The sequence below is a fragment of the Elephas maximus genome, chromosome 25 (genome assembly GCF_024166365.1).
Source record: "Elephas maximus indicus isolate mEleMax1 chromosome 25, mEleMax1 primary haplotype, whole genome shotgun sequence".
Classification (NCBI taxonomy): domain Eukaryota; kingdom Metazoa; phylum Chordata; class Mammalia; order Proboscidea; family Elephantidae; genus Elephas; species Elephas maximus.
Window position 1 is genome coordinate 39,537,419 of NC_064843.1, and position 72,089 is coordinate 39,609,507.

Here is a 72,089-nt window from a genome sequence, read left to right on the forward strand (position 1 = left end):
TATTGCTACTCTAGGCTTGAATTTTTTCTTCAGGTCTTTCAGCTTGAGGAATGCCCATCGTGTTCTCTGCTTTTGGTTTTCTAACTCTAGGTCTTTGCACATTTCATTGTGATACTTTACTTTGTCTTCTTGAGTCACTCTGTGAAATCTATCCAGCTCTTTTACTTCATCATTTCTTCCATTCGCTTTAGCTATTCTATGTTCAAGAGCAACTTTCAGAGTCTCTTCTGACAGACATTTTGGTCTTTCTTTCCTGTCTTTTTATTGGCATCTTACTTTCTTCATGTATCATGTCCTTGATGTTATTCCACAACTCTCAGGTCTTCAGTCATCAGTGTTCAATGTGTCAAATCTATTCCTGTGATGGTTTCTAAATTCAGGTGGGATATAGTCAAGATTGTATTTTGGCTCTTGTGGAGTTGCTCCAATTTTCTTCAGCTTCAACTTGAACTTGCATATGAGCAATTGATGGTCTGTTCCACAGTCGACCCTGGCTGTGTTCTGACCGATGATATTGAGCTTTTCCATTGTCTCTTTTCACAGATGTAGTTGATTTGATTCCTGTGTATTCCATCTGCAAAGATCCACGGGTATAGTTGGCCATTTATGTTGTTGAAAAAAGGTATTTGCAATGAAGAAGTCTTTGGTCTTGCAAAATTCTATAATGTAATCTGTGGCATTTCTACTACCAAGGCCATATTTTCCAACTACCAATCCTTTTTCTTTGTTTCCAACTTTCACATTCCAGTCACCAGTCATTAATTATGAGTGCATCTTGATTGCATGTTTGATCAATTTCAGACTGCAAAGTTGGTAGAAATCTTGCAATTTCTTCATCTTTGGCCTTAATGGTTGGTGTGTAAATTTGAATAACAGTCGTATTAACTGGTCTTCCTTGTAGGTGCATGGATATTATCCTATCACTGACAGAATTGTACTTCAGGATAGATCTTGAAATATTCTTTTTGACAACGAATGTGACACCATTCCTCTTTGACTTGTCATTCCTGGCATAGCAGACCATATGATTATCTGATTCAAAATGGCCAATCAATACCAGTCCATTTCATCTCACTAATGCCTAGGATAGGAGCCCTGATGGCACAGTGGTTAAGAGCTCAGCTGCTAATCAAAAGGTTGGCAGTTGAAATCTACCGGCTATTCTTTGGAAACCCTATAGGGTAGTTCTACTCTGTCCTATAGGGTCGCTATGAGTCAATTGACAGCAATGGATTTTTTTTCTTTTTAATGCCTAAGATATTGATCTTTATGCTCTCCAGTTCATTTTTGACAACTTCCAATTTTCCTAGGTTCATACTTTGTACATTCCATGTTCTGATTATTAACGGATGTTTGCAGCTGTTTCTTCTGATTTTGAGTCGTGCCACATCAGCAAATGAAGATCCTGAAAGTGTGACTCCATCCACATCGTTAAGGTTGACTCTACTTTGAAGAGGCCACTCTTTCCCACCTAAGGGTTCATTTTCCAGCACTATAATGGGCTCAAGCATGACAACAATCATGAGGATGGTGCAGGTCCAGGCAGTGTTTTGTTCTGTTGTACATAATGTTGCTATGAGTTAGAACCGATTTGACAGCACCTAACAACAACAACATATTAGACAATGTTCTGCTGCTGTTCGTAAGGTTTTCACTGGCCAGTTTTTTCAAAAGTAGACTGCCAGGTCCTTCTTTCTAGTCTCTTAGTCTGGAAGGTCCACTGAAACCTGTCCACCAAAGGTGACCCTGCTGGTATTTGAAATACCAGTGGCAAAGCTTCCAGTGTCATAGCAACACGCAAGCCACGACAGTACAACGAACTGACAGATGTGTGGTGGCTTAACTACAATAAAAAAAACACCTAGCTAAAACACCAGAAAATGTAACAAAATCAGCGACTATAAAAACACAGGCAGCAGTGAAAACAACAGTGCTGCTTGTAGCGCATGCAGATGAAACCATGTGGTTTGAAGTGTCCTTGTAATTTGGTAATAATGACAGCTCTTACTGGAGGGTATTAAAAAAAAAAAAAATTAGAAGGTTCAAAAAGGAAATTAGCATAAAGTTTTAGCCTTGTAGTTATATTGATACCTGTAAGCTTAATACCAAGCTTGGCTGATGAAAAACGTTTTTGTTGTTATAACTAACTACAAGGATACTTTTATAAAAAAAATAAATTTCTGCTGAAACACCACACAAAAATTTTATAGACAGTCATTTTGATGTTACCCCCTCTGACAGTGTCACCTGTTGGGGTCTGTACCTCTGCACCCCCCTAGTGACGCCACTGCCTAAAGGAGTCAGATTCAGAATTATTCTTTGACTCATTACCTTATTTCATTCATTCATTCATTCTTTACTTGTTCAAATATTAACTGAGTGTTACCAAGGGCCCGGTAACCAAGGGTTGGGGATGTGATAGTGCAAAAGACGAAGTCCTTGCCTTCATGTGGCACGCATTCTAGGAGAAAAAAACAACAAAAAACCCAACAGACCTTTAACAACATATCACTCATTTCTTCAGAACCCTTCTGTCTTTGTCATCTAATGCTGCTATAACAGAAATATCACAAGTGGATGGGTTTAACAAGGAGAAGTTTATTCTCTCACAATCTAGTAGGCTAGAAGTCTGGATTCAGGGTGCCAGCTCCAGAGAAAGGCTTTCTGCCTCTGTTGGCTCTGGAGGAAGGTCCTTATCATCAATCTTCCCTTGGTCTGGGAGCTTCTCTGCATAGGAACCCCAGGTCCAAAGGATGTGCCCTGCTCCTGGCATTGCTTTCTTGGTGGTATGAGGTCCCCCTGTGTCTCTGCTCACTTCTCTCTTTTATATCTCAAAAAAGTTTGACTTAAGACACAATCCAATCTTGTAGATTGAGTCTACATAACTGCCACTAATCCCATCGCATTAACATCGTAAAACCCAGTACCCAGTGCCTTTGAGTCGAGTCCGACTCATAGCCACCCTATAGGACAGGGTACAACTGCCCCACAGAGTTTCCAAGGAGCGCCTGGTGGATTTGAACATAGAGATAGGATTTACAACACATAGGAAAATCACATCAGATGACAAAATGCTGGATGATCACACAATACTGATAATCATGACCTAGCCAAGTTGACAGATATTTTGGGGGGACACATTTCAATCCATGACACCTTCCATGGTTCCCCATCTTGCTTTCTGTGAAAGTCAAAGTCCTACAGCCTGCCAGGGCCATGGATTTGCGCCAATCCCCTCGTCTTGTCTCCTAGGAACCCCACTAACTTCCTCAGCTCCCGCCACACTGGCCTCCCATTGTTGTTCTTGGAAGGTGCCAGGCATGTATTTGCCTCCAATGTAAATGCCTTTGCGTTTGCTACTCCCTCTGCCTGGAACACCTTTCCCTCCAGGACTGGCAGGACACTCCCTCACTTCTTTAGACCTCTTCCTGAAGGGCACTGTCTCAGACACAATACTGTCCTCCAGGTCCTAGAGTCCTTTGCCCTAGTGCTTCCTGTCGCCCTATCTAGAATTCTCTTCCCTTTGCTCCTGCTCCTCCTTTGGGTATCAGTTTAGGTGTCCCATCCTTAAGGAGTCCTTCTTGGGTCCCAGGCTCAGCCAGGAAGCCCCTGCACATGCCCTGTGACACCATGTTAAATGTTCACCTCCCAGACCTAGCCAGAATCCCTGGGACTATAATATGTCCAGCACAATATGGTCTCCTTGTTAGGAGCACCAGCTGTGGACTCAAACAGCCTGGGTGTTGAAGCCCAGACCTTACTGCTTGTATGGTCTTGGGTAGATTATCCCTGTAAGCCTCAATTTCCTGATCTGTAAAACGGGGCTCCTAACAGTAACTACCTGAGGGAGGTACAAACCAAACCCATTGCCATCGAGTTGATTCTAACTCATAGTAGCTCTATAGGACAGAGTAGAACTTTCCCCATAGGATTCCCAAGGAGTGGCTGGTGGATTCGAACAGCTGATCTTTTGATTAGCAGCCAATCTCCTAATCACTGTGCCATCCGAAGGAGACATGGGGATTCAATTTAAAGTGCAGAGAACAGTGCCTCGCACTTGTAAGCCCTCGGCAAATGTTAGCTGTTATTTTATATCCGGTGACCAACCTAGTCACTGGCATTAAATAGCCACTTAACGATTATTGGTTGAATGAATGAAGGAGAGAACGAATGAAACATGGAACCCATTTGTTTTCCAGATGAGAAGTACAGAGGCCAGCGTCTGAGAGTAAGAATACAGGAGAGGTACCTGGAGCCATGAGGGCTGTTGGGCTGGATAGGATGAGACTCAATTTCAAGTTTCCCGTAAAATGAATGCCTTTGTGGTGAGGAGAGATGGCCTGAGACCCACAAATGCTTAGTCTCATTGTGAAGTGGCCACAAAACAGCTGTCTTCAGGGTTCGTCGTGGTGTTGGCCTGGATCTCCCTGGATATCTGGTGACCAGGTAGGCCTCTCACCCTCTCAGGGCCTCAGGGCTTACGTTTGAGCAAGGGTAGGGGCAGCAACCCTGTGTCCTCAGCATTCTCAGATCGACACTCTTTTTTATAACAAGAGTTTGTATTAACCCCTTTACTACCTTAAGTGGAATTCAGAGATAATAAAAATCAACATCATGCCTTAACCAGAGAAATAAAGGCAAAATAATTTGGAATACTACCACTTGTTTGTCAGTTTGTCAGGCTATGGTGGCTTGCATGTCATTATGAAGATGGAAGCTACGCCACTGGTATTTTAAATACCAGCTAAGTCACCCGTGGTGGACGGATTTCAGCAGAACTTCTAGAACATGATAGACTAGGCAGAAAGGCCTGGCAATCTACTTCTGAAAATCAGCTAATGAAAACCCTATGGATTACAACAGAAGTCTGTCCAATATAGTGCTGGAAAATAAGCCCCCTAGATTGGACCAAAAAAACCCCAAACCCACCGCCGTCAAGTCGGAAGTCACTCAAAATACACAGTGGCTGAGACAATGGACTTGAGCATACCAACGATGATGAAGATAGCACAGGACGAGGAAATGTTTCATTCTGTTGTACATGGGTGTGATAGATCGAATTATGTCTCCCCAAAAATGTGTGTATCAACTTGGTTAGGCTGTGTAGTTGTCCTCCACTTTGTGATTATAATTTTATGTTGAGATGATTAGGGTAGAACTGTAACACCGCCCTTACTCAGGTCACCTCTCTCATCCAAAGTACAGGGAGTTTCCCTGGGTTGTGGCCTACACCAACTTTTATCTCTCAAGAGATAAAAGGAAAGGGAAGCAAGCAGAGAGTTGGGGACCTCATACCACCAAGAAAGCAGCGCCAGGAGTGGAGGGCGTCCTTTGGACACAGGGTCCCTGCGCCTGAGAAGCTCCTTGACCAGTGGAAGATTGAGGACAAGGACCTTCCTCCAGAACCGACAGAGAAAAAAACCTTCCCCTGGAGCCGACACCCTGAATTTGAACTTGTAACCTACTAGACAGTGAGAAAATAAATTTCTCTTTGTTAAAGCCACCCACTTGTGGTATTTCTGTTATAGCAGCACTAGATGACTAAGATAACAGGGTTGCCATGAGTTGGAGCCAACTCAGCGCAACAATTACAATTTGGAATAAAAAAATATATAATTCAATCCTCAGGCATAAGGACAATACAAGAGAAAATGAAGCAGTTAGATGCTTGCCTTTCTGTAGTGAACTGTTTGATGGGTGACTAAAATTTTGTGTGTTGCTATGGGGGTGACATAATTTTTCAAAACAAAACAAAAAAAACCTCTTAATGGAGTTTTGAATAACACAAAGTACAATCTTCCCTCCATTGACACAATAGTTGCGTTCTGGGAAATTCAGTGTGTATTTAAACCATGCAAAAATACTTGAAGTTTACACGCCAAAGGAGTGGGTTCTAGTCGCTTTTTGCCTGCACTGGGGCCTGGCAGGACACCTGACAGACAGGTGGGGGGTGGGGCTGCACTCTAGACCACCTTTTGTGGTGAGAGACTCTCCTCCCCATTGCAACCATCAGTAAAACTGATTCCTACTCTCTTCATCGCTGTGACTAGGGTAGAAGTATGTGTGGTACTGGAATGGGGTTAGGGGTGAATGTGGGGCTGGGGTGGGTCAAGAGGTGGTAGTAGCAGGGCTTCAAGGTAGGGGTGAGGCTGGAAGTAGTCGTGGTGGGGGACTTGGAGATGGAGCTAGGGATGCTCCCCCCCAACTTTCCAGAAGGTTCAGGAGGCCAGAGACTCATTCATGCTTGGCTGCCAGCAAGGTCTTTCACCCAGGAAACTGTTGATGACCTGCCCAACATCTGTGGGTGTTTGGCTCCTCAAGCTCCAGCTGTTGGATGATATTGAAGTCCCAAAACTCAGATGTCACCCCTTCTTTACTTTTGTGCCACTGGGGAAAGCCCTTTCTGAGGGCAGGGATCCCTGGCCCCTGGGGCATCCTTCACCTGTAATACTAACTGTTGCTAGGTGCCGTAAAGTTGATTTCTGCTCATAGAGACCCTACATGATGGAGTAGAATAGCCCTATAGGGTTTCCTAGGCTGAAATCTTCCAACCCATGAGCATGGTATGTTTTTCCACTTATGTAGATCTTTTTTAGTTTCTCTCAGTAGTGTTTTATAGTTTTCCTTGTATAAGTCCTTTACATTCCTGGTATCTTAGTCATCTAGTCCTGCTGTAACAGAAATACCACAAGTGGATAGCTTTAACAAAGAAAATTTTATTTTCTCACAATCTAGTAGGCTAGAAGTCCATTTCAGGGCATCAGCTCCAGGGGAAGGCTTTTTCTCTCTATTGGCTCTGGAGGAAAGTCCCTCTCGTCCAGCTTCCCCTGGACTAGATGCTTCTCAGCACAGGAACCCCGTATCCAAAGGAAGCGCTCTGCTCCCAGTGCTTCTTTGTTGATGGTATGAGGTCTCCCTCTCTGTTTGCTTCCCTTTCCTTTTATCTCTTGTAAGATAAAAGGTGGTGCAGGCCACACTCCAGGGAGACTCCCTTTACATTAGATCAGGGATGTGACCTTGGTAAGGGTGTTACAATTCCACTCTAATCCTCTTTAACATAAAATTACAATCACAAAATGGAGAACAATCATACAATACTGGGAATCATGGTCAAACCAAGGTGACACATATTTTTGAGGGACAAAATTCGATCCATGATACCTGGTTAGGTTTATTCCAGGGTATTTTATTCATTTGGGGGCTATTGTAAATGGTATTCTTTTCTTGATTTTCTTTTCAGAATCCTCCTTGTTAGTGTAAGGGAACCCAACTGATTTTTGGGTGTTGATCTTGTACACTGCCATTTTGCTGAATCCTTTTATTAGTTCCAGTAACTTTCTTGTGGAGTCTCTGGGATTTTCTATGTATTGGATCATGTCATCTGCAAATAAGGATAGCTTTGCTTCTTCCTTTCGAATTTGAATTCCCTTTCTTGTCTTGTTGCTCTAGCTGGGACTTCCAGTACAATATTGAAAAGAGTGGTAATAAAGGGCATCCTTGTCTCATTTCCATTCTTAGGGGGAATGCTCTCAATCTTTCTCCATTTAAGAATAATGTTGGCTGTTGGTTTTGCATATATGCCCTTAATTATGCCTAGGAATTTCCCTTCTTTTCCTATTTTACTGAGAGTTTTTATCCAGAATAGATGCTGAATTTTGTCAAGTGATTTTTCTGTGTCAATTGAGATGATTATATGATTCTTTTCCTTTGTTTTATTTATGTGGTGGGATTAGGTTGATTGATTTTCTAATGTTGAACCATCCTTGCATCCTTGGTTATGTATCCCACTTGATCATGATGTATTATTTTTTTTGATATGTCGTTGAATTCTGTTGCCTAGAATTTTGTTGAGAATTTTTGCGTCTATATTCACAAAGGATATTGATCCGTAATTTTCTTTTTTAGTAGTGTCTTTGCTTGGCTTTGGTATCAGGGTTATGCTGGCTTCATAGAATGAATTAGGGAGTATTCCTTCCTTTAATATGTTCTAAAATAGTTTGAATAGAATACTCTTCTCTGAATATCAAAAACCAAACCCATCACCATTGAGTTGATTCCAACTCATAGCAACCCAATAGGGCAGAATAGAACTGTCCCATAAAGTTCTCAAGGAGCGGCTGGTGAATTCAAACTGCTGACCTTTTGATTAGTTCTTAACCACTGTGCCACCAGGAATCCATCTTTTCTGAAATATTTGATAGAATTCTCCAGTGAAACCATCTGGGTCGGGGTTTTTTTGGGGGGGGGAGTTTTTTTTTTTTTTTGACCTAGGCTGAAATCTTTATGGGAGCATATGGCCAGGTCTGTTTTCCTATGGAGCAGCTGTGAGTTTGAACCACCGACCTTTTGGTTAGCAGCCGAGCATTTAACCGCAGCACCGGTAATATAATATCCAAAACTCCCAAACCAACTGCTATATATAGAGTTCTTACTCATGGTGGCCCCATGTGTGTCAGAGTAGAACTGTGCTCTACAGGGTATTTAATGGCTGATTTTTTTAGACATAGGTATTGCCAGGCCTTTCTTTTGAGGTGTAGCTGGGTAGGTTCGAAATTCCAACCTTTTGGTTAGTAGCTGAGGGCTTAACAGTTTATACCACTCGGGACTCCAATGTTTATCGAGCACTTACTATGCCCTGGAAACCCTGGTGGCATAGTGGTTAAAAGCTACAGCTACTAACCAACAGGTTGGCAGTTGAAATCCCCCAAGAGCTCCTTGGAAACCCTATGGGGGCAGTTCTACTCTGTCCTACAGGGTCGCTATGAGTTGGAATCAACTCGGCAGCAGTGGGTTTGGTTTTACTATGCCCCAGACCCTTTCGAGATACATTAATTCATTTCATCTGCTTGATAACCCTATGAAGTGAGTTCTATGATCAGCATCCCCACTTTATAGATAGGAGAATGTCGACTCCATAGTAAGTTTTCACCCAAGCAGTCTGGTCCCTGAGTGTGTTCCTAAACACTATACCTCCCAGCCTCTCTTTGGCCTGCGGGACTGTGCTTGCCAATTCCTACCTCCTGTTTCAGGAGGTGGCTCTTCATAGTCTGAGTGGAGGAGTTTGGGGGCAGTGATTTGATCCACCCCTAGCTCCATCTCCAGGTCCCACCACCTCTACTACTTCCAGCCTCACCCCTACCTCGAAACCCCACCACCCACCACCTTCTAAATCACCCCAACCGGATGCTCACCCCTGTGATGGTTAAGGTTGTGTGTCAACTTGGCTGGGCCATGTTTCTCAGTGGTCCGGCAGCTATGATGTTGTTTGGTAGTTATGTAATGATGTAGTCATCTCCTTGATGAGATCTGATATAAATGTAATCTCCTCCATGTTGAGATCTGCTATGAGCAGCCAATTAGTTGAAAGGAAGTTTCCTTGGGGGTGGGTCTGCATCCAATATATATGGGCTTTCTGGCAAAGCCTGCAGGCTTTTACTCTGCACTGGATCCTGCATTTGGCTCATCATCCTCTGAACGCCAGTTCTCGGAACTTAAGCCAGCAGCCTGTCATCTTACCTGTCGCTCTTGGGTTCGTCAGCCTCCGCAGCCCATGAGCCAGCAACCTGTTGTCTGACCTGCTGATCTTGGGTTCGTCAGCCCCTGCAGCTATGTGAGTGAGGAGAAGCTTCCAGTCTGACACCTGACCCACAGGGCTGGGATTTCTAGGCTCTACAACTGCATGAGCCATTTCCTTAATACAAATCTCTCTCTCTCCCTATTTATATATACACTGCACTGATTTTGCTTCTTTAGAGAACCCAGCCTAAGACAACCCTTAACTTCATCTCAGCACCACAAGCACCCCTACTCTCCAAGGCCCTTCTCTGCTCATTCTTATCCCAAGCTGCTTGGTGGAGGAATTTACTGATTCCTTAACTGATGTTCAAAACCCCCCAGAGGCTCCTACACATGGAAGCAGCTAGTACCTCTCACCCCATCTCTACTACCACCACCTCAGCAAAGTTGGGACTATTTCTACTTCTTTTTACAACTTCCCCAAAACAATTAATGATAATAATAATAAAATAACAATACTGCCCTCCTATGCATGGAAAGATGCTTAACCTCACTAGTCAGCAACGAGACCAAATCAAAACCACGACAACATGCCCTTCTACCTCATCCAGCTGGCCAACATTTTACAAGTCTGACCATATCAAGTACTGTGGAGAATGTGAGGCAACAAGAGTTGCCTCGTGCCTGGTGGGAGTGTATGTTAGTGTGACGGCATTGGAACACAATTTGGCAAACCTAGTTGAGTTGCAGAGGCCCCTATAGAGTGGACTCTGTGCCTCCTTGTCCTCAGGCTCTGGGGCCTTGGAATATCTGAGTTGAGGTACCCTCTATGGAGGAGCTGGCATGGAGGCTGGTCCTGGGCAGGCTTGTCAAGGCTCCTTGTGGGTGGAAGAGGATGGGACAAGGACCGTGGGAGGGAAGAAAGGAGGTAAAGAAGAGCAGCAGGGAAGGAACAAACAGCAGAAGGGGAGGGGGAAACACAGACACTCTGGGAGGCCTGCAGTGAGGCCTCTGACCTCCCACAGTCCAGATCAGCAGAAAGTGTTCATGGGAGAAGAAAATAAGACATGCCTGAGACTTCTGGGCATCTCACATGCTGAGGGAGGCCTGCTGGTGGGGGCTGTGAGTCCCTGTGGCTCACTTCCTGCTTGTCTTTGGTTGGCCATCTTGCCTGTCCAGTGTCCCAGGCCCCAAAGCAGAGGAAAGGCTGTACTGACAGTCTTTGACTCCCTCCCATTCATTCCCCACCCTTTAATCAATCAAGCAGCCCGCCCACCAACCAAAACCAGTTTCCCCTGAGTTGACTCCGACTTAGGGTGACCTCATGTGTGTCAGAGTAGAACTGATTTCAGTGACTGATTTTTCAGAAGTAATCATCAGGCCTTTCTTCTGAGGCACTTACGGGTGGACTGGAACCTCTAACCTTTAGATTAGCAACTGAGAGCTTTAATTGTTTGCATCATCCAGGGACTCCAAAAAACCAATTCCTGTAGAGTCTACTCCAATCTTGGATTAACCATCTTTTGTTTTATTTGCCAGCACCCTCTCCGCTTCTTCAGGGGACTGCTTTCCCTACCTCCCACCCCCTGCCATGTGCCTATAAGACTTGCTGCCAACTAGCTCTGAAAGGACAGGCAGCGCCCTCTGGTGGCTGAAGCCACAAGGCAAGGGGCTCAGACTCTGTGGGCTCCCACCCATCCTACAGTTTGGAGGACGGTGGCTGTAGTGTATTCAGACAACACATAGTAACAATCATTTAGTGCTTCTCCTGTGCCAGGCACAGTCAACGCTTTATGTGCATCAGTGCATTTTATTCTCAAAACTACTAATTAGGGAGGTACTTGGCATAGTGGTTAAGTGCTACGGCTACTAACCGAAAGGTCAGCAGTTCGAATCCAACAGGTACTCCTTGGAAACTCTGTGGGGCAGTTCTACTCTTCCCTATGGGGTCACTATGAGTTGGAAGCGACTTGATGGCAACAGGTTTGGCTTTTTGGCTTTTTGATGTAATATTAGCTTACAGATAAGAAAATCACATCCCACAGACTCACACTTCCACAACTCCTCACACTCACACACACACTGAAGGAAAGAAACTCAACCAACTAGTGGAATTAAGATTTGAACCTGTGTAAGACTTTTTTCTTTTTTTAAGACCATGAACTTCTCCTTCACCTTATACACCCCATTAGATGTTTAGAGAGGGTGCAATAGGTGCTAAGAATTTGGCTTGGTGCTTGCTATTCCTGCTCCAAGTCAAGTACACTCTTGCCTCAGGGCCTTTGCACTTGCTGTTCCTTCTGCCTAGAAAGCTCTTCCTCCCAGACATCTGCAGGGCTTCCTCCCTCATTTCCTTCAGGTCTCAGCTCAAGTGTCACTTTATCGGTGAGGCCTTTTTTGACCACCCTAAATAAAATCATGTCCCCCTCACCAGCACCTTCCATGCCCCCCCCCCACCCTGCTGCATCATTGCCCTCAGCACTTACTACCACGGAACATGTTACATGTCTGTGTTTACTTGTTCATCGGCTGTCTTCCCCAGCAGGAGGTAAGCTCTGAGAGAGTAGGCTTTTCTGTCTTATTCTCAGCACACTCATTAGTGCCTGACACATAGTCAGCCCTCAATCGCTTTTTGAAAAGGGGCTACAATGGTGACATGTCAGGTCCCTGCCCTGAGAGAGCTCAAATTCTAGTGGGGACAACTAATACTCACCAAGGAAATAAATACACAGACACCCACCACACACTCACACACACTCCCCTACACACACTCATACACACACACTCTGATACCCTCTCACATTCTCACACACACTCACAACTGCCACACCCAACACACTCACACACACACTCACACATGCACACACAATTTTTCGGGTAGGAGCAAGTGCTATGAAGAAAACTCAAGCTGCATAAGGTAAGCGGGCGTGATGGGGGAGTATTAGTGGATGCAGTGATGGAGGGAGGCCTCTCAAAGGCAATAGCTGGGCAGAGACTCGAATGAATTAAGGAGTTTGGTGTGGTCAAGGCTCAGGAGGGTCCTGGAGTGGAGTCAGGGTAAGGTGGATGATGAGGTCAGAGAGGGGGCAGAGACCAGGGCCTGCAGGATGGGACATTTGCCAGGCAGAGCACAAAACCACCTCTAGTCACTGTGGAGGCCCAGTTCCATGCTTCCCTGCTGTATGAGCTTCTTGTGGCTGTTGTAACAAATCACCATAAAGTGGGTGTTTTAAAACAAATTTATTCTCCCACAGTTCTGGAGGTTGGAAGTCCAAAATCAGCTTTACTGGGCTGAAATCAAAGTGTCGGCAGGGCCCTGCTTCCTCCAAAGGTTCTAGCAGAGAATCTGTTCCTTGCCTCTTCCAGCTTCTGGTGGCTGCCAGCATTCCTTGACTTGTGGCTACATCACTCCAGTGTCTGCCTCCGTGGTCAAGTTACCACATGTCAAATCTACCTCTGTGTCTCTCTCTCATAAAGACACTTGGGACTACATTTAGAGGACACCAGGGTAGTCCAGGATATTTTCCCATCTCAAAACCCTTCATCACATCTGCAACGTCCTTTCTTGCCATATAAGGTAACGTTCACAGGTTCCAGGGTGCAGGACAAGGATATCTTTAGGGAACCTACCACACCTGCATCTTAGGCTAAATTAATGTCCCCTTTGGCTTTGGTGTTTTCCAGTTGTTTTTTTGTTGCTTATAACCAAAGACATCCAGATGAATCCCCACATATTCGGTGCTCATAAATGCTTGCAGGGAAAGAGAGAAGGGAAGTAACACTCATTGAGCATCCACAGTGTACGCAGCACATAGTAGGCCCTCAGGAAGCATTGAATTGAGTTGGTTTTATGCAATGCAGAAAAGTCTGCGTTCTTACCCTTGATGTCCAGGGAGGTGAAATGACTTAGGTAAAGGCTCGCGGTGAGGGAGTAGGGCCTTAAAGATTAGAAGACAGGAGTCTGACCCCAGGGCCTGGACGTGTTCCTCTACTCCAGGGCTTCTCAGCCTCGGCACCACTGACACTTCATCGCTACTCGCTGCCGTCGAGTCGTTCCGACTCACCGAGACCCCGCATGTGTCAGAGTAGAACTGTACTCCATAGGGTTTTCAATGGCCTATTTTTCAGAAGTAGATCACCAGGCCTTTCTTCCAAGGCACCTCTGGGTGGACTCGAACCTCCAACCTTTTGGTTAGCAGTCAAGCACATTACAGCCAAGTACCACCCAGGGATTCCACTGACACTTTGGATCAGGTAATTCTTTTCTGTGTGGGGCTGTACTGTGTACGGTAGGATGTTTAAGCAGCATACTTGGCCTCTATCCACTAGATGGCAGTAGTACCCCCCAAGTTGCCACGTCCAGAAACGTCTCCAAAAACCAAAAAAACCCAAACCTGTTGCTGTCAAGTGAATTCCGACTCATAGCGACCTGATAGACCAGAGTAGACCTGCCCCATCAGGGTTTCCAAGGAGCACCTGGTGGATTCGAACTGTCGATCTTTTGGTTAGCAGCCAAACTCTTAACTACTATGCCACCAGGGTTTCCAAACATTGCCAAGTGTCCTGTGGGGGTAAAATGGACGCAAACCTCCAACTTTCTGGTTAGTAGCTGGGTTAGCAGCTGAGCAAGTTAACCGTTTGGAGGGGCTCCCTTCTGGCCTAAGCAGCTGTTATTTAAGGTCCTTGTTATAGTTGCCAAGCCTGCTTTCTAACTATTACAGGCACCCCAGCCAGCTGCAGTGAGGAAAGAAGGTGGGCGGGGGGAGGGGGAAGAAGGATGTCAGTGAAGGATCACAGGTGGTCTGCTGTTCGAGCTCAGAGATGCTCAGAGAAACTTTTGGGAAGAGGACTCTGAGGTGGGTCTTGAAGGATGAGAAAGATTTGGAGAGTTGAGGAAAAGGGGGGATACTCCCCAAAGGGCTGTGACAGGAGCCAGGGCATTGAGAAGAGACCTGAGCAAACCCCTGAAGGACAAGGAGCACTTGAACAGGCTGAGAGGTGAGAGGATGGCACACTAGAAGGGAGCCCAGTGCAAAGGGGGAATTTCACCAGGAGAATTGAAACCAGGCACAGGGATCCAAGAGTTTATCATGAGACCTTGTGGGCATCTGGCGACTAGAACTGGAGGGAGAGAAATGGTTGGGGAGCCCTGGCCTCTCTCCAGCTCAGAGAACCCCTTCCAGGGCTGATCCTTCATCCCTGACCCTTACTCCCATACAGAGATGTGTACAGCTCTGCTGATTCTGGGATCTTGAAGCCTTCTTGCCAAGTTCTTCTCCGGTAGACAGCCAGGGCCAGCAGGAGTGCAGCCAAGGTCACTGCCTTCAGCCCCAAGACTGCAGGTAAGAATGTAGACAAGAGGCCTGGGGGACATAGGGGAGAGCTCAGGTGGGACCCTTGTGAGTGACCCACAGCCCACACCTTGGAGCCCCCTGTTGGTACCCCCATGGGTGGGGTCTGCCCCAGATGTTGCATAACTCCTAGGACCACATCCTTTCTAGACTGGGGAAGGAGATCGAAGACTCCTGAGCCAGAAGAGGCCTTGATCAGTATCCCACCTGTACCTGCAGCCATCTTGACAGCATCTCTGACTGCTGATAATAACAAAAGCAGCTTTAATTTATCGACTTCTCAGCTACTCTGTAGCTGTACAGACCATGAGTGAATCACTTCCCAATTATGTAATTTAATCCTCATATCAACCCTGTAAAGTAGAATAATGGTCTCATTTTTATAGGTGACTACATAGGCCCAGAATGGGAAGTGATTTGCTCAGGGCCATATGAGTCAAAGAAGAAGGGATGGGACCCAGGCAATCTGGCTCCCAGGAGTGATGGGAACAGGGCTGAGCATCAGGGAGGTAACCTGGCTGCTTCTGTCCCTGAGGGTTAACACTGTTGTACCAGGCACTGTTCTAGGCACTTGGGATGAGTGATCTCATTGGACCCTTACGCAATGCCATGAGGGCAGCTTTCTGATTCCAATTCCTCCCAGTTCATAGAATACAACACCAGAGACTCAAGGAGCCCACCATTATATAGCAAAGAAAGCTGCAATCCAGGCCTGGCTGCCAAGCCCTGTTCTTCAGCATTGTTCTTCAAATCCTCGCAGTATATCCCTACCCTCTGAATGGTGGAGTTTCACTACCTCTAAAGCAAGACTGTCCACTGAACAACTGGACAACTCTGCCTGTTAGAAAAATTTTTCTTTAGTTGAGGAGCTTTAACTTGGCTCCCTGGGTCCCTGGTTCTGTGGTTGAGATGGAGTTCTGGGAAGTTTTTGGCAGCATATGGCCTTTGAAAGTCTGGGACTGCTCCCTTCCCAAGCTCATTCCATCTGTGGCCACCTGTGAGGGGCTGAAAAACTCCACTGGAGGTAGGTACACTCACCTGTCAAAGATGTCCAGTCTGAAGAACCGTAGATGAATTCTCCCTCTTGGAGAGAGGTGGGTTTTGCTGCAAAGGGGAACAGACATTCTCACATTTCCCCCTTTATTTTCTCTCCTGCTACTTCCTGATTCTCTATCCTAGGATCTGGGGCATGTAGGTGAGTCTGCTCATTTCTACCTGGGTAAGGGCCAGACGACAAACCTCGTGACTTTGAAGGACTACTCAGACTTTCTACTTGAACATCTCTAAAGAAAGACTTAGACTCTCTACTTGAACATCTCTAGGATAGGGAAAAGGCCTCATTCATTTCATTGTCCTCAGCACTTAGCACAGTGCTGGACACTGAACAGGCATTCAACAGATGTTTGTTGAATCATTGGTGATCTATACAAAGCGCAGCGGAAGCCCAGAATCAGGAGAGACTAACTCTGCCTGGGAGGAAGAGAAGGTTTCATAGAGAGGAGCCATTTATTCTGGGCCTTGAAGAATGGGTAGGAGTTTTCCAGAGGAAAAGAAAAGGCATTCCAGGGAGAGGGAATAGCTTATGCAAAGGCACTGAGGCTGAGAAGAGCTGGTCTGTTTGGGACAAGGTGAAAATTACCTTGTGAGTCCCCCCTCTTGACATGTCCCCAGGACACTGTGTTTCCTATCTCACCTCTCACTGTCAGCCTGGTGCCCTGTCCAGACAGGTATTGTCTGTTAAGTTTCCTCTGAAACTTTACACAATAGTAGGTGCCTTCATCCTCAATGGAAACGCCTCCTAGGAGAATGCTGAAGTCATTGTCAGAGGCCCGGACTGCTGTCACGTTGGGGTGAGAAATGCCTTCGAAGTTGTAAATAGCCTCCCGGCTCAGACCAGTCCCCCGGAACCACCTGATGGGTCCTGGAGGACCATTTCCAAGCACTGTACAGTTCAGGATGACAGTGTCTCCAGTGGTCACAGACACTGACTCCTGAGGCTGGATGATCCAGAGGTCTGGCTCTGGGTCCTCAGCTCCTGAAGCCAAAGAGACAGTCCTTGTTAGATATCCTTGCTTCCTTCATTATTCACTCATTTCCCTCACTCATAGTCTCTCCTCCTTCCCCTTCTCCTGACTCCTTCCTGGATTCCCTCATTACTCACAAGCTGACTCAATCAGTAAAGAATTTCTGATTTACTATATGTGCCAATGATGTTGCTGTTATTGTTAGTTGCCGTCAAGTTGAATCTGACTCATGATGATCCCATGTGTGCAGAATAGAACTGTTCCATAGGGTTTTCAAGGCTGTGACCTTTCGGAAGCAGATCTGCAGGCCTGTCTTCCAAGGCGCCTTTGGGTAGGTTTGAACCACCAAGCAGCATTCAACCATTTGTGCCACCTGGGGACTCCTACATGCCAATGTTAGATCTGGGAAAATGAAGCGCAGTAAGACAGACGAATGTCCTGCCTGAAGAAGTCCTTAGTCTGATGGTGATAACAGTCAAGAAAATCTCCCTGAGGGTGGAAACCCAGAGAAGACAGCTATCAGAACTTGGAAAGAGCCAGGAAAGGCTCCCAAAATGCTTGTGTCAAGTTGAGATGAACTCCACACATCCAGACACTCTCCACGTCAACAGTTTGCAGGGCGATTTCCCAAGCATCCTTTCTTTTATTCAATTACCTCAGTGAGCTTTCAAGTGGGAATGATGTTTCCCTATTTTCCAAATTCAGCTCTTAAAGTGTGTAGAGCTGAAGCCATTGATTTGAGGGCTCACTGGCACAGCCACTGAAACCCTTATGGAGCAGTTCTACTCTGAAACAATGGGATCACCATCAGTCAGAATTGACTTGATGGCAACTGGTTTTTCTTTTTTTTTGGTATTGAATAACAGACCCAGGATTTTATTATCTAGGTCACTATGAGTGGAATTCTAGATACCATAACTTGAGGAGTACAGTTTGACTGGATTATCAGTTCTATTCTACACTCCACTCTGGTAGTATTGTACATCCACACCCTTACTTACCATGGACTCATTCTGGGCAGAGTGCACTTCTTTGACACTTGATTTTGAGCTTATCCACGGGACTTGATCTAGCCAATGGGATGTTAGCAGACATGCAATGAGTTGTCAGTTGCCATCAAGTGGATTCTGACTCACTGGTGACCCCATGTGTTACAGAATAGAACTGCTGCATGGGGTTTTCATGGCTGATCAACTGGAAGGTGACTGGTTTGGTTCTGTTTTTTTTTTTTAATCTTGAGGGAAGGAGATTGCCAGGCCTTTACTTCCACAATATTGCTGAGTGGGTTTGAACCACCAGCCTTTAGGTTAGCACCTGATTGCAAACCATGTGTGCCACCTAGGGACTGAAACTGAAATATGCTTGTGCAGTTGGGCTTGTTCTCTTGTGCTTTTTCTATCTCCATGAGAAAAACATACCCAGGATACCTGCTTCCTTTCTAGCCTTGGCCCTGGAATGAGGCATGTGGAACAGAGAGGCCCCAAGTAACCCATAAATATGTGAGTGAGATAAAAAATACTTACTGTTGCATGCCATTGAGATTTCTTGTTATGCAGCATTATTGGGGCTAAGGGAGATGGGTCCAGGAAGATGGAGCAGAATGTTATGATTGTGGGCCTGATACTCACCTTTCACAAGCACTGAGGTGCCCTCATTGAGCGTCTCTTCCAAGTGCTGACTCAAGCCATCAAATCTCACACAGTGATAGGTTCCAGCATCCTCCCTGGTGACTTTGTGGATTCGGATGGAATAATCCCAATTAAGTGATTCTAGAGTCCGCTGGGTCATGGGCATCACTCCAGGGAAGAAGCCATGTTTGAAGTTATAAATTTCCTGCTGGTCCTGATTTCTCACTCTGATCCATTGTATCATGTCATCAACCGAAGAGCCGACCACTGTACACCTCAGTAGGAGCGCCTCACCTTCTGCCACACGCATGGGGCCCTCAGGCTGTAGCACCTGCCACTCATTCCCACTCCTCTGCTCAGAGGGTCCTGAAACAGAGGTAGAAAGGCCTCTCACTGGGCAGGAAGGACTTGGAGCCCTAAGAGGCAAGCTTGAAACAATAGAGTCATTACCTAGCCAGGGAGAATTGCTTAGGACACTAGAGGGGAGTTGTTGGAGAGGGAAAGAAAAGAGAAGATGAGGTGACTGGTTGGAGAGTGAGAACAAACCAAGTTAGAATTCTATACCCAGTGAAAATATCTTTCCAAAGTGAAAGGAAATAAAGACTTCTTAAGACACATACAATCTAAAACACATTCTATAATAAATGTTAAAGGAAGTCCTGTAGACAGAAAGAAAGTGACACAAGATGGAAATATAGGTTTACACAGAAGAATGAAGAGTGCTGTAAATGATATGTACATAAGTAAATATATAATCTTTTTTGACAGACATTTTAATGGTACACTAAAAATATCTATTTAATGCAAAACAAGTTAGTAATAAAGGAAATGAGGAACAAAAAGACATAAAACATGTAGGAAACAAATAAAATATTTAATAAATTTAATGAAAGACTAGTACATTGGAAACTACAAAACATTGTTGAAATAAATTAAAGAACACCTAAATAAATGGGAAGACAACCTGTGTTCATGGATTAAAGACTGTCTTAGTCACCTAGTGCTGCTGTAACACAAATATCACAAGTGGGTGGCATTAAAGAACAGAAATTTATTTTCTCAGAATTAGTTCTGGAGACTAAAAGTCCAATTAGGGTCTCAGCCATGCTGATACTTTCCTTGTTAGTAGCCCCGAGTGTTCCTTGGTTCCTTAGCTCATAGATAATTTTCACATGATGTGTGTCTTCACCTATATGTTTGTCTATGTGTCTGCTCTGGTCTTTTTATAACTCAGAAGTGATTAGGTTTAGGATCCACCCTAAACTGGTATGGCCCCATTTAACATAACAAAACAGGATCACATCCACAGGTACCAACCAAAAAAAACCAAACCAAGCCCGCTGCAGTCAATTTGATTCTGACTCATAGTCACCCTATAAGGCAGAGTAGAACTGCCTCATAAAGTTTCCAAGGAGCACCTAGTGGATTCGAACTGCCAACCTTTTGGTTAGCAGCAGTAACTCTTAACTACTATGCCACCAGGGTTTCCTCCATAGGTACAAGGGCCAGGAATTCAACACATATTTTGGGGTGACACAATTCAATTTATAACAGAGATTTAGTATTGTTAAGATGGCACTACACTCTAAATTAAACTACTCATTCAAGGAAATTCTTATCAAAATCCCAATGTCTTTTTCCTGCTGAAATTGAAAAGCTTATCCTAATATGCATAAAGAAATTCAAGAGACTCCGGGTAGCCAAGCAATCTTGAAAAAGAGGAACAAATTTAGAGGACACACACTGACCAAGTTCAAAATTTACTATAAAGCTACAATAATCAAGATAATGTGGCACTGGCATCAGGATAGACATATAGATTAATAAATAGAATTGAGAGTCCAGAAATAAACACATACATCTAAGGTCAACTGATTTTCAAGAAGACTGGCAAGATCATTGAGTGGGGAAAGAACAGAAGTCTTTTCAACAAATGGTGCTGGGACAACTAGATACTCAAATGCAAAATAATAAATTCGAATATCTACCTCACACCATGCACAAAAATGTAACCCAAAATGAATCAAAGGCCTAAATGAAAGAGCTAAAACTATAAAATTATTAGAAGAAAATAGGGTAAATATTCATGACCTTGGACTTGGCGATGGTTTCTTAATTTTAACCAGAAAGCACAAGCAATCAAAGAAAAAATAGATTGGAATTCATGAAAATTAAAAACTTTCATCCGTCAAAGGATATCACCAAGAATGTGAAAAGACAACCTATAGAATGGGAGAAATATTTGCAAATCGTATATCTGATAATGGTCTAGTATCTAGAATGGATAAAGAACTCTTACTAATTCAACAACAAAAAGATAAATAATAATTAAAAAATGGGCAAAAGACTTGAATAGACATTTCTCTGAAGCAGACACACAAATGGCCAAAAGCACATGAAACAATGTTCAACATCATTCGTCATTAAGGAAATGCAAATCAAAACCACAATGAGATAGCACTTGACATCCATTAATAGTTTTGATAAAAACAAAAACAAAACCTAGAAAATAGAAAATGTTGGCAAAGATATGGGGAAATGGGAATCCTTGTTAGTTGCTGGTGGAAACTTAGTATGATGCAGCTGATATGGAAAACAGCTTGGCAGTTCCACAAAGGTTAAATACAGAGCTATCATATTTCTAATAGGCAAAAGGTAGAAATGACTCAAATGTCCATGAATGTAATGCTGTAAAATGTGGTATATTCGTACAATGAAATAATATTCTGCAATAAAAAGGAATGGTTGATACATGCTACAACTTGGATAAACCTGAAAACATCATGGTAAATGAAAGAAGTCAGACACAAAAGATCACACATTTTATGATTTCCTTTATATGATCTATTCAGAATAGGCAAATTTATAGAGACAGAAAGCATCTTAGTGGTTACCAGAGGATAGGAAGAGGTGGGAAGAGGAGTGATTACCTAATGGGTACAGGTGTTTTTCCGGGATGATGAACAAGTTTTGAAATAGAGAAAGGTGGTGGTTCACAGCATTTTGAATATGCTAAAAGCCACTGAATTATACACATTAAAATGATTAATTGTATCTTGTGTCAATTTCACCTGCATAAAACAAACCAAACAAAAAGATGAATCAGTTAACCATATTACCACAACAGCAAAAAGAAAAGGAAAAAAAGTCTCAGTAGTCGACGAAAAAGCATATGACAAAATCCAACATCCCATTACTAATAAAAACTCTCAATTAACTAGACATGGAAAGGGATTCTCTTAATATGATAAAGAACATCTATAAAAATCTTAGCTAACATCTTAGTTACATCTTAATGGTAAAAGACAGAATTGTCAGGAACTAGAAGAGTGTTCTTATTACTTCTATTCCACATTGCAGTGGAGGCTCTAACCAGTACAGTAAAATGATAAAAGGAAGTTAAAGGCAACCAGATTGGAAAGGAAGAAGTAAAACTGCCTTTATCTGCAGATGACATAGTCATTTATGTACAGAATGCACTGGAATCTATTTTAAAAGGTAATATAACTAATAACGGAAACCCTGGTGACATAGTGGTTATGTGCTACAACTGTTAACCAAAAGGTCAGCAGTTCAAATCCACCATGCACTCCTTGGAAATTCTATGAGGCAGTTCTACTCTGTCCTATAGGGTCGCTATGAGTTGCAACCGACTGAAAGGCAATGGGTTTGGTTTTTTGGGTTTTATAACTAATAACGGAAACCCTGGTGGTGTAGTGGTTAAGTGCTACAGCCGCTAACCAAAAGGTTGGCAGTTGGAATCCACCAGGTGCTCCTTGGAAACTCTATGGGGCAGTTTTACTTTATAGGGTCATTATGAGTTGGAATTGACTCAATGGCGATGGGTTTGTTTTGGAAACTCTGGAGGTGTAGTTAAGAGTTATGGCTACTAACCAAAAGGCCAGCAGTTCCTTGGAAACTCTGTGGGGCAGTTCTACTCTGTCCTATATGGTTGTTAACAAGTTAGAATCAACTTAATGGCAGTGGGTTTGGGTTTTTTGTTTTTTTTTTACCCTGTAACTAATAAATGAGTTGAGCAAGGTTGCAGGATGCAAGATCCATCATACAAAAATTATTTGTATTCCTATATACTAGTAACGAATGATTGGAAATTGAAATTAAATTACCATTAATAATATAATAAAAAACACAAAAGGATAAATTTGGCAAAAAATGTGAAGAACTGAAAATGCCTAAAACATTGCTAAGAGAAATTTTAAAAAGAAATTTAGAGTAAGTTGGAGCGATATACACTGTTCATGTGTGGAAAGATTCAATATTGATAAGATGTCAATTATCCTCAAATTGAAATATCAGTTAAATATAATCTCTGTTCAAATCCCAGCAGGCTTTGTTGTTGTAAAAAGCAACCATCTTATTAAAATTTCTAGAGTAGCCAAACCTAGAATAACCAAAGCAATTTGAAAGAGAAGAACAAATTTGGAGAACACTACCTGGTTTCAAGATTCATTGTAAAGCTACAGTAATCCAGAAGGTGTGGTATTGGCATGAAGATAGACAAACGTATCAGTAGAACAGACTTGAAAGTTTATTTCACTGATATAAAGCCTGGGTAACAAAAACGGTTTACGTTCAACTACTAACCTAAATGTTGGTGGTTTAACCTGCGCTGCGGAAGAAAGGCCTGCTAATCTACTCACATAAATATTACAGCCAAAAAGACCCTAGGGAGGAGTTCTACTCCATAACACATGGGGTCGCTGTGAGTCGGAATTGACTCAAAGACCAGAGGTTGGGCTTTTCTGGTACATATGCGGACAACTGATTTTCGAGAAAGGCACAAAGGCAATTCAATGGAGAGAGAAGTCTTCAACAACGGTGCTGGGACACTTAGAAATCCATAAGCAAATAAATGAACTTTGTTTCATACCTTGAACAAAATTTTAAAAATTAACTCAAAATGGGTAATAGACCTAAATGTAAAACTATAGAACTTGTAGATAAAAAATGTAGGAAAAAATATAACTTGATTAGGCAAAGATTTCTTATATTTATTTTTGCTGTTAGGTGCTGTCAAATTGGTTCCCACTCATAGTGACTCTGTGTACAACAGAACAAAACACTGCCTGGTCCTGCGCCATCCTCACAATTGTTAAGCTTGAGCCCATTGTTGCAGCCATTGTGTCAATCCATTTCGTTGAGCGTCTTCCTCTTTTTTGCTGACCCCCTACTTTACCAAGCATGATGTCCTTCTCCATGGACTGGTACTCCTGATAACATGTCCAAAGTACTTGAGACAAAGTCTTGCCATCCTTGCTTCTAAGGAGCATTCTGGCTATACTTCTTCCAAGACAGATTTGTTCATTCTTCTGGCATTTTGTGGTATATTCAATATTCTTCACCACCACCATAATTCAAAGGCATGGATTTGTCTTTGGTCTTCCTTATTCATTGTCCAGCTTTCACATGCATATTAGGCAATTGAAAACGCCATGGCTTGGGTCAGCCGCACCTTAGTCCTTAAAGTGACATCTTTGGTGTTTAACACTTTAAAGAGATCTTTTGCAGCCGATTTGCCCAATGCAATGTGTTGATTTCTTGACTGCTGCTTCCATGGGCATTGACTGTGGATCCAAGTAAAATGAAATCCTTTACGACTTCAATTTTTTCTCCATTTATCATGGTGTTGCTTATTGGTCCAATTGTGAAGATTTTTGTTTTCTTTATGTTGAGGCGTAATCCCTATTGAAGGCTGTGGTCTTTGATCTTCATCAGTAAAGTGCTTCAAGCCCTCTTCATTTTCAGCAAGCAAGGCTGTGTCATCTGGATAATGCATGTTGTCAATGAGTCTTCCTCCAATCCTGATGCCTCATTCTTCATATAGTCCAGTTTCTCAGATTATTTGCTCATTATACAGATTGAATAAGTATGGTGAAAATATATAACCCTGATGCACACATTTCCTGATTTTAAACCACGTAGTATCCTCTTGTTCTGTCTGAACAACTGCCTCTTTATGTATGTCCAAGTTCCTCATGAGCACAATTAAGTGTTCTGGAATTCCCACTCTTTGAAATGTTATCCGTAACTTGTTATGATCCACACAATCGAATGCCTTTGCATAGTCAATAAAACTCAGGTAAACGTCTTTCCGGTATGCTCTGCTTTAAACCAAGATCTATTTGACATCAGCAATCCAAGTCCTTTTCTGAATCTGGCTTGAATTTCTGGCACTTCCCCGTCCATGAACTGTTGCAGCCACTTTTGAATTATCTTCAGCAAAATTTTACTTGTATGTGATATTAATGACATTATTTGATAATTTCCTCATTCTGTTGGATCACCTTTCTTTTGAATGGGTACAAATATGAATCTCTTCCAGTTGGTTGACTAGGCAACTTCTTCCAAATTTCTTGACACAAATGAGTAAGCCCTGCCAGTGCTGCATCTGTTTGTTGAAACATCTCAATTAATATTCCTCAATTCCTAGAGCCTTGTTTTTCACCAATGCCTTCAGTGCAGCTTGGAATTCTTCCTTCAGTACCATCAGTTCTTGATCATATGCTACCCCCGAAATGGTTGAGAGTTGACCAATTCTTTTTGGTACAGTGGCTCTGTGTATTCCTTCCATCCTTTTGATGCTTCCTGCGTTGTTTAGTATTTTTTCCCATAGAATCCTTCAGTATTGCAACTAGAGGCTTGAATTTTTCTTCAGTTCTTTCATTTGAGAAATGCTGAGCCCGTTCTCCTCTTTTGGTTTTCTATATCCAGGTCTTTGCACAAGTCATTATAATACTTTACATTGTTTTCTCTAGCTGCCCTTTGAAATCTTCTGTTCAGCTCTTTTACTTCATCATTTCTTCCTTTCGCTTTAGCTAATCTATGTTCAAGAGCAAATTTCAGAGCCTCTACTGACATCCATTTTGGTCTTTTCTTTCTTTCCTGTCTTTTTAATGACCTCTTGTTTTCTTCACGTATGATGTCTTTGATTTCATTCCACAACTCATCTGGTCTTCGGTCACTAGTGTCAAATCTGTTCTTGAGATGGTCTCTAAATTCTGCTCGGATATACTCAAGGCTGTGCTTTGGCTCTTTTGGACTTGTTCTAATTTTCTCCAACTTCAACTTGAACTTCCATATGAGCAATTGATGGTCTTTTCCACAGTCGGCCCCTGGCCTTGTTTTGAGTGATGAAATTGAGCTTTTTCATCGTCTCTTTCCACAGATGCAGTTGATTTGATTTCTGTGTATTCCAGCTGGTGAGGTCCACATGTATGGACACTGTTTATGTTGCTGAAAAAAGGTATTTGCAAAGAAGTCACTGCTCTTGCAAAATTCTATTGTGTGATCTCTGGCGTCATTTCTATTATCAAGGCCATGTTTTCCAACTATCAATCCTTTTTCTTTGTTTCCAACTTTCATATTCCAAACGCTAATAATTATCAATGCATGTTGATTGCATGTTTGATCAATTTCAGACTGCAGAAGATGGTAAAAATCTTCAATTTCTTCATTTTTGGCCATAGTGGTTGGTGAGTAAATTTGAATAGTAGTCTCATTTACTGGTCTTCCTTGTAAGCATGTGGATATTATCCTATCACTGACAGAATTGTATTTCAGGATAGATCTTGAAATATTCTTTTTGATGATGAGCTCAATGCCATTCCTCTTCAACTTGTTATTCCTGGCATAGTAGGCCATATGATTGTCTGATTCAAAATGGTCAATACCAGTCCATTTCAACTCACTGATGCCTACTAGGATATTGATATTTATGAGTTCTGTTTCATTTTTGATGACTTCCAGTTTTCCTAGATTCGTACTTCATACATTCCATACTCTTATTATTAATGGATGTTTGCAGCTGTTTCTTCTCACTTGAGTAGTGCCACATCAGCAATTGAAGGTCCTGAAAGCTTAACTCCATCCACATCATTAAGGTCGACTCTACTTTGAGGAGGCACCTCTTCCTCAGCCTTCTTCTTTTTTTTTTAAATAATTTTTATTGTGCTTTAAGTGAAAGTTTGCAAATCAAGTCAGTCTGTCACATATAAGCTTATATACACCTTACTACATACTCCCACTTACTCTCCCCCTAAAGAGTCAGCCCGCTTCCTTCTTTCAGTCTGTCCTTTCATGACCATTTTGCCAGTTTCTAACCCTCTCTACCATCCCATCTCTCCTCCAGACAGGAGATGCCAATACAGTCTCAAGTGTCCACCTGATACAAGTAGCTCACTCTTCATCAGCATCTCTCTCCAACCCATTGTCCAGTCCCTTCCATGTCTGATGAGTAGTCTTCGGGAATGGTTCCTGTCCTGGGCCAACAGAAGGTTTGGGGACCATGACCGCTGAGATTCTTCTAGTCTCAGTCAGACCATTAAGTCTGGTCTTTTTATGAGAATTTGGGCTCTGCATCCCACTGTTCTCCTGCTCCCTCAGGAGTTCTCTGTTGTGCTTCCTGTCAGGGCAGTCATCGGTTGTGGACGGGCATCATCTAGTTCTTCTGGTCTCAGGATGATATAAGTCTCTAGTTCACGTGGCCCTTTCTGTCTCGGGCTCATAGTTATTGTGTGACCTTGGTGTTCTTCATTCTCCTTTGATCCAGGTGGGTTGAGACCAATTGATGCGTCCTAGATGGCCGCTTGTTAGCATTTAAGACCCCAGATGCCACACTTCAAAGTGGGATGCAGAATGTTTTCATAATAGAGTTTATTATGTCAATTGACTTAGAAGTCCCCTTAAGCCATAGTCCCCAAACCCCCGCCCTTGCTCCGCTGACCTTCAAGGCATTCAGTTTATCCTGGAAACTTCTTTGCTTTTGGTCCAGTCCAGTTGAGCTGACCTTCCCTGTATTGAGTATTGTCCTTCCCTTCACCTAAAGTAGTTCTTATCTACTAACTAATCAGTAAATAACCCTCTCCCACCCTCCCTCCCTGCCCCCTCTCGTAACCACAAAAGAATGTGTTCTTCTCAGTTTGTACTCTTTCTCAAGAGCTTATAATAGTGGTCTTATACAGTATTTGTCCTTTTGCAACTGACTAATTTCACTCAGCATAATGCCTTCCAGGTTCCTCCATGTTATGAAATGTTTCACAGATTTGTCACTGTTCTTTATCGATGCGTAGTATTCCATTGTGTGAACGTACCATAATTTATTTAACCATTCATCTATTGATGGACACCTTGGTTGCTTCCAGCTTTTTGCTATTGTAAACAGAGCTGCAATAAACATGGGTGTGCATATATCTGTTCGTGTAATGGTTCCTATTTCTCCACGGTATATTCCGAGGAGTGGGATTTCTGCGTTATATGGTAGTTCTATTTCTAACTTTTTAAGAAAACGCCAGATAGATTTCCAAAGTGGTTGTACCATTTTACATTCCCACCAGCAGTGTATACGAGTTCCAATCTCTCCGCAGCCTCTCCAACATTTATTATTTTGTATTTTTTGGATTAATGCCAGCCTTGTTGGAGTGAGATGGAATCTCATCGTAGTTTTAATTTGCATTTCTCTAATGGCTAATGATCGAGAGCATTTTCTCATGTGTCTGTTAGCTGCCTGAATATCTTCTTTAGTGAAGTGTGTGTTCATATCCTTTGCCCACTTTTTGGTAGGGTTGTTTGTCTTTTTGTGGTTGAGTTTTAACAGAATCATATAGATTTTAGAGATCAGGCGCTGGTCAGAGATGTCATGGCTGAAAAATTTTTTCCCAATCTGTAGCTGGTCTTTTTATTCTTTTGGTGAAGTCTTTAGATGAGCATAGGTGTTTGATTTTTAGGACCTCCCAGTTATCTAGTTTCTCTTCTGCATTTTTAGTAATGTTTTGCATTCTGTTTATGCCTTGTATTAGGGCTCCTAATGTTGTCCCTATTTTTTCTTCCTTGATCTTTATCGTTTTAGTCTTTATGTTTAGGTCTTTGATCCACTTGGAGTTAGTTTTTGTGCATGGTGTGAGGTATGGGTCCTGTTTCTTTTTTTTGCAAATGGATATCCAGTTATGCCAGCACCATTTGTTAAAAAGACTATCTTTTCCCCAATTAACTGACACTGGGCCTTTGTCAAATATCAGCTGCTCATATGTGGATGGATTTATATCTGGGTTCTCAATTCTGTTCCATTGGCCTATGTGCCTGTTGTTGTACCAATACCAGGCGGTTTTGACTACTGTGGCTGTATAATATGTCCTAAAATCAGGTACAGTGAGACCTCCCACTTTCTTCTTCTTTTTCAGTAATTCTTTACTTATCCGGGGCTTCTTTCCCTTCCATATGAAGTTGGTGATTTGTTTCTCCATCACTTAAAAAATGTCATTGGAATTTGGATCGGAAGTGCATTGTATATATAGATGGCTTTTGGTAGAATAGACATTTTTACTATGTTAAGTCCTCCTATCCATGAGCAAGGTATGTTTTTCCACTTATGTAGGTCCCTTTTAGTTTCTTGCACTAGTACTTTGTAGTTTTCTTTGTATAGGTCTTTCACATCTTTGGTAAGATTTATTCCTAAGTATTTTATCTTCTTGGGGGCTACTGTGAATGGCATTGTTTTGGTGATTTCCTCTTCAATGTTCTTTTTGTTGATGTAGAGGAATCCAAGTGATTTTTGTATGTTTATCTTGTAACCTGAGACTCTGCCAAATTCTTCTATTAGTTTCAGTAGTTTTCTGGAGGATTCGTTAGGGTTTTCTGTGTATAAGATCATGTCATCTGAAATAGAGATTATTTTACTTCTTCCTTGCCAATCCGGATGCCCTTTATTTCTTTGTCTAGCGTAATTGCTCTGGCTAGGACCTCTAGCACAATGTTGAATAAGAGCAGTGATAAAGGGCATCCTTGTCTGGTTCCCATTCTCAAGGGAAATGCTTTCAGGCTCTCTCCATGTAGAATGATGTTGGCTGTTGGCTTTGTATAGATGCCTTTTATTATGTTGAGGAATTTCCCTTCAATTCCTATTTTGGGAAGAGTTTTTATCATAAAAGGGTGTTGGACTTTGTCAAATGCCTTTTCTGCATCAATTGATAAGATCATGTGGTTTTTGTCTTTTGTTTTATTTATGTGGTGGATTACATTAATGGTTTTTCTAGTATTAAACCAGTCTTGCATACCTGGTATAAATCCCACTTGGTCGTGGTGGATTATTTTTTTGATATGTTGTTGAATTCTATTGGCTAGAATTTTGTTGAGGATTTTTGCATCTATGTTCATGAGGGATATAGGTCTATAATTTTCTTTTTTTGTGTGTTTTTTTTTTACCTGGTTTTGGTATCAGGGATATGGTGGCTTCATAGAATGAGTTAGGTGGTATTCCATCATTTTCTATGCTTTGAAATAGCTTTAGTAGCAGTGGTGTTAACTCTTCTCTGAAAGTTTGGTAGAACTCTGCAGTGAAGCCGTCCAGGCCAGGACTTATTTTTTTGGGAGCAAGCCAGCACAGTACGACAAACTGACAGGCATGTAAAAAGATTACTTATATATGACACCTAAGTCATGATTCTTAAAAGAATAAATTGGATTTCATAAAAATTACAAAGATCTACTGTTAAAAAGACACTGGTAAGAGAATGAAAATACAAGCCAGAGAATAGAAGAAAGCATTTATCTGATAAAAGACTTGTATCCGAAATACATATTAAAGAACTCTCAAAACTCATCAATTAGGAAAGCAGTTTAAAAATGGGCAAAATGTTTGAACGTATACTGCACCAAAGTAGATGCACGTGAAAATATGTTCAACATCATTATTCATTCAGTAGGAAAGTGAAAATTAAAACCACTATGAGATATCACTATGTAACTGTCAGAATGGATAAAATTTAAAAGTCTGACCGTACCAACTCTTGGAGAGGATATGGAGGAACTGTATCTCTCATACATTGCTGGTGGGAATGTAAAGTAGTTCAGCCTCTTTGGAAAGCAGCTTGGCAGTGTCTTTGAAGTTAAATATACATCTACCACATGATCTAATACTTTCCCAATAGAAATTTGTGAAAATGTAAAAATAACCAGAAATCTGAACCATGATAAAGTTTTATTGAGGATTTATTACAGCTGAAGCTGGGGAACACTTGGCAAGATACCAAGTGTGACGAAGTCTGAAAGGGGAAAGGGATCTTTATACAAGAGGGCTGGGGGTTACACATGAGTATATGAGGGCTCCCCTATGTGTCTGTCAGTTTTTCGTACTGTGGGGCCTTGTGTGTTACTGTGATGCTGGAAGCTATGCCACCGGTATTCAGATACCAGCAGGGTCACCCATGGAGGACAGGTTTCAGCTGAGCTTCCAGACTAAGACAGATTAGGAAGAAGGACCCGGCAGTCTACTTCTGAAAGGCATTAGCCATTGAAAACCTTATGAATAGCAGCGGAACATTGTCTGATATGTGCTGGAAGATGAGCTCCCCGGGTTGGAAGGCACTCAAAAGATGACTGGGGAAGAGCTGCCTCCTCAAAGTAGAGTCAACCTTAATGACATGGATGGAGTAAAGCTTTCGGGACCTTCAATTGCTGATGTGGCACGACTCAAAATGAGAAGAAACAGCTGCAAACAGCCACTAATAGTCGGAACCTGGAATGTATGAAGTATGAATCTAGGAAAACTAGAAATTGTAAAAAATGAAATGGAATGTATAAACATCGATATCCTAGTCATTAATGAGCTGAAATGGACTGGTATTGGCCATTTTGAATTGGACACTCATGTAGTCTACTGTGCTGGGAATGACAACTTGAAGAGGAATGGTGTTGCATTCATCACCAAAAAGAACGTTTCAAGATCTATCCTGAAGTACAATGCTGTCAGTGATAGGATAATACCCATACACCTACAAGGAAGACCAGTTAATACCACTATTATTCAAATTTACACACCAACTACTAAGGCCAAAGATGAAGAAATAGAAGATTTTTATCAGCTTCTGCAGTCTGAAATTGATCAAACATGCAATCAGGATGCATTGATAATTACTGGCAATTGGAATGTGAAAATTGTAAACAAAAAAGGATCAGTAGTTGGAAAATACGGCTTTGAGGATAGAAACAATGCTGGAGATCGAATGATAGAATTTTGCAAGACCAACGACTTCTTCATTGCAAATACCTTCTTTCACCAACATAAACGGCAACTATACATATGGACCTTGCCAGATGGAACACACAGAAATCAAATTGACCACAACTGTGGAAACAGACGACGGAAAAGCTCAATATCATCAGTCAGAACAAGGCCAGGGGCCGACTGTGGAACAGACCATCAATTACTCATAGGCAAGTTCAAGCTGAAACTGAAGAAATCAGAGCAAGCCCACGAAAGCCAGAATATGACCTTGATTATATCCCGCCTGAATTTAGAGACCATCTGAAGAACAGAGTTGATGCATTGAACACTAGTGACTGAAGACCAGACGAGTTGTGGAATGACATCGAGGGCATCATAAATGAAGAAAGCAAGAGGTCACTGAAAAGACAGGAAAGAAAGAAAAGAACAAGATGGATGTCAGAAGAGACTCTGAAACTTGCCCTCAAACTTGGAACAGCTAAAGCAAAAGGAAGAATTGAAGAAGTAAAAGAACTGAACAGAAGATTTCAAAGGGTGGCTCGAGAAGACAAAGTATTATAATGACATATGCAAACAGCTGGAGGTGGAAAACCAAAACAGAAGAACACACTTGGCGTTTCTCAAGCTGAAAGAACTGAAGAAAAAATTCAAGCCTCGAGTTGCAATAGTGAAGGATTCTATGGGGAAAATATTAAATGATGCAGGAAGCATCAAGAGAAGATGGAAGGAATACACAGAGTCATTATACCAGAAAGAATTAGTCAATGTTCAACCATTTCAAGAGGTGGCATATGATCAGAAGCTGGTGGTACTGAAGGAAGAAGTCCAAGCTGCTCTGAAGGCATTGGCGAAAAACAAGACTCCAGGAATTGATGGAATATCAATTGAGATGTTCCAACAAATGGATGCAGCACTGGAGGTGCTCACTTGTCTATGCCAAGAAATATGGAAGACAGCTTCCTGGCCAATGGACTGGAAGAGATCCATATTTATGCCTATTCCCAAGAAAGGTGATCCAACCGAATGTGGAAATCATAGAACAATATCATTACTATCACACGCAAGCAAAATTTTGCTGAAGATCATTCAAAAATGGCTGCAGCAGTACATCAACAGGGAACTGCCAGAAATTCAGGCCGGTTTCAGAAGAGGACGTGGAACCACGGATATCATTACTGATGTCAGATGCCTCCTGGGTGAAAGCAGAGAATACCAGAAGGATGTTTGCCTGTGTTTTATTGACTATGCAAAGGCATTTGACTGTATGGATCATAACAAATTATGGATAACATTGTGAAGAATGGGAATTCCAGAACACTTAACTGTGCTCATGAGGAACCTTTACATAGATCAAGAGGCAGTTGTCCGAACAGAACAAGGGGATACTGATTGGTTTAAAGTCAGGAAAGGTGTGCTTCAGGGTTATATTCTTTCACCATACCTATTCAATCTGTATGCTGAGCAAATAATCCAAGAAGCTGGACTATATGACGAAGAATGGGGCATCAGGATTGGAGGAAGACTCATTCACAACGTGCATTATGCAGATGACAAAACCTTGTTTGCTGAAAGTGAAGAGGGCTTGAAGCACTTACTAGTGAAGATCAAAGACCACAGCCTTCAGTATAGATTGCACCTCAACATAAAGAAAACAAAAATCCTCACAAGTGGACCAATGAGCAACATCAGGATAAACGGAGAAAAAATTGAAGTTGTCAAGGATTTCATTTTACCTGGATCCACAATCAACAACCATGGAAGCAGCAGTCAAGGAATCAAAAGACGCCTTGCATTGGGTAAATCTGCTGCAAAGGACTTCTTTAACGCTTTGCAGAGCAAAGATGTCACCTTGAAGACTAAGGTGCACCTGACCCAAGCCATGGTATTTTCAATTGCATCATATGCATGTGAAAGCTGGACAACGAATAAGGAAGGCCAAAGAAGAATTGGTGCCTTTGAATTGTGGTGTTGGAGAAGAATATTGAATATACCATGGACTGCCAAAAGAACGAATAAATCTGTCTTAGAAGAAGTACAGCCAGAAAGCTCCTTAGAGGCAAGGATGGTGAGACTGCGTGTTACATACTTTGGACATGTTGTCAGGAGGGATCAGTCCCTGGAGAACGACATCATGCTTGGCAGATTACTGGGCCAGCGGAAAAGAGGAAGACCCTCAACGAGGTGGATTGATACAGTGGCTGCAACGATGAGCTCAAGCATAACAACGATTGTAAGGATGGCTCCGGACCGGGCAGTGTTTTGTTCTGTTGTGCATAGAGTCACTATGAGTTGGAACTGACTCGAGGGCACTTAACTACAACAACATGGAAGGGCTGGGGTAACATGAGTCTCAAGTAAACTTTTGACAATGTCAGTTAATCATAGGTTTCCTGGAGGCAAACTGTGTTAGTTAGCAGTTTTCTGAAAACAATCTTACAGAAACATTTTTTGGGGGAACATTCTTGTCCTTCCCTTCCCACAACATTCTTATCACTTATTTAACCATGAACTGTAACTTTGTTATACATTAGTTATGAGTATTCTTTCTGAGAATACAACATTTTTTTCACAGTCTTAAGTAAGGTTGACCACATATTCACTCATATTCTGAAAGCAGAAGAAAAAAAGTGATAAAGAGCAACTGGAAGTTTCATTCCAGACCTGTGTGAGTCACCTAGTTATGCTAAGTACCTCAGTTTTCAGGTGCTCTTTCACATTCCCCCCATTCGGATCATGAATCTCCACAGAGATTCCTTGATGACAATTGTAAGAGTGATTTTTTTTCTGCATGGGCTTACTCTATGGGTGCTTTTCTTCTGTATTTATTATAACATAGATAATCTGCTTCACCATGCCACAGCTCACTCTGCTTCTGCGACCTTCTAGTTGGGGCATGTGCAGAGCAAGGCAACATTTGGAGGAACAAGTTGGCATTTCCAAAAGACTAACTCAAGATGTGAAGCTAGGGTTCCCTACAAACTTGATTTCTTCAAGACACATAATTTTATGTTCTTCTGAGGAAACAAGAGCTTGCTTAGAAATGCTAGAGAAACAATTCATACAGCATTTGATTAGTCTAAAGATAATTATTATAATAACCAAGATAATCAATTCAGTTTGTAATAATGAATACAACCAAGAGCCAATATCATTAGGTAACCAACTTAAAACTATGAAGAATAGAAGGTGTTGAATGAAGCTACGTAGTCTTTTGGAGAATTTTTCTGATTTATTTTCTATTTCTCCTGTAGTATTTACATAGTCATAATAAGAAGTATGGAACCCTGGCAGTGCAGTGGTTAAGCTTTAGGCTGCTAACCAAAAGGTCGACAGTTTAAATTCACCAGCTGCTCCTTGGAAACCCTACGGGGCAGTTCTACTCCGTCTTATAGGGTTGCTCTGAGTCAGAATCAACTGAATGACAATGGGTTTGGTTTTAATAAGAAGTATTAGCAATGACATAGATTCTTCTTTATTAAGTATATAATAAAACTAAGAGCACAAGGATTGTTACAAATACTAAATAAAATCCATAAAATTCAGCAATATACATGAGATCTTTTTTCAGTGATTTTGGGATCAGCTGTCTACTTCAGATGTAGTCTGCTTCTGGCTACTGGTGTGTTTGAATAAAGTTTTTAATTCTCCAGAAGGCTGACTTGTCCAAAAAGATGTTTTGGCATTCTTAAGTTGAAATAAATGACTCCAAGGTAGAATTCTTTCTACGTAAGTCTGATATAGTTCATTTTTGTTGAAATATTTTGGTTAAGCATTGTGATGGTTAAGATTGTGTGTCAGCTTGGCTGGGCCATGATTCTCAGTGTTTTGGCAGTTGTATAATGTTGTGATCACTTTCCTGTTGAAATTAGGTATTCGATCACTCTCTTGATGGAGTCTGCTGAGTGGTACTGGCCTGGGGTGGGGCCTGTGGTGGCTCACAGCCCCCTCAGCCTTCATCTCTCCACCTTCTTCTGCCTACTTCTTCCTGCTTGCCTTGCGATGGCTGTTGGCTTGTTCCGCATCCAGCAGCTGTCTCTTGTCTGACCTCTCGTTCTTGGGGCTTGAGCTAGCAGCTTACCTGTACATCTTGGGATTTGCCGATCTTCACAGTCTGTGAGCAATAGTCCTGCTCCCCGACCTGGCTATGCTGCGTTCACCAGCCCCTGCAGCTAAGTGACTTAGGAGAAATATTGCGGTCTTGCCTGCCAACCTTGGAGATTCCTCAACCGTCACAACCTGTGAGTGGGAGCCCTGCCCTCTGATCTGCTCATCTTGGATTCACTAACTTCATTGGCTCCATGAGTTGGGAAAGGACTCTATCCTGATCCAAGGACTTGGGACGTTCCAACTCCTACAATTGTGTGAACTGTTTCCTTGATATAAATCTCTATATATTTATATGCATTACTGGTTTTGCTTCTCTAGAGAACCTAGCCTAAGACAAGCATTTTCAATGAATAGGTTAGATAGAACTTACCTGCAAATGACAAACTTAAAAATGGCTATACTTGTTGCCATCAAGTCAATTCTGACTTATGGCGACCCTATAGGACGAGTAGGACTGCCCCATAGAGTTTCTAACAAGCAGCTGGTGGATATGAACCGTCAACCTTTTGGTTAGCAGCTGTAGCTCTTAACTTAAAATAATAATAATTCTTAAAAGTGGAAGACTTGATGGAAATGAACTACATAGCTAATGCAAAGCCAAATAAAGTCAATTAAAAAAAAACTTAAGATGAAAATATTTTAAACATAATAATTAACTTAATTTTCATAGAGCTTTAGATATACCAAAAGCAAACCCATTGCCGTCAAGTTGATTCTAACCCATAGCAACTCTATAGGACAGAGTAGAACTGCCCCATAGGGTTTCCAAGGAGTGGCTGGTGGATTCCAACTGCTGACCTTTTGAATAGCAGCAGAGCTGTTAGCTACTGGGCCACCAGGGCTCCGCTAATAATCTTGAGACATAATACTAGTCAGGATATACCAAGAATATATTAAGATTTTCTAATATCAGAGGAACACCACTGGCATATAAATTTTAACTGAAAGAAAACTTGGCAGTTCTCCTGATTTGACAATACGTTTCAAGTAACTCATAACATATTAAATAAACTTTTAAAGTATTTTTCTCTTTATAACATAAAAACAAATCTTTTGTGGCTTTCCTACAACGTTTCAAAATTGTCAGGAGTTGATCATATATCACTGAGGAACAATACTTGAGTTATTTAAAGAAAGATCTTAAAGGTAAAAAATTTTAAAGCCATGCATCTTGGTTTTTGTTTCAGGAATTTATTCTATTGAATTCTTGCTTTTAGGACAGATTGCACAAAGAATAAAATTAATTATTCAATCCAGTAATTGAGGAAAATTTTGTTATCTTAACAGCAAGAAACCCAATTCTTTGTTTTATATGCTATTTGACATTAAAGTTTTAAAAAATTCTCATGAATTAACCCATCAAACTTTTACCCACAGCAAACAAGAACTTCGACTACATCAAACAAATTCCTCTTTAACAAGTCTTTCAATTTTCTTCTCTTTGTTGTATATTTCCCACAGCACAATGCTTCAAAAAATGAACATATTCACTAATAGACCCAAACACACGTACAGATATACCTTCTCTCTGTAGCATCAGTTTAGTCTTACTTCTTTAGCATAAAATTTCCCACAACTTCCTACTTCGCTTTCCTCTGACCTTCTATAACTTTTGTCATGGATTGAATTATGTCCCCCCAAAAGTGTGTGTATCAACTTGGCTGGGCCATGATTCCCAGTATTATGTGATTTTCCTGTATGTTGTAGATCTTGCCTCTATAATGTTAATGAGAGAGGATGGGCCGCAGTTGTGTTAGAGAGGCAAGACTCAATCTACAAGATTGGATTGTGTCTTGAGGCAATCTCTTGAAATATAAAAGAAGTGAGTAGAAAGACGGGGGGCCTCATCCACCAAGAAAATAGCACCAGAAGCAGAGCAGGTCCTTTGGACCCAAGGTCCCTGTGCCTGGGAAGCTCCTTGATCAGGGGAAGATTGAGGACAAGGACCTTCCTCCAGAGCCGATGGAGAGAGAAAGCCTTCCCCTGGAGCTGATGCCTAGAATTTTGGCTTTTAACCCTCTTTACTGTGAGGAAATGAATTCCTCTTTGTTAAAAAAAAAAAAAAAGCCATCTATTTTTAGTATTTCTGTTATAGGAGCACAAGATAACTAAGACAACTTTCTATATGCATTCAAATTCTATTTCTATGCTTTTTCTCTTTCTTATCTTGGAACAGCCAGTCTCTGTCCATGAGATCTTAGAAATTGCTGTTAAGTTGATATATTACAGTACATAAAAACTTTTGTCAGAATGAATTCACTTTTATTAATTCCTGGGAATATTCTGCTAAAATCTGTTGCCGTTGAGTTGATTCCAACTCATAGCGACCCTATAGGACAGAGTAGAACTGCCCCATAGAGTTTCCAAGGAGCACCTGGAGGATTTGAACTGCCGACCTGTTGGTTAGCAGCCGTAGCATTTAACCACTACGCCACCAGGGTCTCCTCAATTTATATAAGTGCTTATTAATCATGAATCAGAGCAAGTTCTTTGAAGAAATATTATAATACAATTTAATAATACTATCAGGAGGTAGGAAATTATTATATTTTCTTTTATTTTTATTGTGCTTTAAGTGAAAGTTTACAAATCAAGTCAGTCTCTCATATAAAAATTTTATACACTTTGCTATGTACTCCTACTTGCTCTCCCCCTAATGAGACAGCACACTCCTTCTCTCCACCCTGTATTCCCCGTGTCCATTCAGCCAGCTTCTGTCCCCCTCTGCCTGCTAATCTCCCCTCCAGACAGGAGCTGCCCACATAGTCTCACTTGTCCACTTGAGCCAAGAAGCTCATTCCTCACCAGTATCATTTCCTATCTCATAGTCCAGTCCAATCCCTGTCTGAAGAGTTGGCTTTGGGAATGATTCCAATCTTGGGCTAACAGAAGGTCTGGGGACTAGGACCTCCAGGATCCCTCTAGTCTCAGTCAGACCATTAAGCCTGGTCTTTTTACAATAATTTGAGGTCTGCATCCCACTGCTCTCCTGCTCCATCAGGGATTCTCTGTTGTGTTCCCTGTCAGGGCAGTCATTGGTTGTAGCCGGGCACCATCTAGTTCTTCTGGTCTCCAGCTGATGTAGTCTCTGATTTATGTGGCCGTTTCTGTCTCTTGGGTTTGTAATTACCATGTGTCTTTTGTGTTCTTCATTTTCCTTTGCTCCAGGTGGGTTGAGACCAACTGATGTGTCTTAGATGGCCACTTGCTAGCATTTAAGACCTCAGATGGCACTCACCAACGTGGGATGCAGAATGTTTTCTTAATAGATTTTATTATGCCAATTGACCTAGTTGTCCCCTGAAACCATGGTCCCCAGACCCCTGCCCCTGCTACTCTGGCCTTCGAAGTGTTGGGTTGTATTCAGGAAACTTCTTTGCTTTTGGTTTAGTCCAGTTGTGCTGATCTCTCATGTACTGTGTGTTGTCTTTCCCTTCACCTAAAATAGTTCTTATCTAATTAGTGAGTACCCCTCTCCCTCCCTTGCTCCCTACCCTAGTAACCATCAGAGAATATTTTCTTCTTTGTTTGAACTATTTCTTGAGTTCTTATAATTGTGGTCTCATACACTATTTGTCCTTTTGCAACTAACTTCACTCAGCGTAATGCCGTCCAGATTCCTTCATGTTATAGTTCACGGATTCATCATTGTTCTTTATCGATGTGCAGTACTCCATTGTGTGAATATACCATAATTTATTTATCCATTCATCAGTTGATGGGCACCTTGGTTGCTTCCATCTTTTTGCTATTGTAAACAGTGCTGCAATGAACATGGGTGTGGCTATATCTATATGTGTAAAGGTTCTTGTTTCTCTAGGATATATTCCAAGGAGTGGGATTGCTGGATCATATGGTAGTTCTATTTCTAGTTTTTTAAGGAAGTGCCAGATCGATTACTGAAGTGGTTGTACCATTTTACATCCCCACCAGCAGTGTATAAGTGTTCCAGTCTGTCCACAACCTCTCCAACACTTACTATTTTGTGGTTTTTGGATTAATGCCAGCCTTGTTGGAGTGAGATGGTATCGCACTGTAGTTTTGATTGACCTTGCAACTTTTACTTTGTTTAGTTAATTTAGCCAAACTATCCACTGATTTTTTTATCCACTGATTTTCCCAACTATCTCTGATGAAGGCCAAACACGCAAGAACTTGCATGTTAAGGGATCAAAATGTTTGTTCATGTAACGGGCAGGAGTCCTGGAAGGTGGTTCTGAGTTGCCCTCAGAATTGGCATTGTCCGTGGTTCTAAAAGATAGTTGACAAATAGTTAAAATTTACTTGCAAGAACAAAGGAACCTCAAATTTGCCATTGATTTAACTAACTGTCATTAAGGAGCTCAAGCAAAAATCCAAATACTAACAATATCCAGGCCCATAGTTCTTGGCCACGTAGCAAGTAGAGTTCCACTAGGAAATTCAGTGACTTTCTTGGATTTAGCATACCCCATAATGAGACAGTTGCAACCAAAAAACTTTTACTTGCAAAAACCAAAACAAATCTACAATAAAACTCTAAAAACTTTGACCCAAGGAAGCAGAGCTCAAATTTCGAGAGGTTATTTACCTTAAAGCGACTCCCGAAGCCCATAGAGACGGAGACCAGAGCCTGGATCCTTGGCACCTCGGGGGTCGCAAAAGATAATGCACCTTCGAATTTCCGCTTCTGACACAAAAAATGTTATAGTGTAAAATAACCATAACTCTGTAAGGAGAGAAATAATAGAGTTTTATTGAGGATTTGTTACAGCTGAAGTTGGGAAATGCTTTTATACTAAGTGTGCCAAAGTCTGAAAGGGGAGAGGGATCTTTATATAGGAGGGCTGGGGATTACACATGAGTATAGGAGGGCTGGGGGTAACGAGTCACAAGTAAACTTCTCACAAAGTCAGGTTTTCTGGTGGCAAACTGTGTAAGCAATTTTCTGAAAACAATCTTACACAAACATCTTTTCAGTGAACATTCTTATCATTCACTTCCTGGAATATTCTTTAAAAAATAAACTATAACTTTATCACACATTAGTTACGAGTATTTTTTCTGAGAAAAGAACATTTTTTTTCACAGTCTTAAATAAGCATGACTATTTACTTATGCACTCAAAGGTGGAGTGCACATATTCTGAAAGCAGAAGGAAAAAGGGATATAGGGCAAAAGGAAGTTTGGTTCCAGAACTGTGTCAGTCACCTAGTTATGCCAGATGCCTCAGTTTTAAGGTACGCATTCTCAAATGAAACCGTATATTCACACAAAGACTTGTACGTGAATGTTTGTAGCAGCTTTATTTGTAATGGCCCCAAACTGGAAACAATCCAAACGTCTGTCAACAGGTGAACGGTTAAACAAACTGTGGCTTATCCGTACAATGGAATACCACTCAGCAAAAAGATATACAAGCCACTGATAAATGCAACGACATGACTGAATCTCAAAATAATGATACGGAATGAGAGAAACTAGGCAAAAAGGGTACATACTGTATGATTTTAAATTCTAGTTAAAATTCCAGAGAATGCAAACTAGTGTATAGCGACAGAAAGCAGATCTGTAGTTGCCGGGGACAAAGAAGGGTAGAGGGAAAGAATCACAAAGATACTTTTGTGGGTGTTGGATATGTTCATTATTTTGATTTTGGTGATGGTTTCATAAGTGTATGTTGTTTTTGTCAGGTGCCATTGAATCGGTTCCAACTCATAGTGACCCTATTTATAACAGAACAAAACACTGCCCAGTCCTGCATTATTCTCACAGTCATAGCTATATTTGAGCCCCTTGTGCAGCCACTGTGTCAATCCATCTCTTTGAGGGTCTTCCTCTTTGTCGCTGATCCTCTACCTTACCAAGCATGATGTCCTTCTCCAGGAAGTGGTCCCTCCTCATAACATGTCCTAAGTAGGTGACACGAAGTCTTGCTATCCTGTCTTCTCAGGAGGATTCTGGTTGTACTTCTTCTTAGACAGATTTGTTCATTCTTCTGGCAGTCCATGATATACTCAATATTCTTCACTAACACCATAATTCAAAGACATCAATTCTTCTTCGATCTTCCTTATTCATTGTCCAGCTTTCACATGCATATGAGACAATTCAAAATACCATGGCCTGAGTCAGCAGTGCCTTAGTCCTCAAAGTGACATCTTTCTTTTTAACACTTTGAAGAGGCCTTTTATAGCAGATTTGCCCAACACAATGTGTCATTTGATTTCTTGACTGCTGCTTCCATGGGCATTGATTGTGGATCCAAGTAAAACGAAATCCTTGACAACTTCAATCTTTTTTCTTTTACATATGTAAAAACTTAGCAAATTGTACACTTTATATATGTGTAGCTAAGGGAGGCACTAGTGGTTCAGTGGTTTTAAGGCAGGCACTAGTGGTTCAGTGGTAGAATTCTCGCCTTCCATGCAGGAGACCCACTTTGATTCTCAGTCAGTTCACAGTTACCACCTGTCTGTCAGTGGAGACTAGCGTGTTGCTATGATGCCGAAGAGGTTTCAGTGGAGCTTCTAGACTAAAATGGACTAGAAAAAAGCCTGGCAATCTACTTCTAAAAGTCAGCCAGTGTAAACCCTATGGATTGCAATGGTCCAATCCCCAACTCATCATCGTGATGGTGAAGGACTGGATAGTGTTTCCTTCTGTTGTGCATGGGGTTGCCACGAGTCAGGGACCACACTGATGGCAGCTAATAACAACGAATTGTATGTTACTCAAACCTTGATGAAGTTGTTAAAAAGTGTGAAAACATGGAGCCTGTGTGTATGTGTGTGGTGTTCAGGGTGGGAGAGGGGAAATTAATGGAGAAGAGGTAGTGAGAAGTGATGAAGACTCAGAAAGTCTCATGACTTTTATCCCAGCTGGGATAAAGCTGGAGTCTGGAATTAGGTCTGTGCCCAACACTTCTCCCCTGCCCCTCTTTCTTGATTTTTCTTCCATGTTGTCACTTGAGTTTTAGGAAATGTCCTGTGAGCTTTGCCTCTGCTTTTACACCCCCAAGGAAACTCCCCTTACAACTGATTAGCTGGTCACTTCAGATCACGTCATGTAGGTGATTATATTATATTACTTTTGGGAGATCACAAAATGAAGGATATTACATCAGATCACAAAATGAAGGATAATTACATAATACTGAGAATCATGGCCTAGCCAAGTTGACACATAGCATTAATCATCACATTCCTTAAATCTCTATAATCTCTAATTAAAGGCAATTGTAAACCCATACTTGCACCTAACATGACACAACTAACATGTGTACAACCAAAAATACAATAGTCCTACTTATATCTTATATTTTTTAAGTAATGGAGTGAGGGAGGGAAGAAAACAAAAATATTTACATACACATAAAACACATACACGTATAGTAAAACAAGAAAGAAATACAACAATTATAGTCCTTGTTTCTGCAACTGGTCTTGTGGTCGTAACGGGTATTTAGAACTACCTTCTTCCACCACCTATTGTGTATTCCCTTTACCATCAGCCGTACCTCAGCTAGTCATGGTTCTTTGCCTGATAGAGTGAGCCGAACCTTCATTCCTGAAGCGTCTGGGTCATTAGTAGTCTTGTTGAAACTGAGTTGCTGTAGTTTTCCGTTGACTTTAATCACAGGGCATGGTAGTACTATAAGATGCCTTAAAAGATCTCCTATATTCCAGACAACTCTTCTTTACCTCCATTATGTAATAATAATCTGATTTCCCTTTGGTAATCAGGATAAATCACACCTGCCAATTTGGTAACTCCCTTCTTTACCTGTTGATCAGAGGCATGAGTAGCCTAAAGCACCTGTGTGGCATTCTTAACTTCCATTTGAACAGAATCAGTGTGTGTTTCCAGGTGGGAGCATTCCTCCCTTTGGAATGAAGACCTGTAGACCCACAGAGCATAAGGTTGTGGGGACATGAAGCAAAAATCTTGCAAGTGGTCAGTAGGGGTAATAGTAAGTAGTGCCACTCCTGTTTCCACCTCTTGATTCCTGGATCAGTGAATTCTGGCTATGGGAGAAACTGCATCATATATTGGACACTGGTTTAGAGCATATACAGCCTGCTGGAGAACATTGTCCCAATTCTGCTAAGTATTGCCACGTAGCTGGAGCCATAATTGTGTCTTCAGGAAGCCATTCCATCATTCTATCAAGCAAGCTGCTTCAGGATGATGGGGAACATGGTAGGACCAGCCACACTTTATTTACTGAGAAATGAGTCCCTTGATCCAAGGCAATGCTGTGTGGGATATCACAATAGTGGATAAGGCAGTCTGTGAGTCTGTGGATGGTAGTTTTGGCAGAAGCACTGCATGCAGGGAAGGCAAATCTGTATCCAGAGTAAGTGTCCGTCCCAGTAAGAATGAAATGTTGCCCTTTCCATGATGGAAGGTGTCCATGCAATCCACTTGCCACCAGGTTGCTGGCTGATTGCCTGGAGGAATGGTGCCATATTGAGGACTCAGTGTTGGTCTCTGCTACTGGCAAATTGGGCACTCAGCAGTGACTGTAGCCAAGCTGGCTTTGGTGAGTGGAAGTCCATGTTGGTGAGCCCATACACAACCTCCATCCCTGCCACCATGAGCACTTTGTTCATGAGCCCATTGGGCTATGACAGGCGTGGCTGTGGAAAGAGGACAACTGGTTTTCACAGAATGCATCATCCTATCCACTTAATTATTAAAACCCTCCTCTGCCGAGGTCACCCTTTGGTGAGCATTCACATGAGACACTTCTTTGACCTATTCAGAGAGGTATATCCACATACTTCTTCCCCATACCTCCTTGTTTTCAATTTTACATTCACGTTCCTTCCAAGACCTTGACCATCCAGCCACACCATTGGCCACAGTCCATGAATCAGTATACAATCACACATCCAACCATATCTCCATTTCTCTTTCCAAGAAAAGTGAATAACAAGGTGCATTGGCTGAAGTTTTTCCCATTAGGAGGATTTCTCTTCACCACTGTCCTTCAGAGAGGTCCTAGAAAGGGGCTACAATGCTGTTTCTGTTCACTTTCGAGAAAGTGCCTACATATTGTGCAGAACCATCTGTAAACCAGGCATGAGTTTTCTCTTTCTCAGATAGCTGATCATAAAGAACTCCACGTGAGGCCATAGATGCAGACTGGGAGAGGGAAGGTAATGTGACAGGAGTGGAGATCAGGGGCATTTCAGCCACTTTGTCATGCAACTTACTCGTGCTTTCAGATCCTGCTTGAGCCCAATCTCGTATACACCACTTTCATTTAATGAAGGAGTACATGTCCGACTTTATGACTCTGTGGGTCAGACAACACCCAGTTCATGATAGCCAGCTCAGGCTGCATGGCGACTTGGTGGCCCAAGCTTAGGCATTCAGTCTCTACTAAGTCCCAGTAACAAGACAAAAGCTGTTTCTCAAAAGGAGAGTAGTTATCTGTAGAGGATGGCAGGGCTTTGCTCCAAAAACCTAAGGGTCTATTCTGTGATTCACCAATAGGGGTCTGCCAAAGACTCCAAACAGCATCTGTATCTGCCACTGACACCTCAAACACCATTGCATCAGCTGGATCATATGACTCAAGTGGCAGGGCAGCTTGCATAGCAGCCTGAACCTGTTGTAGAGACTTCTCTTGTTCTGGGCCCCACTCAAAACTAGCAGCTTTTCTAGCACTTGATAAACAGGATGGAGTAGCAGGGATATATTGCCTCCAAAATCCAAAGAGGCCTACCAAGCATTGTATCTCCTTTTTAGTTGTAGGAGAGGCCAGATGGAATAACTTATCCTTCACTTTAGAAGGAAAAAAAAAAAAATTTTTTTTTTTTTTTTTAGAAGGAATATCTCAACATGCCCCACATCACTGGACCCTTAAAAATTTTGCTGAGGTTGAAGGAGCCTGAATTTTTGTCAGGTTAACTTCCCATCCTGTAGCATGCAGATCTCTTAGCAATAAGCCTACAGGCATTGAAACTTCTTCCTTACTACGCCCACTCTGCACAATGTTTTCAATGCAGTCGACCAGTGTGATATCTCGTGGAAGGGAAAAGTGGTCAAGGTCCCTGCAGACTAAATTATGCATAGGGCTGGAGAGTTATATACCTCTGTGGTAAGACAGTGAAGGTGTATTGCTAGCCTTGGCAGCTGAAGGCAAACTGCTTCTGGTTATCCTTCAAAACTGGAATGGAGAAAAAGGCATTGGCCAAATCAATAGCTGCATACCAGGTACCAGGAGATGTATTAATTTGATCAAGCAGTGAAACCACATCTGGAACAGCAGCTGCAACTGAAGTCACCACCTGGTTAAGTCCATGATAATCCACTGCCATTCTCCCAGATCCATCTGCTTTTTGTGTAGGCCAAATAAATGAGTTGAATGAGCATGTGGAGGGAATTATTACCTCTGCATCCTTCTAGTCCTTGATGGTGGCAGTAACCTCTGCAATCCCTCCAGGAATACAGTATTGCTTTTGGTTTACTATTTTCCTAGGAAGAGGCAGTTCTAACGGCTTTCACTTGGCTTTTCCCACCCTAATAACACTTACTGCCCACGTCAGGGATCCAACGTGGGGGTTCTGTCAGTTGATGGGTATGTCTATTCAAATTATTTATTCTGAAACTGGGGAAATCACTACACGATGGGTTCAGGAACCCACTGGACCCTCTGAGGGATGGATTTGAGCTAAGACCTCATTAATAATCTGACTTCCCTATGACCTCACTCTGGTGGGCCACAAGGGATATTTTGGGTCTCCTGGAATTAGTGTCAGCGTACAACCAATATCCAGTAATCCCTGAAAAGTCTGATTATTTTCCTTTACCCAGTGAACAACCACTCTCAAAAAAGATTGTTAATCCCTTTGGGGAAGGCTGGGAGTAAGATCAACAGTATAATTTTTGGCAGTGTAGTGGGGTCCTTCCTCAAGGGGACCAGGCCCCCCCTTCATTCAAGGGGTTGTGGTCTGTAAACTGGCTCAAGTGTGGGAATTCATTGAGGGGCTGTGACTCTGTTCTGGCGATTCAAATTATACTGCTGTTAAGTTGACCTAGAATTCTTCTGCTTGTGCAGATTAAATAAATACTTAGCAGATTTCCCACCTATTTCACGTCCAGGGATTCAATGACTAAGCAGCCAACTGCGCATGTCCATATGAGTCAGCCTATTCTGATTACTGCTTTGACTCTGCTGACTGTTTTGGGAATCATGCCTACCTTGTCTTTGTTGCTTAAGTTCCTTTACTTGGTCCCTTTCACCACAGAGTCCAATCTGCCCCATCGTATTTCGGTGTCTTAATTCAGTTACAGCAGTTCCCACTGTCAAATCTGGCTTACATGAAATAGCAATCACAGCAGTCTTCAATGATACTGGGGCTCTCTTCACAAATTTGTTCCTAACGTTTGTGGTAAAAGGTGTGTCCTTGGGCACTCCTTGTGTGGATGTGTGGGTCTAACCTGATATACCCACTCTAAGATCCTAATTTCCCTAAACCTTTCAATACCTTCTTCTGCAGTATACCAAGGCAATTCTGGTACTTTAACTCAATTTAGTGTGCACCACCACATAATTCATGCTTCGGCAGCACAGCCAAATAAACTATTTGATCCTTTTCTAACCTCTGGAGCTGAAATACTGAATAAAGAATCAATAGTGGGTCCATATCAATAAACTCAGAAGGATCCGACTTTATGTTCCTTGTATCATTATCCCACACCCTTACTAGCCATTCCCACACATATTCCCCAGGATTCTGTTTGTACATATTATAAAAGTCAAGCAGTTCTTTTGGAGTGTAATGTACCTCCTCTTGGGTCACACTTTGTACTTCAACTTCTGGGGCTCACTAGGTCTTAAGCCTAGTTATAAGTCTAGAAGCAAAAAATAAGTGGTGCAGGTTGGTCCTGGGAACATTCAGCAAGGTCTCCTAAGGCATCTACCTCAGCCAATGCCCCAGGTGATGTCACAGGCAATGCCCCAGGTGCTGCCCCCGGTGATATCTGAGACAAAGACTCTTTAGTCACAGCTGGGTTAATCTCATCAGATGGGGGTGGAAAGGATAGTGGTTTTCCAGGGAGGGTGGCTTATCACACAAAGACGGAGAGACCTCTTCAGATGAGAGTAAGAGGGCTGGCTCTTTTGACAAGAGTTATTCGATGCTATTTAGGGGCTCAGTGTTCCCAGCTTCCTGATTATCTGCCATATGTCCCTGTCATGGATTGAATTGTGTCCCCCCAAAATATGTATCAATTTGTCTGCGCCATGATTCCCAGTATTCTGTGGTTGTCCTCCATTTTGTGATTGTAATTTTATGTTAAAAAGGATTAGGGTTGGATTGTAAAACCACCCTCACTCAGGTCACCTCCCTGATCCAAGGTAAAGGGAGTTTCCCTGGCGTGTGGCCTGTACCACCTTTTATCTCTCAAGACATAAAAGGAAAGAGAAGCAAGCAGAGACTTGGGGACCTCATACCACCAAGAAAGGAACACCAGGAGCAGAGTGTGTCCTTTGGACATGGGGTCCCTGTGCCTGAGAAGCTCCTTGACCAGAGGAAGATTCAGGACAAGGACCTTTCTCCAGAGCTGACAGAGAGAGAAAGTCTTCCCCTGGAGGTGATACCCTGGATTAGGACTTTAGCCTAGTAGACTGTGATAGGATAGATTTCTCTTTGTTAAAGCCATCCACGTATGGTATTTCTGTTGTAGTAGCACTAGATAACTAAGACAATTACCTACAGGAGATCACAAAATGGAGGCTAATTACATAATACTGAGAATCATGGCCAAGTTGAAACATAACAGTAACCATCATACACACAGTGGGTGCTTAAAAGTATACGTGGAATAAACGAAAAAACGAGTTGCCATTGAGTTGACTTCAATGTATGGAAACTCTATGTGTCTCAGAGCAGAACTGTGCTCCACAGGATTTTCAATGGCTGATTTTTTGGAAGTAGGTCAATAGGCCTTTCTTATGAGGCACCTCTGGGTGGACTCGAACTTTTAATCTTTCAGTTAGCAGCAAAGCATGTAATCTTTTGTGCCATCCAGGGACACCTATTTGTGGAAAAAGTGACTAGGAATTACGATTCACATTTTATAATCAAGAAAAGTTAAGTGATGCCCCAAGTCAGTGGAGCAACTGCATACCTGTGTCCCCCCAAGGCCTTTCCTGGGGTAGACCACCCTGGGGGTCTGGGATGTGATGAACAAAATCTAGACCTCAGTAGGGCCTGGAGCTGAGGCCCAGATGGGCAGGAAAAGGAATGAGCCTACTGAGAGTCAACCATCTCCCTGGTTGATCCAACAGTGGATCCAGCATTTTCCAGAGGCTGAGCTGAACCTAGGAACCCCAAGGCTCAGGAGCTAAATCAGCCTGACTTCAAATTAAAACAAACATGGTAACTATAGTAACCAACATTTGTTAAATCTTTACCTTGGGTCATATACTTTACATGTCTTATCTCATTGAATACCCCTAACAAAGTCACAAAGTAGGGCCTATTATCAGCCCCATTTTACAGAGGGGAAAAACTGAGACCCAGAGAGATGTTAGTTAAACCAGTCAGTGGTAAGACTTGCACCCAGCTTTGTCTCATGGGTGTGCAACCTGTATAGTTACATAGGGTCCTGTGCTTACAGGGTCCTGTGCTTGGTTTAATGCTCTGTTATTGCTGTCTTGAATTTTTTGAGAATTTTTGAACAAGAAACTCCACCTTTTCATTTTGCACTGGGCCCTTCAAATTATATAGCCAGTCCTAGGCTGAGCCAGGAGTCCCTGTTTGGTGCAAATGGTTAACACACTTGGCTGCTAACTCACAAGTTGGAGGTTCAAGTCCACCCAGAGGTGCCTTGGAAGAAAGGCCTGGTTATCTACTTCCAAAAAAACAGCCACTGAAAACCCTTTGGAGCACAGCTCTACTCTGACACACATGGGATCACCATGAGTTGGAGTCGACTAGATAGCAACTGATGGGGGTAGTGGTGGGCTCAGCCTTAGGGATTTTATATTTAATACAACATCCTTACGGGAACGGTCCTCTTAGCAACCCTGTTTTGGAGAAGAGGAGACTGAAGCTGACAGAGCTGTGGCCTGTCACGTGGGCACCCAAGTTCCAAGTCAGAGCTCAGTTGGCTGGGAGTCCAGAGCCTGGGCGCTTAACCACTCTGCTATGCTACCTTCCAAGAAAGTGCTGCTTCTTCAGAAACAAGTCTACCCTCTGCTGGAGTCGGGAAAGTTCCCAACTTTGCCCCCACTCCACCTTGGTGGGGCCCAGCTCTTTCTGGCGTGCCCGAACACCTGGCACCCTCTCGGGGACCAGCCAGGGGTGGATCCCCTTTTGTCCCAGCCCCCACTCACCTGAGAAGACAAGGAACAGTGCCAGCAACAGGTGGAAGCAAGTCAAGTGGACCAGGCGGGGAGAGGTGGGCATTGCGAGGGCACACGGTACTGCTGTTCTGCTGTCTGGTGGGTGCTGGAGTCCACGGTGGAGCATGTGAACAAGGCTGTTTCTTGTTCTCTTGGCCACAGCTACTTGGGGAAGTGTTTTCACCACAGCAGGAGAAGGCTCTGGCGCAAGAGGAAGGAGCTGGGTGGAGGGATTTCCGGCTTCTGTGTCATGAATGTGGTTCTTGTAATCATGGTCAAAGCCATAATGACCCCTTGCCACAAGCCTTGTCCTAGGCACCTAGCGGGGGGCGAGGGCACAGCTGCAAGGGTATGCATTCTGGAGTTAGGCCAACTTTGCATCAAACCTTGCGGCTGCAACTTCATGGCTGTGTGGCCTTGTAAAAATCATCTTGCCATCTCTGAGCCTTTGTTTCCTTGTCTGCAAAATGGGCTAAGTAACAGTCCCAACCTCAGAAAGGTGTTTTGAGGATGATATGAGTGGGAGGGCTCAAAAAAAGAAAAAAAGCCAAACCCATTGCCATTAAGTTGATTCTAACTCATAGGGACCCCATGTATTACTGAGCTTCCTAGGGTTTTTCTTGTCTGTAACCTTTATGGGAGCAGATCACGAGGTCTTTCTTCTGTGGTGCCATTGGACGTGTCCAAATCACCAACCTTTAGGTTAGTAGTGGAGTGTAAACTGTGCCACCCAGGGACCTTGTGAGGGCTCAGCACAATGTAAAGGCTAAACCTATTAGCCATCATTATTCATAATGCGTAGGAAAAAGAGGAGGTGGCCTTTGCTTAAGAAGAAGGACTTCTTCCCATGACTGCCCCAGGGAGGCATTTTTTTTTTTTTAATTTTTACTGTGCCTTAAGTGAAAGTTTGCAAATTGAGTCAGTCTCTCATACAAAAATTTATATACATCTTGCTATATACTCCTAGTTTCTCTCCACCCTTCCTTTTCGTGTTCATTCGGTCAACTTCTGACTCCCTCTGCCCTCTTATCTCCCCTCCAGACAGGAGCTGCCCATATAGTCTCATGTGTCTACTTGATCCAAGAAGCTCACTCTTCACCAATATCATTTTCTATCCCATAGTCCAGTCCAATCCCTGCCTAAAGCGTTGGCTTTGGGAGTGGTTCCAGTCTTGGGCTAACAGAAGGTCTGGGGACCATGACCTCCGGGGTCCTTCTAGTATCTGTCAGCCCATTAAGTCTGGTCTTTTTACTAGAATTTGAGGTCTGCATCCCACTGCTCTCCTGCTCCCTCAGGGGTTCTCTGTTGTGTTCCCTTGTCAGGGCAGTCATCGGTTATAGCCAGGCACCATCTAGTTCTTCTGGTCTCAGGTTGATGTAGTCTCTGGTTTATGTGGCCCTTTCTGTTTCTTGGGCTCATAATTACCTTGTGTCTTTGGTGTTCTTCATTTTCCTTTGCTCCAGGTGGGATGAGACCAACTGAAGCATCTTAGATGGCTGCTTGCTAGCATTTAAAACCCCAGATGCCACTCTCCAAAGTGGAATGCAGAATGTTTTCTTAACAGATTTTACTACGCCGATTGACTTAGCTGTCCCCTGAAACCGTGGTCCCCAAACCCCTGCCCCTGCTTCTTGGGCCTTCAAAGCATTCAGTTTATTCAGGAAACTTCTTTGCTTTTGCTTTAGTCCAGTTATGCTGACCTCTCCTATTTTGCATGTTGTCTTTCCCTTCACCTAAAATAGTTATCTATTATCTAATTAGTGAAAACCCCTCTCCCTCCTCTCCCTCCCTCCCTCCCCACTCTCGTAAGCATCAAAGAATATTTTTTTCTCTGTTTAAATTTTTTTTCGAGTTCTTATAATAGTGGCCTCGTACAATATCTGTTCTTTTGCAGCTAATTTCCCTCAGGATAATGCCTTCCAGATTCCTCCATGTTATGAAATGTTTCACAGATTCATCATTGTGTGAATATACCATAATTTATTTATCCATTCATCAGTTGATGGGCACCTTGGTTGCTTCTCTCTTTTTGCTATTGTAAAGAGTGCTGCGATGAACATGAATGTGCATTTATCTGTTCCCATAAAGGCTCTTATTTCTCTACAATATATTCCAAGGAGTGGGATTGCTGGATTGTATGGTAGTTCTATTTCTAGTTTTTCAAGGAAGTGCCGAATCGATTTCCAAGGTGGTTGTACCATTTGACATTCCCACCAGCAGTGTCTAAATGTTCCAGTCTCTCTACAACCTCCCCAACATTTATTATTTTGTGTTTTTTGGATTAATGCCAGCCTCGTTGGAGTGAGGTAGAATTTCGTTGTTGTTTTGATTTGTATTTCTCTAATAGCTAATGATCCTAAGCATTTCCTCAGGCATCTGTTAGCTACCGGAATGTCTTCTTTAGTGAAGTGCCTGTTCATATCCTTTGCCTATTTTTTAATTGGGTTATTTGTCTTTTTGCAGTTGAGTTTTTCCAGTATCATGCAGATTTTAGAGATCAGGCGCTGATTGGAAATGTCATAGCTAAAAACTTTTTCCCAGTCTGTAGGTAATCTTTTTACTCTTTTGGTGAAGTCTTTGGATGAGCATAGGTGTTTGATTTTTAGGAGCTCCCAGTTATCTAGTTTCTCTTCTGCATTGTTAGCAATGTTTTGTATACTGTTTATGCCTTGCATTAGGGCTCCTAACATTGTCCCTATTTTTTCTTCCATGATCTTTATCATTTTATATTTAGGTCTTTGATCCCTTTTGAGTTATTTTTTGTGCATGGTGCGAGGTATGGGTCCTGTTTCATTTTTTTGCAGATGGATATCCAGTTATGCCAGCACCATTTGTTAAACAGACTGTTTTTTCCCCGTTTAACAGACTTTGGGCCTTTGTCAAATATCAGCTGCTCATATGTGGATGGATTTATGTCTGGATTCTCAATTCTGTTCCATTGGTCTATGTATCTGTTGTTGTACCAGTACCAGGCTGTTTTGACAACTGTGGTGGTATAATAGCTTTTCAAATCAGGTAGAGTGAGGCCTCCCACTTTGTTTTTCTTTTTCGGTAATGCTTTACTTATCTGGGCCTTTTCCTCTTCCATGTGAAGTTGGTGATCTGTTTCTCCATCTCATTAAAGAATGTCGTTGGAATTTGGATCAGAATTGCATTGTATCTATAGATTGCTTTTGGTAGAACAGGCATTTTTACAATGTTAAGTCTTCTCATCCATGACCAAGGTATGTTTTCCACTTATGTAGGTTTCTTTTGGTTTCTTGCAGTAATGTCTTTTACTCTTCTTTGTATAGGTCTTTTACGTCTCTGGTAAGATTTATTCCTAAGTATTTTATCTTCTTGGGGGCTATTGTGAATGGTATTGATTTGGTGATTTCCTCTTCAAAGTCCTTTTTATCAGTGTAGAAGAATCCAACTGATTTTTTATGTTTATCTTGTGTCCTGATACTCTGCTGAAATCTATTAGTTTCAGTATTTTTCTTGAGGATTCTTTAGGGTTTTCTGTGTATAAGATCATGTCATCTGGAAACAGAGATACCTTTACTTCTTCTTTGCCAATTTCGGCATCCTTTATTTCTTTATCTAGCCTAATAGCTCTGGCTAGGACTTTGAGCGCAATGTTGAATAAGAATGGTGATAAATGGCATCCTTGTCTGGTTCCCAATCTTAAGGGGAATGCTTTCAGACTCTCTCCATTTAGGATGATGTTGGCTATTGGCTTTGTATAAATGCCCTTTATTACGTTGAGGAATTTTCCTTCTATTCCTATTTTGCTGAGTTTTTTTAATCATGAATGGGTGTTGAACTTTGTCAAATGCCTTTTCTGCATCAACTGATAAAATCATCTGATTCTTGTCTTTTGTTTTATTTATACGATGGATTACGTTAATTGTTTTTTTAATGTTGAACCATCCCTGGATACCTGGTATGAATTCCACTTGGTCATGGAGAGTTATTTTTTTTTGATATGTTGTTGAATTCTGTTGGCTAGAATTTTGTTGAAGGTTTTTGCATCTAAATTCATGAGGGATATAGGTCTGTAATTTTCCTTTTTTTGTGGTTTCTTTTTCTGGTTTTGGTATCAGGGATACGCTGGCTTCATCGAATGAGTTTGGGAGTGTTTCGTCCTTTTCTATGCTCTGAAATACCCTTAGTAGTAGTGGTGTTAACTCTTCTTTGAAAGTTTGTTAGAACTGCAGTGTTGGAAGTTTTTTGGTTATCTTTTCAATCTTTTCTTTTGTTATGGGTTTATTTAGCTGTTCTACGTCTGTTTGTGTTAGTTTAGGTAGGTAATGTGTTTCTAGGAATTCATCCTTTTCTTCTAGGTTTTCATATTTGTTACAGTACAATTTTTCATAGTAATCTGATATGATTCTTTAAATTTCGGTTGAGTCTGTTGCAATATTGCCCATCTCATTTCTTGTTCGGGTTATTTACTTCCTCTCTTGTTTTTCTTTTGTCAGTTTGGCCAATGGTTTATCAATTTTGTTAATTTTTTCAAAGAACCAGCTTTTGGTCTTGTTAACTCTTTCAATTGCTTTTCTGTTCTCTATTTCATCTAATTCTGCTCTAATTTTTATTATTTGGTTTCTTCTGGTGCCTGAGGGTTTCTTTTGTTGCTCTCTTTCTATTTGTTCAAGTTGTAGGGATGATTCTGTAGTTTTGACCCTTTCTTCTTTTTGTATGTGCGCATTTATTGATATAAATTGACCTCTGAGCACTGCTTTTGCTGTGTCCCAAAGGTTCTGATAGAAAGTGTTTTCATTCTCATTGGATTCTATGAATTTCTTTATTTCATCCTTCATATCTTCTATAACCTAGTCATTTTTGAGCAGGGTATTGTTCAGTTTCCAGTAGTTTGATTTCTTTTCCCTGCTTTTTCTGTTACTGATTTCTACTTTTCTGGCCTTATGGTCAGAGAAGATGCTTTGTAATGTTTTGATGTGTCGAATTCTGCTAAGGCTTGCTTTATGACCTAACATGTGGTCTTTCCTAGAAAATGTTCCATGTGCATTGGAAGAGGAAGTATACTTGGCTGCTGTTGGGTGGAGTGTTCCGTAAATGTCTATGAGGTCAAGCTGGTTGATGGTGGCGTTTAGATCTTCTGCGTCTTCATTGAGCTTTTTTCTGGATGTTCTGTCCTTCACCAAAACTGGTGTGTTGAAGTCTCCTACTATAATTGTGGAGCTATCTCACTTTTCAATGCTGTTAGAGTTTGTTTTATGTATCTTTTAGCCCTGTCATTGGGTGCATAAATATTTAATATGGTTATATCCTCCTGGTATATTGTCCCTTTAATCATTATGTAGTGTCTTTCCTTATCCTTTGTGGTGGATTTAACTTTAAAGCCTGTTTTGTCAGGAATTAATATTGCCACTCCTGCTCTTTGTTGATTGTTGTTTGCTTGCTATATTTTTTTTCTAACCTTTGAGTTTTAGTTTGTGTCTCTAAGTCTAAGGTGTGTCTCTTATAGACAGCATATAGATGGAGAGTGTTCTTTTTATCCATTCTGCCACTCTCTGTGTCTTTATTGATGCATGTATTCCATTTACGTTTAGCATAATTATGGATAGGTGTGAGTTTAGGGCTGTCATTTTGATGTCTTTTTTGGTGTGTTGTTGACAATTTCTTTTTCCCACTTAATTTTTTGTGCTGAGCAGTTTATCTTTATATATTGACTTTTCCTCTTATTTGTTTTTGTTGACTTTGTTTTTCTTGTATTTTATTTTGATAAGTTAGATTGTTAGTCTCTTTTGTGGTTATCTTAATATTTACTCCTATTTTTCTAAGTTTAAACCTAAATTTTATTTCTTTATATCACCTTGTCTTCCTCTCCATATGAAAGATCTATGACTACATTTCTTAGTCCCTCTTTATTGTTTTCATGTTGTCTTCTTTTACATAGTGACATTGCCATTTCCCTGTTTTGAGCATTTTTTAAATCTTGATTTATTTTTTGATTTCCCTGTCTAGGTTGACATCTGATTGCTCTGTCCAGTGTTCTGGTCTTGGGTTACATCTGATATAATTGATTTTCTAGCCAGAGAATTCCTTTTAGTATTTCTTATAGTTTTGGTTTGTTTTTTTACAAATTCCCTAAACTTCTGTTTATCTGGAAATGTCCTAATTTTGCCTTCATATTGGAGAGACTGTTTTGCTGGATATATGATTTTGGCTGGCAATTTTTTTCCTTCAATGCTTTATATAAGTCACCCCATTGCCTTCTTGCCTGCACGGTTTCTGCTGAGTAGTCCGAGCTTATTCTTATTGACTCTTCTTTGTAGGTGACTTTTTGTTTACCCTAGCTGCTCTTAAAATTTTCTCTTTATCTTTGGTTTTGGCAAACTTGATTATAATATGTCTTGGTGAATTTCTTTTAAGATCTACCTTATGTGGAGTTCAATAAGCATCTTGGATAGATATCTTCACATCTTTCATGATCTCGGGGAAGTTTTCCACCAATAAATCTTCAACAATTCTCTCTGTATTTTCTATTATCCCTCCCTGTTCTGGTACTCCAATCACTCATAGATTATTTCTCTTGATAGAGTCCCACATGATTCTTAAGTTTTCTTCATTTAAAAACTTTTTTTTTTTATCTGATTTTTCTTCAAATATGTTGGTGCCAAGTGCTTTATCTTCATTCTCACCAATTCTGCCTTCCACTTGCTCAATTCTGCTCCTCTGGCTTTCTATTGAGTTGTCTAATTCTGTAATTTATTGTTAATCTTCTGAATTTCTGATTGCTGTCTTTCTATGGATTCTTGCAGCTTATTAAATTTTTCATTATGGTCTTGAATAACCTTTTTAATTTTTTCAACTGCTTTATCTGTGTGTTCCTTGGCTTGTTCTGTGTATTGCCTGATCTCATTCCTGATGTTTTGAAGAGTTCTGTATATTAATCTTTTGTATTTTGCATCCAATAATTCCAGGAATGCACCTTCATCCAGAAGATCCCTTGATTCTCTGTTTTGAGAGCTTGTTCAAGTGATCATGGTCTGCTTCTTTATGTGATTTGATATTGACTTTTTCTCCAAGCTATCAATAAGTTATTGTATTAGTTTATTTTATGTTTGCTTACTGTATCCTAGCTTCTTGCTTTGTTTTGTTTTGATATGCCCAAATAGGTTGCTTCAGTGAGCTAGCTTGATTATTTTCACCTTTGAAGCTGTAATGTCCTGTCGTCAGATGGCTAGAGCTGTTATCACGTATATCAGCCTAGGAGTCCATTCATTTTTCTTGTATGGATTCAGCTCAGGTGTCCAGGTAGTTGATCATCAAGTATGTGGTAGAAGCCCTGTCCTACAGTCTTAGGAGGCAGAGGTGACTGGTGTAGGTACCAGTATCTGGTTGCAGCAGGGGCTCATGCTCTGAACAAGGCAGGGGGCTGACAACCATCCCCTGAGTGTCTGTGAGGAAAGCGGACTGTTCCCTTGAGTGCACAGGTGGGTGGGTTCTACAGATGGACCATGGGCACCCAATGCTTTTGGTTGTGAGGACTGGGAGGTACCAGTTATTCTCGGACTTCTGTCGCAGGTGGCTGGGTGACCTGAGTGGAGCCACTAGTCCTTAGGCCCCTGATGTGGGTGGGTGAGGACTCTGTTTAATAGGCAAAGTGGTGTCAAACATCAAACACCCACCTCTCTACTGCACAGCTGAAACAGTTGCAGTCCGCCAACAAGGGCCTATTCTCCTGAAATAGGCTCACACAGGTCCATGCAGGGGGGAAAGATATTCAAAGTCATGGGCCATTTATGCCTGGGCAGGAGCTGCTTCTGTCCTGAGCTCTCCAGGTTAGTGGAGCTGGCAGATTATCTTTTCCCCTAATTGTGAGTTTATCCCCTTTCCAAGGCCAGCAGAATGGCTCAGAGTGCTCAGCAGGACCTATCTCAGGCCCAGGGAAATTGACAGCCACTGAAGCCGGCTTGGGGGCTGGTGGCATGGTAAAATATACATAAGTACTTAGCTTTTGCTGAGTGCGCTATTCTTCTCTGGTTCCGGAGGTGTGAGTAGGCTGTGCGGGTGGCTGTTTCTTCCTGAGGAAACTGCAGACTAACGCTACCACCGTCGCTCCCAGGACTGGTGCCTGGGGGTTCCTGGCAATTCAGGTCTGGCAACTCCTCTCCGCTCCTGAACTGTCTCTCCCTCCCCCTGCTGCTCAGTCCATTTTCTAACTTTGCCTTCGATGTTTAGGCTCTTAGCTTGTCATAAATATAATTGTTTCACTTTTTTTTTTCAGGTATTTGTTGTAAGAGGGTTCACCAAAAGTGTCTGACTACTCTGCTATCTTCACCCTGCCTCCTGGAAGCTTCCTTTTGGCAGTGCAGGGAAAGCACAGCCTTTATCCCTAAGTGTATAATTATGGGCAACCTTCTAAACCTCTGTTTCCTGGGGTCCAAATCTAGCACACTCAGATTGCCCAAAAACTTCTGTTTGTAGCATCTTAATTTTCTACAACTTGTCTAAACTCCCACGGGAGCCCCATCATGGTGGCTACCAGGAAGAAAAAAACCAAAACCAAATCTGTTGCCGTAGAGTCAACTCTAACTCATTGTGGCCCTACAGGGTGAGTAGAACTGCCCCGTAGGTTTCCAAAGAGTGGCCGGTGGATTCAAACTGCCAACCTTTTGGTTAGCAGCTGAACTCTTAACCGCTGTGCCACCAAGGTTTCCCTATCTGGAAGGGAAGCTTAAATTTGCAATTAGAGCTATTGTAGGCCTTTCCAGGTTCAGACCTTTCTGGGTTCAATCTTGGCTCTACCCGTATCTGGCTGTGTGATCGTAGGACAATTAGGTAAGACTTTGTGCCTCAGTTTCCTGATCTGTAAAACAGGAATAAAACTATGGTTGCATGTAAGGTGTGTGGGTAAGCACTCCGTAAACCACCCTCATTCACTTTTAGATTAACTCAGTCTTTTCTGAAAAATAGCTCAGGCTTTCAGTGTTTGCCTTCCTCCTTTTAATTCCAGATGGTTCTTGGGTACAAAGAAAACTGAAGTTGCCTCCTGGGGCAGGATGACAGGCTTTGGATCTGGGTGCTGTCTCCTGGGTCCTTGGGGGTCTGAAGGAGGTTGGTCTGGTCCCTGAGAATTTTGCAGAGTCTGATGAGGTGTGACTGCTCATGTCTGGCCCTTTGGGGCTATTATGGATTGAATCCTCCCCTCCCCAAGATATGTGCTGGAATCCTAGCACCTATACCTGAGGGATTTTCCTTGTTATGTTAATTAGATCATACCCAAGTGAAAACCAAAAACCAAACCCATTGCCATGGAGTCCATTCTGATTCATAGCAACCTTATAGGACAGAGTAGAATTGCCCCATAGGTTTTCGAAGGAGTGGCTGGTGGATTTCAACTGCTAACCTTTTGGTTAGCAGTCATAGCTCTTAACCACTGCACCACCAGGGCTCCACGACTGAGTGAGGTGCGTTCTAAATCTAATCACTTCTGAGTTATGAAAAGAGCAAATTAGTCAGTGATACACAGGTACGCACAGGGGAAGGCAGATGCCACGTGAGGATCCTCTACAAGCCAAGAAACCAAGGAATGCCCAGGGCTGCTGATGAGGAAGGAGTTGACATGGCTTAGACCCTGATTGGGACTTTTAACTTTCAGAACTGTGAGAGAATAAATTTCTGTTTTTTGAATCCATCCACCTGTAGTATTTCTGTTACAGCAGTACTAGGAAAGTAAGATAGGGCTTTGCCATGGAACCACTGCTAACTCCTGTGGCTCTCTGTACCTGCCCTCCTGTTCGGGAGACCCATGTATTGGAGCCTCTTTGAACTGACTACAGGCCGAAACAATTCCATCCATCAGGCCCCCAGCACTTCCACTTCATCCCCACAGGGGTAATTCTGAATCACTTGCTCATCTATGTGGATTCCTTTGTCAGTTACTTTTTTCTTCTCAAATTTTACTTAGAAATACTTTTATTTATTTTGGTAGGTAAGGCATTGTATCAGTTAGCTATTGCTGCATAACAAGCCACCTTAAAACTTAATGGCTTAGAACAATAACCATTTATTTAATTCATGGTTATGTGGCTCCGCTGGGTGGCTCATCTGATCTCAGTGATGCTTGGCTGGATTGCTCATGTGCATGAAGTCAGCTGCACGTTGGCCTAGTGACTCAGCTACTGTAGGTTTGGCAGACTGTCGCCTGGGGTTCCTCAGCTGTCCTCCACATGGTCTCTCATCTTCCAAGAGGTGAGCCCAGGCTTGTTCACATGGGAGTGGCAGAGTTTTGAGAGAGAGTGTTAGCTGTAAGGCACTATGTCACTTCTGCCACATTCTGTTGGCCAAAGTAAATCATGAGGCCAGGCCAGGCTCAAGAGATGGGAAGATAGATGTCACCACTTGGTGAGAGGAGCTTCAAAGTCATATAGTAAAGGGTCGGGATACAGGGAGGGAGTAAAACATTGTGGACATTTTGATAATTTGTCTCTCACAGGCATCCTCAGGATTCAATGTTTGCAGGATTCAAAGCCTCCTTTATAGGGGTCCTAGACACATTATTACCCCCCATCTTAGTTATCTAGTGCTGCTGTGGCAGAAATACCACAAGTGGGTGGCTTTAAAAGATAGAAATTTATTTTCTCACAGTTTAAGAGACTAGAAGTCTGAATTATAGTGCTGACTCCAGGGAAAGGTGCTCTTTGTCTGCTCTGGAGGAAAATCCTGGCCTCAGCTTCTCAAGCATTCTTCTCAGCATTGCTTGTTGATCTGCACATGGCGTCTGTCTTTCCTCCATCTGTGCTTGCTTGTCTCTGTGCCTAATCTGCTCTTTTTATATTTCAAAAGTGCTTAGGTTTAAGACACACCCTACACTGATATGGTCTCATTAACAGAACAAGGAAAACCCCATTCCCAGCTGGGATTACATCCACAGGCATAGGATTTAGGATTCCAGCATATCTTTTGCCCAGACACAGTTCAATCCATAACACCCCCCTTAGAGTTAACTATACTTACCAGTTTCTAGTGCCACTTTCTGGAGATGTTCTTACCTTAACTATTCCTCATCTACTACTCGGAAGCCAAGTTGGACATGTTCCCTCTGTGCGGTCTGTGGCATCCTGGGTACTCTGGAAAGCAGGTCATGGTCCCTTCTGCTTTGGGAATCCCTAAATATCCCTGGGGTTTCTATCATATTCCATGGTCACCCCACTCCAAGGTTTTGACCCCATCCTACTGCCAGGCCCTTAGCATCTCAACTCCTGCCCTTCTCTTCCTCTTTTTTTCCTGCCCTCTATCAGTTCACAAGGAGAGGTTTTCCCCTTCTTCCATCTGGTAGGGACTTTCTGACACCACAGCGCTCTTCTCTAACAGATGGTCTTTGTTCTAGCTGGGATTCCTCAGGCTCCTTCCTCAAGGCAGTAAGTCTCATGGTATAGCCTTAGTAAGGGAAACAGCTGCGTGAGGAGGAACTGGATTACTGTGAGGAGGAAAGACACACAAAGAAAGACTTAAAAATGTTACATTTGTCACACTCATCTGTAAAATGGATTAAATGAAACAGTGAGGTATGTGGCTTATAGTAATTGCTCAGTACCCTGGAGTGATGATATTTCTCCTGGTCTGGGTATTTGGATGTCACATGAATGGTGGTGCCTGTTACTAGCTTGAGGACTTAGTCTAAGTTGTCCTCAACAGGTCACCTGAGATAAATGTAGAGATCAATGCTGACTACAAAAATACCAACATTGCCATTTTTTAATTGTTATTTATTTGCTTGCAGATGAGGTTGAATGCTTTCCCTACATTTGTTTACTTGTGTTTTCCATTATATGTTAAGCAATGAACTAGCTGTTGTTATAACAAAGTTCCATTTTTTGTAGGGTGGGGGGACTGGGCTTGCCTGGGATATGAGCTATTTCCTTGAAAAAATGAGGAATCTTCAAGTTCAAGCCGGGACTTTACAGGCTGCTTTGTTTTATCTGTAGTTTCAAGGTATGGGTCATCTGGGACATTCTCCATCTCCTTCTTGTGGTAGTCTGATGTCTGTGTAGTAGATGGATTGGAGGTGTCCAGAGTAAGAGGAAGTTATTGGAGCAATCTACGTGAACACGTGAGGGTCTGTAATCATGCATTTGGAGAAAAGGGAAAGAATCAATGGCACTTGGAGACTTCAAGGCAGGGCAGGGACTAGGGGGAGGCAAGCAAGGCCCTTAGGGTATAAAATTTAAGGAGGCCAAGTTGTGGAGGTATCCACACTGCCCTTGTTTGACCCTAGAACGGGTGCCTCCTTAAATTTTGTGGCATATGCTCCTTGCTTGCCTCACTGTAGTACTGGTCCTACTTCGAGGGATAGATGAGGTTGAAGGAGGCCAAAACAGCCCCAGAGCTCTCAGCATTGGAATCTGGGAATGGGATGTTGAAGCTGAAGCTATTGTGAGTGGAAATGCTGAAGAGGAGAGTCCTGCCCAGGGGTAATGGAAGTTGGGCTTAGCCCCTCCATCTTTGTTTCAGTGACTAGAAATGTTCGAGAACCACAATAAAACAAATACAATTGGAGGCCTATCTTCCCCTGGCATACCTACCATTTTCCAGAGAGTCTCCAGAACTTTTTCTGGACCACAGAGTCTGGCCCAGATCTTTACCAGGGCTATTTCGAGGCTCATAAATAATGTTAGCTCTACCCAGAGCTGTATTTCAGATCTGGAAAAGTGCATATCACACCTCCTCATCACACAGAGACACAAAGTAGGCTTTACTATAAGACAGTGGGCCTTACAGTTAGGTAGGATCTTATGGTAAAGTAGGAAGCAGTAGAATGAAGATAGGACAAGGTATCCCCATTCATCTCTAGAATCCTAGCAGCTGCTCCTTGGAAAGCACTGAGCAGAGTCGGGTTTGAATCTGGGGAATGGAGCCCATCTCATAAGATGGGTATGAGGATGAAATGAGATACTGCATGTGAAGTGTCAGCCCCAAGGTGGCACCAAGTAACTATGTTTTCCTTCCTTAGGTGGAATTATAGAATGTCACAACAGGAAGAGAATTTGGGGTTCTCCATTTATTTTACTTCATTTTTCCTTTGAACCTTAAGTTTACAGAATTGTACCTTTCATAATTCTTGCTTCTTGACACTCTCATCATTGATCAATGTATGGTCCTCTTTTAATAATCTACTTACCTACCTTCCTACCTACTTACCTGCCTACTTATCCATTTGTCCACCTGTCTTAATTTCTTGGTTCTGCCGTAACAGAAATACCACAAGTGGGTGGCTTCAACAAACAGAAATTTGATTTCTCACAGTTTAGGAGGCTAGAAGTCCAAATTCAGAGTGCCGGCTCTAGGGAAAACCTCTCTCTGTCTGCTCTGGAGGAAAATTCGTTTCAGTTTCTCTAGTGTTTTTCTCAGCGTTCCTTCGGGGCATGTATCTTCCCCTCTGTTTGTGCTTTGTGTCTAATCTGCTCTTTTTATATTTCAAAAGTCATTAGGTTTTAAGATACATCTTGCACTGATATGGGCTTATTAACATAACAAAGAAAACCTTATTCCCAAATGGAATATATAGAGTATGTGAATGTTATAGGGGTTAGGATTTATAACACATATTTTTCGGGGATACAATTTAATTCATAACATCATCTATCCATCCATCCATCCATCCATCCATCCATCCATCCATCCATCCATCCATCCATCCATCCATCCATCCATCCATCCATCCATCCATCCATCCATCCATCCATCCGTCATCTACCTACCTACCTACATACTTATCTATCAATCTTACTTTGTTAATATGTCTATTTATTGCTTGTTTATGATAATATAAACATCCATGAAACCACCACCCAACATGGAAGTAAGAACCTTGACAATAACTCCCGTATGCTTACATGTACCCATTCTTCCCATCCCTGTGCCTCTTTCCATCCAAGGTGACTAGAATCCTGAATCTTGGGATTCTTTTCTAAAAATATGATTTTATCATATTTATATGTATTCCTAAAAACTATATAATGTTAGCTACTTTAGCTTTATAAAAAGAATATATGCTATATGATTTTTTTTGTGGTTTACTCCCCCTCAACGTTTTTATAGCTAAGATTTATCCAGATTATTGTGTGTAGCTGCTGTATAACATTCCATTGTGTGACTACACCACAATTATTTACCCATCAACCTATATGTGGGCATTTGTACTGTTTTTAAGTTTTGCTGATTTCAAACAATACTACTATGTATTTTTTTTTTTGTCCATATCTTCTAGTATATATGTGCAAGAGCTTCTTTGGGGTGTAACTGAAGCATGGCAATACCAGGTTATAGGATATGCGAATACTCAACTCAAAAAAATTTTCCAAACTGTTTCCAAAGCAGCTGTGCCAATTCATGTGCCCACCAGAAAGAATGAGCCAGTTGCTCCTTTATTTTTGCTATTTGAACAGGGACAAAATGGTATCTCAGTGTGGTCTTGACTTGGCTTTCTCAAATTCCTAATGAGGTTGGACTTCTCTTTATGCGTATTTCCCATAGTGTTTCCTTTAGCTCCATTTTAATGATGGGCAGTGTGGTTTCATTGCAGAGCGTGGATGCTCACACTGTGCTTTCCTTGAGGAGCCGGGAAGGGGCTGTTAGACCTGCAAGCATGCGTTTCCCTCTGGATTGGGGCTTGCCTTGCCTCTGCTGAATTTCTCAGTTAAAGTCATGGACCTCATGCCACGAATTTCCTCAGAAGCTTAGTACCTGGGTAGGCTGTGAGAGCCCACCTCTCACTACTGACCTTCCTGGTCCAGGCTTTCACTTTCTCTGGGGGCTGCAGGACGTGGGAATTGGGAGAAAGGGAGGGACAGCTAGGGCCGAACAGGTCTCAGAAGGCTGCCGAGGCAGGAGAAGCTGGGGTAACAGCTACAGGCGTCACAGCAGTGCCCCGTCCTAGGTGAGTCTTTCTGAATAAGGCAGGAGGAGACAGACAGTCTCGTGTCACAGGGGAGGGCCTGGGCAGTGCCTGTCACCCACAGAAGGAACAGGGAGCTGAGGTGAGGCCCCTGCTCTTCTTAGACCTCTCCTCAGAGGATTTCTCTCCACACCGAACCCCCTCATTCTCTACCTCCTGAAGTGCTTTCCTGCCCAGACTAAAGGAGCCTGCATCTTTGTGCATCCTCAGGCTAGGGCCATGAGCAGTAGAGAGGAAGGCTGAAGGGATGGGGTGCAATGTTCAGGGACCTTCTAGACTCAAACTTGGTAAGTAGAGGGGAAATGGGAGGGCCCATGGCTTTTTCCTCACAGTGTCCCTGCTGGCCAGGAATTCCACCCCTGGGAGCCCAATCCCTATCTGGGGTTCTGGCTTACCTGGAAGGGAGGGTCCTCCTGACTATATAGAGGGTTGAAAGTACAGTCAGGGAAAACAACTTCCAGCAAAGAAGGAGGACCATCCCATAGAGGGAGCTGGACGTTCTGGGGCCTGGTGAGGGAAGGATTGGAAAACATAGGGTGAGCCCAGCCCCCAGCTTCCATCACATAACCCCAGGCTGGATCAGCCCCACAGCAACTCAGGTACCACGGCTGCACCTTGGTTTTGGAGGAAGTCACCTTACCTCCCTGAGCCCCGGTTTCCTTATCTTTAAAATGGGAATTATAACACCTACTTTAGAAAGTTATTTGAATCAAACAAGAGCACGCAGACGAAGTACCTAATAAGTGCTCAGTAGCTGTTGAATCTGAATGGTGAGTGGGACTTGGGGAAAGATGTTTCTTATTAGCTTATTACAATGAGCATATTGCAGGATCCAACTGTGTGATACTAGCATTGCTCAATACTATTTGGCATCTAAGGCATAACACTCTGAATAGGTTGCTGTCATTGCTGTCCCTTTTCATAGATGAGGAAACTGAGTTTCAGAAAGATGAAGTGACTTTCCCAAGACCATACAGCAAGCACAGCAGAGCCAGCATTTGAACCCACCTGTCAGAGCCTTTAATAGCTTGGTTGTTCCGTCCCTACTCACCCAGACTCGCTTGCTCTTTCTCTCTAAGCTCGCTCAGCTTCATGCTGGCCTGGATTGGTGGCTGGGCATTGTGCCGCACCTGGCAGGTGAACAGCCTCTTGTCTTCCCACTCTGAGGTGTTGACCAGGAGATGGCTGTCTTGGCTGAATGTGCCATCTGGGTTTGTGGTGGGGGCAAGGGCTTCACAGGTCTCGAAGCCATGGTTCCTTTCCAGCCAGGTGATGTGTGCACCTTCTGGGTAGAACCTTTGCACGTGACAGATGAGGATGGCTGCCTGCAGACTTGGGATGGGGTGTGCTGATGCTCTCACTGTGGGCATAACTGAGACAACAGCCATTTCTATCTTATTTCTTTTTTTGTGAAAATTATGCTCAAAGGCAGGGACAGATTACTCAATAATCAAGGTATGTACAGGCTTACTGGTGCTTACTTATTAATCTGTAGTGCACAATTTTACATGTTTTTGTGGTGAAACCCATGTGAATTGTGCACTACAGATTAGTAAGTACACACAATGAAGCCCATGCGTTCCTTGCTTACAGTAAGACCATGCACACCTTGCTTACTGGTTAACCCGCCCCTGCTGGGAGAGCATCCATCCTTTCCCATTCTCAGGACATAACAGTGAGCAAGACAGAGCTGGGCCTGGCCTCATGGAATCCCATTCTGGTGGGGAGGACAGAGGTAAACAAGCAGTCACATGGCCACCACAAGGGTTCTGAGAGCCCACAGCTAGGGCACCTGACCTGGTCTTCGGGTAGAGCAGGTTAGGTAACGGTTTTGAAGGAAGTGACCTTTGAATGGAAATGCGAAGGATGGATAGGAACAAGCTGTATATGGTAGATTGTATTTTCCACAGCAAGCTGCACATACTCTTCTGGAAACTTGCCATTCTCTATCAGAGGCAGAGTCTATTTCTCTTCCTCTGGAACCCAGGTGGGACTTTGTAATTGCCTCGATAAATAGAATGTAGTGGATGTGACACTGTGTAACTTATGAGACTGGGTCATAAAATCTGATAAGGTTTCCACCAGCTCTGCCTCTCTTGGGGACGCTCACTGTTGGAACACAGTCACCAAGCTGTGAGGAAACCCAAACTAGCCTACATGCAAGACTAAGGAACTGAGGCCCCAGGCCAACAGCCAGCTGCAGCAATGGCCAGGCGGGTTCACGAATTCTCCTGTAGATGATCCAGTCTTTGAGGTCCCAGACATCATGAAGCAGAGACAAGCTGCCCCTGCTCTGCCCTGTCTGAATTCTTGATGCATAGGATCTATGAGCCTAATAAATGGTTGTTTCATACCTCTAAGTTTGGGGATAATTTGTCACACAGACCTAGTAACTGGGGCGTAACCAGAAAAGATAACTGGCAAATGTGTTTGGGGGAGAGCAGGAGAAAGGGGGCGCTGGGAGAGGCTTGGTGTTGGGAAGAACATCTCAGGCAGAGGGAAGGACATGGGCAGAGGCACTGAGGAGGAGCTTGCTGCTGTTGTGTGCTGTCGAGTAGATTCCAACCTTACAGGACAGAGTAGAACCGCCCCATAGGGTTTCCTAGGCTGAAATCTTTACGGGAGCAGATCACCAGGTCTTTTCTCCTGCAGAGTGGCTGGTGGGTTCTAACTGCTGACATTTAGGTTAGCAGTTGAGCACTTAACCATTGTGCTACCAGGGCTCCTTGAGAAGAATCCTAGCACATTGTAAGCACAGGAAGAAGACCAAAGTGAGGGGGAGCATGGGCAAGATGAAGCAGAACTTGAAGCTAGTCTTCAAAATATGCTACACTTATGCCTAGAGGCACAGAAAGACTCCTAAGGAGTACAGACATTGATAGGTTTAAAAAAAAAAAATGAGTGTTTTGTTTGTTTACAGCATGTGCTCTATGGTAAATTTAATGTTTCTTTCTCAAAATAATTGTTCCCATTATTATATTTTAGAACAAAACGGGTTCTGATTATTTCACTTTGGATTTTAAAAATTGTGGTGAAATATATGTAACACAAAATGTGCCACTTTAGCCATTTTTAAGTGCACAATTCCAGGCACTGATAGTTTTAACACAGTTAACTTCTAGATCTTCAAACCTCAGAGGACTCTTTCCTACAGTCGATCCGGCTGGGAGTGAACATCAAGGCCATTTCCCCCTCTGCCTCCTGTTTCTCAATTTTCCTCCTACTTCACTAAGGAAAATCCATCCTGAATGTAACTATGGTGCACTGCCCTTGGTCTCTATACCAACTCAAAGTTCTGCTTGCCAGGAAGCCAGCCTAATCAAAGCATCATGAACTCTTCTACCCACCTCACTGAGCTGCATTTCCAACATTTGAATGGTCCTTTTAATAACTATTTATCCAAATTTATCATACATTTAGATTGTTTGGAAACCCCAGTGGCTTAGTGGTTAAGAACTATGGCTGCTAACCAAAAGGTTGGCAGTTTGAATCCACCAGGCGCTCCTTGGAAACTCTATGGGGCAGTTCTGCTCTCTCTTATAGGGCCACTATGAGTCAGAATTGACTCAACAGCAATGGGTTTTAGATTCTTTTGATCGATTGTGTAATTCAATCCAAAATAAAATTTTTTTTTTTTTTTTTTAACACTGAGGGCCAGGGCGGATGGACATCGGGAGCAGTGAGGGCAATACCCTTGGCCTTTCCTTCCATATTTCTGTAAAGTTTGGGTCAGCCCAACAGCTTGGCCTGTGCTGTGGGGAGAACAGATAATGGACTTGGACCTTATGAGGTCAGAGTGAGAAAGGTGGGGAAACAGCTTTGCCTGCATTGCTCCCTCCCCTGATGCCAGGGTGGGCTTAAGAAGCATCTTCAAAGGTGTTGATTGGCAGTCTAGCACTGGCAGTTTTTGCAACAGTGTTAGGAGCCCACGTGGGGAATCCGTGTGGGAGAATTCCCCTCACTGTGCTCGGTGGTCTCTGCCTCTCCCCCGGCTCTTTCTTTTCCATGCACCCCTCTTCTCACTAAGCCTCAGCCACACCAGCTGCTTTCTGCTCAGCAAACATGTTGGGCTCTCCATGACCCCCTTCCAGTCACAGGGCCTTTGCACACCCTGTTTTCTCTGCCTGGAATGCTCTCTACTCTTTGCTTGGCTGACTCCTTTGCATCTTACATGCCTTGGCTCAAACATCACTTCTTCAAAAAGGCCTTTCCTGAGTAAACTAGATTTCTTTTGTTTTCATTTATTTCACACTTTGCTCATTCCCTGGGAGTTCATGGGTGGTACAAACGGTTAATGAATTCACCTGCTAACTGAAAGTTTGTAGGTTTGAGTCCACTCAGAGATGCCTCAGAAGAAAGGCCTGGTGATCTACTTGCAAAAAATCAGCCATGGAAAACCCTAAGAAGCACCGTTCTACTCTGACACACACAGGGTCACCATGAGTCGGAATCGACACAACGGCAACTTTTTTGTTGTTGTTTTTCCCTGTAGAGCAAATATTACAATTCATAATCACATAGTTGTTTGTTTGTATTCTTGGCTAATGTCTGTTTCCCCCACATGACTGTGAATTCAGCAGGGCAGAACCAGGTCTGCTGTGTTTTCCAGGATCCCCAGACACCTAGAACACTGTTGCCACATAGCTCTTGTTGAATGAATGAATGAACCTGTGCCCCCCATCCCCTCAAATGTACTAGAGGGAAGGAAGCTCTGAAAGGACAGAACCTGATCATTGCATCACATGGGAAGAAGATGACCATTAAAACAGGGATCCTCATACTAACTCCAGGGTCTTTGTTGAAGCACGAACGGGAGGACGCAGGTGAAGTGCTGCAAACAGGGAACCTGTATGGTTTCAAGGGATGGCCCTGGTGGTGGGAGTGGGGAGGAGCCCTTACCTTGGAGGAACTGCGACATGGTCACATGCCCACTGAGCAGGCCCTGCAATTCGCTGTGAGCCACTTGGCAGGTGACCTGGGAGTGGAGTGAGGAGATGGTGAGGGTCACTTGGGTGGTGCTGATGACAGTGTAGGAGGAGGCGTCTCCAGGTGGGAGGACTAGGGTCTGAAGGGCTGGAATCTCCATGCCATTTTCAAGCCATTTCAGACTGATGTTTCTGGGAAAGAAGCCAGTTGACGTGCAGGTGAGATTTACTACCTGGCCAGGGCTGGTCCTCTTGGAGGGGCCAGAGACCTTTGGAGGGGAGGGCTTAGCTTTGGCCAAGGCAAGTGTGGAGAAAGAGGAGAGGAGAGAAGACGAGAAGAAAAAATAGCAAGTTAACCTCTAACCACCTTCGTGGTTAACCCTGCTTGGCTTCCGCCTCAAATCCCTCATCTCCATTTTTCTCCTTTTCATAACTTTTATTTCCAGCTCACACTCTGAAACCAGACCTTGGTGATTTTGCTAAAATGCAAATCTGACCATGTCATTTCCTTGTTCTCTCTGTCTGTGTGTCTTTCCTCCCTCCTCTTCTCTGTCTTTTCCCTCTCTTCCTCCCTCAGGCCCTCTTTCCTTCCTTTTAAAGTCAAAGTCCATTGTTTAAAAAAATCAAAAGTGCTCTGTAAGGCCTATCATGAAAAACAGCAGCTTCTGGCTTCCTTCCCCTGTAAAAATTATAGAACAACCACTTTTAACTATTTTACCTGTTCCTTTGGACACTTCCCTTCATGTTTCTAGATTAATATGCTCATACTTATTTCTTGATATTTCGGTTTTATATATTATGGATAAATCTACTACTATGGAAGAGGATGACTTAGCTCTCTTATGTCTCCCTCCACCTGCCACACACACAATTTCCCCTCCTTACATCTTTGTATCAAAGACACGTTGCTTACTCCATGTTTTGGTAAACCACAAAAAGTGCATGAAAGGGAGTTCTTGGTGGCTTTGTAAACTTGGCAGTTTGACTGTTGTTGTTGTTGTTACATGCTGTCGAGTCAGTTTCGACTCATAGCGACCCTATGCACAACAGAACAAAACACTGCCTGGTCCTGAGCCATCCTTACCATCGTTGTTATGCTTGAGCTCATTGTTGCAGCCACTGTGTCAATCCACCTCGTTGAGGGTCTCCCTCTTTTCTGCTGACCCTGCACTCTGCCAAGCATGATGTCCTTCTCCAGGGACTGATCCCTTCTGACAACATGTCCAAAGTGTGTAAGACGCAGTCTCGCCATCCTTGCTTCTAAGGAGCACTCGGGTTGTACTTCTTCTAAGACAGATTTGTTTGTTCTTTTGGCACCTCAGAAGAAAAGTCTGTAGATTTATTTCTGAAAAAGCAGTCATTGAAAACCCTATGGAGCACAGTTGGCAACGGCTTTTTTTTTTTTCTTTATAGAAATCAATATATTATGGACTGCCAAAGAATGAACAAACCAGTCTTAGAAGAAATAAACCAAAATGTTCCTTAGAAGTGAGAATGGCAAGAGTTCAACTCACTTTGGACATGTCATAGGAAAGACCAATTGCTAGAAAAGGAAGTCACGTTTGGTAGAGAAGTGGTCCAAAGAAACGAGGGGAACACTGAATGAGATGACTTGACGCAATAGCTGCAACAGTGGACGCAAACACACCACCAGTCGTGAGGGTAGTCCAGGACTGGGCAGTGTTTTGGTCTGTTGTACACAAAGTTGCCACGCGTCGGAGCTGACTCAACAGCAAACAACAACAATCTAGGACAAAATTCGAGAAATATAGGGATTATATATCCATATAAAACTATGATCCTTATGAGTTTCTTCCACAATAATTCTATCATTGTTGTTTTTGGGATTCCATAGTACCACACATTTAAGATTATGTTTTTAAGTCTAATTGGTTGTAATATCTTGAATACTAACAATATACACTAATATAAGAATTGTTAGGTAACAGTCACTCTTCTACGTTTTTTGCAGTTATAAACTCATTTACATTTATAGGTCCTCACAACAATCCTACCAGGTGGGTGCTATTCTTATCTTCCTCTTCCATGTGAGGAAACTGAGGCACAGAGAAGTTAAACTTAACTAAGGTCGCACAGCTTCTAAATGGTAGAGCTAGAATTTGAACCTAGGCCATCTGGCTCCAGAGTCTATCCTTTTATCCATTATGCTTTCCTGCCTATTTTGTGGTCCTTTAGAAGCTGTAAGATTCTAAAGAGTTAGGATTCTATTACATATGGCCCTGGGATTCTATTTCACTCCACTCC

At 42.4% G+C, this 72,089-nt stretch overlaps 2 protein-coding genes across 10 annotated transcripts in view; both read right to left on the reverse strand.

The window, feature by feature from the left end:
* Positions 1-12,741: 12,741 nt before the first annotated feature.
* SIRPB2 (signal regulatory protein beta 2) lies at positions 12,742-50,404 on the reverse strand. Of its 2 annotated transcripts, XM_049869509.1 has the most exons (6): positions 49,980-50,404; positions 21,450-21,590; positions 18,520-18,885; positions 16,561-16,902; positions 15,906-15,971; positions 12,742-14,879 (listed from the first exon to the last, which is right to left on the reverse strand). In XM_049869509.1, exons 3-6 carry the CDS (start codon positions 18,827-18,829, stop codon positions 14,710-14,712), a joined length of 888 nt encoding a protein of 295 aa, XP_049725466.1. In that variant the 5' UTR covers positions 18,830-18,885; positions 21,450-21,590; positions 49,980-50,404; the 3' UTR covers positions 12,742-14,709. The 2 variants fall into 2 exon arrangements, with proteins under 2 accessions (XP_049725466.1, XP_049725464.1); XM_049869507.1 differs by lacking the exon at positions 21,450-21,590.
* Positions 50,405-58,931: 8,527 nt separating this feature from the next.
* LOC126067596 (signal-regulatory protein beta-1-like) overlaps positions 58,932-72,089 on the reverse strand; it is an 18,228-nt gene continuing 5,070 nt past the window's right edge. The window contains exons 4-8 of one of the 8 annotated variants that reach the window (XR_007515436.1): positions 69,799-70,113; positions 65,951-66,271; positions 65,295-65,406; positions 64,726-64,891; positions 58,932-61,422 (exon numbers count right to left, since the gene is read on the reverse strand). Coding sequence is in view for 6 of the 8 variants with exons in the window: in XM_049869662.1 (XP_049725619.1) it covers positions 61,904-62,063; positions 65,295-65,406; positions 65,951-66,271; positions 69,799-70,113 (908 nt within the window). In the remaining 2 variants the exon portion in view is untranslated. The other 7 variants (XR_007515435.1, XM_049869664.1, XM_049869662.1 and 4 more) reach the window with 7 other exon arrangements.

Bases quoted from the DNA above. Each gene is read 5' to 3' on its own strand.
- SIRPB2 (XM_049869507.1), bottom strand. From the start codon at position 50,115: ATGCTCCACCGTGGACTCCAGCACCCACCAGACAGCAGAACAGCAGTA. The intron at 18,886-49,979 runs GTGAGTGGGGGC...CCTCTGTTTCAG, and splicing joins ACTGTTCCTTGTCTTCTCAG to GACCCTCTGAGCAGAGGAGT. The intron at 14,880-15,905 runs GTGAGTGTACCT...TATGTCCCCCAG, and splicing joins AGACTGGACATCTTTGACAG to GCCTCTTGTCTACATTCTTA.